Raw genomic sequence first — 72,089 nt, 5'->3', positions numbered from 1 at the left:
AAACCTAACCAAAGAAGTGCCCTCCACTTCCTTTCCTGTGAGCTACAAAGAAGACGTTGCTTTGAATTAGATGATAGATTTTTCTGTTTCTGCCACTCTAGGCACCTCCACACTTTAAGGTGTTTGATGAGTGAGAACATAAGGTTCAAAGATTCTACCACGTAGAGCATGAACTAGTAGAATTTCTTTCCACTAAACTAAAATCCACAGTAACACTGCCTAGTTAGAAATAATATAACAACCTCTCAAATCTGCACAGGGACTGACAGTTTGAAAACTCTTTTTGTAGACTTGATTATATTTAAGACCCACAGCCACCATATGAAACAGTATTTTCTCCAATTCATAGATGAGGAAACTGAGGCTCAGAGGTTATATGACTTTCCAAATATACTACTTAGTGTTGAAACTAATATTTGAAGTCATTGCTCATCTATCTCTGGGTTCACTTTCTACCACTGTTATCTCAGGGCTCCTGAAATAGCCTTGGGCCAATTTATAACACTGCGTCTGTCCGAAATTGCTAGCATTGCCTCTCAGTCAGCCATAACATGCTGCCTATGTTTACTGTAGTTTCCCCAGCCTACGGGTGAAAAAAGACATCACTGTTTTTCTGGCTCACTCGTCATGCTGAAAGATAAGATTTGACTAAAAGTGTATCCCCTACCCTCTGGGCAGTCTCAAGAAGGTTTCTAATGTTGACTTGCTCAGGCTGCCCCTACACAATGCCTCTGCTGTCCTTGAAGATCGCTTGGACACTCTCCCATGCCCATGGCTGGCTCCCTCCATCTGCCCCTTCTCCTGTTGGCTCAGAGAATAAAACTGCTGCTAAAGGCCCTGGTATTGGTACTTGTACTATTTCTGTTAAGCATCTTATTCCATGCCCACCTCAGGCACCATGGTGTCAATGTAAGTTACCCTGGAGTGGGGGAAATTCTGCTACTTTTTATGTCACTTCATTTAGGCCTCCCATAAGCATCCTGACATGGTCTTACTCTGAGCATCTCTGTGTTACATATGAAGAAGCAGATGTAATCACCCAACAGGTTCTTCTTGACTACTGCACGGACAAAATCAATTCACTGTGACCGTTGCATTGCAGTAAAGAAAGGGTTTAATTAATGTGAGGCCAGCCACATGGAACAACCAGAGTTATAATTCAAATCAGTCTCCCTGAAGGCTCAGAGGTTAGGGTTTTTCAAGGACAGTTTGGTGGGCAGGGGAGTAGGGGATGGGTGCTGCTGATTGGTTGGGGGTGCAGTCACAGAGGTGTGGGAAACAGTCCTCCTGTACTGAGTCTGATTCTGGGTTGAAGAACCACAAGATAAGTTCAACCATGAGTCACAAATCTAGGTGGGGTCAGCAGTTGCCATAATGCAAAAGTCTGAAAATATCTCAAAGATCAATCTTAGGTTCCTTAAAAGCGATGCTATCTATAGTAACAATTGAAGAAGTCACAATTCTTGTGACCTGTGGCCACATAACTCTGGTCAGTAAGGGATTATGGAAATTATGACTACATTTGAGCAGGATTCAAGCTCCTCCCATTATCTTGTCTAGTGACCTTCTGTTAATCTTACAGAGGTGGTTTCCGTCCCCCAAAGAAGGAGGGGATCAGTTTTAGGGAGGTGCTGCTATTATTCTTGCTTCAAAGTTAAATTATAAGCTAAATTTCTCCTGTGGTTAGCTTGTCCTATGCCCAGCAATGAGTGACGCCAGCCACGCTGTAAGGCTAGAGGCAAAATGGAGTCAGCCATGCTAGATTTCTCCCACGATCGAGATCTTTGTAAAGGCAGTTTCACAGAGACTCAAAGAAGTAAAGCCATTTGTTCCAATCCAAATAAGTAGTAAATGGGGGATTTAAACCCAGGCATGTCCGATCAGCGAGTCCATGTGCTTAACCTCAATACTCCATGGGGTATTGTGATTTATAAAGAGGTACAGAGCTCCTGGTACAGAGCTCTTAAAACCCTTGGAGTTTCCTAAGTGAGCTGAGCAGTAAAAGTGAGAGGAGAGTCCATTGTTATTCGTTACAAACTCCTTTCACCCACACCTGAGCTTTTGTGAATGAGATGACTGCTGGCTTTCCGGAAGACTACAGGATGGGGTCTGGTTACCAGGGGAACCAGCCACATGATTACAGGGTTGCAACTTCCAGCCCCACCCTCTGACCTCTGGAGAGGGAAGATAGGCTGAAGCTTGAATTGACTGCTAATAGGCAATGACTTAATCAATCAAGCCTATGTAATGCAGCCCACAAGAAAGAGACAAAAGAAAGAGGTTCACAGAACTTCCATTTAGTGACCACGTGGAGGCCCAGGAGGGTGGCCTTGCTCTGAGAGGGCAGAGAAACTCCACACAACTTCCCTATCCCTTGCCCTGCACATCTCCTCCATTTGGCTGATCCTGAGTTATAGTTCTTGGTAATAAACTGGTAATCCAATACCTTGTGTTTTCATGAGTTCTGTGAGCTCTTCTAGCACATGATCGAACACGAGGAGTGTGTCCTGGGAACCTCTGATTGGGAGCTCTGGGGGTCAATAGAAACCTTCCCCTTTGCTCTTTGAAGTTTCACTGAAAGTCAACTGATAGTAAATCAAAAATAAAATTCTAAGCCCCCCAAATGAACAGACTCCCTATTGGCCAAAGGGACTCAAAGAAACATTAAAAAATTGAGTTCCTGGCCGTAAAGGGAAAGGAGGTGGGCATGTCTCATTGTACCTCTTCCTTTTTGGAGTTTAGACACAACAACTGACCAGCACTGATGTTAAAACAGAGATCAAAAGGCTGACAAAAAGACTCTTTGTGACAATAAGATACCAAATTATAAACAAGACCTAAGGCCACACAAGGCAAGGGTTAAGTCACACCCACAGGCCATCAACCTTGCTACATAAGTCCTTATCTTAACACATTCCTTTCTGCTGACTCCAAGTTTTAGACAGAGGCTTACTCCTTTAACCAATTGCAAATCAAAGGACCTCTGACTTATAAGGCGTAAGCCCCATTTCAAGATATCCCATCTTCTTGGGTGAACCAGTATATATCCTGTACATATTGATTTATGTATTTTCCTATGACTCTCACCTCCCTAAAATGTATAAGACCACACTGTAATCCAGCAGCCTTGGGCACACTTTCTCAGTACTCCCTGAGCCTGAGCACCGGCTTCCCAGGCTTGCGGTCATTCTTACTGTCTCGGAATTAACATTTAAAAATTTTTTACAGAATTTGTGTTTTCCATTAACATGGCAAAGGCAGATTAATAGGAGAAATGGCATACAAACTTATTAACATTCTGTAACAGTGCGTAACCCCCCAATGGGCTAGAGAGGCATATCTACCATTTCTAGATTACAGAAAGAATGGAGGATTGGAGCACCACCAAGAACAGGTTATGGTGGTAAACTGAGTAATCATGACAATATAGGTTATGGGTGGGAGAAAAGAGAGGCCTGGCTAGCAGAGGGGTCTTGTTATGTAGATGAAACCTCAGAGGTAGCAACCCTCAAAGAGAGTAAATGGAAAATGTTTCCTAGGGACTTTTAAATGTGTCAGACTTTTGGTTAATCTTTTCTAGACCTGGAAAAGGGAGGACCTCAAAGAAAGCCTGGCAGCATTGATGCAGTTATTCTCTCCAGATGCTCCCCCACGACAGACAGCTTTTTCCGAGATTCTTCAGTTTGCAGACACTCTGAACAGCCTTCTGAAAATACGTCAAAGCGGTATATTTTGGGGTGCAGTATTTTAGTTCCATTCATAGTCAAGTTAAACAGAAGCTGTGGATAACCCGGGGCTCCACCACTAGAGACTGGCATATGAAATGGGGTGCAGTCTTGCAAAGCTTAACTGTTTTGGTAGAATCTGACGCTATCTAGAGACAGCATCAGAACCGACTTAAATTAGGACACAGTTGGTGCCCTTTGAGAAGAAGAGAATTCCTTAGTGTGAGGGAGAAAGAACCTACACATTTTGGTGACCTGAAGTAAAGTGTAGTGAGTAAAGAAAAGAAACAGGGTTTGTTTACTTTTTAACTCCCCTATTCCCCTGAGGGAAAGCACTCAGCTCCAGGGAAGGGACACAGGCACACAAGCTTTGTCCAAGCAACAGCCTCTCTGCTGCTTAACACAGTGCATCACTCAGACGTGTCTCTTGATCACCCTCACAGGCTCATGTCAAAATGCCCGAGATCAAGAGGTTGCAGATAAACAAGTGAAGAAAAGAAGCAAACAGTGCTCAGTCATCAAAACATGAGAGAGCTGTCTCTCTCTCTCACACACACACACACAGTCACACACACACACACACACACACACAGTGTCTATGGGACATTTGGAGTGTAAGACAATGGCATTTTAATAACCTGCTCAACCCTACCTAACCAATCTGAGAAGACCAGCATATCTTCAGCCCCCAGCACAGCATGTGACGCATGTGGCGCAGAGTGGGCACTCAAAATACTATTTTCGGTGAATAAATAGAAGGCTGGAGTATCCGGATATTAATGCCCTATTATTGAAGCTTTTGAACTAATTGTTAATCACTCATTTTCTAAAAAGGAGCAGTAAGTTTTAAAGATGAGAACCAAGTTTAATATATGCCTGGGTTTAAACGGAACCTTTCACAAGCTATTGGGTTTTCTGAATTTCGATTTAACAAACTGCAGTAAAGAGCTGGTCCCAGAACAGCAGGCACAGGATACACACTCACCCATCCTCCTTCTTTATTGGTAACTTTGATCCTCAGTGACCTCTTTGTATCTGACCCTTCAAGGTGCAAACAATAGGAAATAATCTTAGGAGTCAGCACACCTGATCTTAGCACTAAATCTCTTGGCAGTCAGTTAAATCATTCAGGACAGCCACCTCTCACATGACTAATCAATAACATAAGACAGGAATAGACATCTTCGGTATTTGTAGAAAGGAAATTAGACTCTACCTGCAGCAGAAAACATAACAAATTCCACTTTTCAGCCTTGCTGTGGGAGTAGCCTGTGCATTGTAGCATGTTTAGAACCATCGTTGGTTCTGAACATTCTGCAATGTTTAGAACCTTTTTCTAAACATTCTACAATGTTTTTTGGGTTAAACAAAAGATATTTTACATCTTCTGTCCCTATCCACTTACAACCAAATGTATACCCTATTTAGAATAAAAATTAAAAACAAAACACAATCCTGAGTACAAATTTGAGTCCTCACCACATTTTCATCCTTTGCCATCTGAAGAGAGGCAGGAATCCTTCTCCCTCTTACTCTCATGCCAGCCAAGACCTTAGGCTCTTTTCACAGCTTCTGGAGACTACTCCATAGTAAGGGCCTACTGCGTCCCTAATCCTTCCTTACTGCCATTTAAAACCTTGTTGCAGCCAGCGTGGTGGCTCATGTCTGTAATTCCAGCCCTTTGGGAGGCTGGGGCAGGTGGATCCTTTCAGCTTAGGAGTCTGAGACCAGCCTGGCCAAAATGGTGCAACCCCATCTCTACTGAAAACACAAAAATTAGCCGGGCATGGTGGCGTGTGCCTGTATTCCCAGCTACTCGGGAGGCTGAGGCACAAGAATCAGTTGAGCTCAGGAGGCAGTGGTTTCAGTAAGCCGAGATCATGCCATTGTACTCCAGCCTGGGTGACAGAGTGAGACTTTGTCTCAAAACAAACAAATGAACCAAAAAGAACACCTGGCAACTGATAGCTCATCCCCTGGGAAGGCAGCACATCCTTACTCTGCAGACCTGTAGATTTTTGGTCTCCAACTTCTACTTAATCTTCTTGGCAACATGAAGCTTTTTTTTTTGGTCAAAATTGAGGGGCTTTGATCCAACAATTCAATTTCTGGGTACATATCCAAGATAATTGAAAGTAGGCTCTGAAGAGATATTTGTATACATATGTTCCCATGTTTCTAACAGTTATTTATAATGGCCCAAAGGTGGAAGCAACCCACATGTCCACTGATGGATGACTGGATTAACAAAATGTGGCATATTCACACAATGTGATTTTATCCCGCCTCAAATAAGAAGAAAATTCTGACACGTGCTACAACATGTGTGAACCTTGAGGACATTATGCTAAGTGAAATAAGCCAGTCACAAAAAAACAAATACAGTATGATTACACTTAGAAGAGGTACATAGAGTGGTCAAATTCACAGAGACATAATGGTTGCCAGGGATAAGAAAAATGAGGAATGGGGAGTTAGTGTTTAAGAGATACAGAGTTTCAGTTTTGCAAAATGAAAAAGTTCTGGAGACTGGTTGCACAGCAGTGGAAATTCCTCAATCCTAGTGAATGGTACACTTAAAAATAGTCAAGATGGCACATTTTATATTACACATATTTTACCACAGGTAAGAATAATATTAAAAAACAAAATAAAGGGTCCTGTATCCTCTCTCCATCTCTGTAGCATAGGTTCCACAACCTACTCAACAGTTTTGTGTCTGCATTTTGCTTGTACTTGCTCTTGTTTCTTAATGTTATGGAAGAATCTTTCTTCCTCTCTGCATGATCCTTCCTTGGGCATTAAAATAGGAAGGTTTCTCCTCTCCTTGCCCTTCTTCCCGCTTCTCACGAGGAGGTGAGGCTTGTCTTGCTAAGATAGGACAACATATCTCTCCCTTTCTTCTTTCCCTCTCTTTTTCTGGAGCCCAAGCTCCGTCTGTGTCTTCTCTAATTCCCACCTTTGTCTTCAACAGGGTTACACGTGAGCTATCTTCTGCATCCTGCCCCAATGAGATATGCCTTTTCCAGGTGCTGCATTGGGCAACACGGTCCATTTCAGCCATGGTGCCAAGTTCAAATGTCCAACTCCAGCTTTGCCAGCAATAAAAATGGCTTCCTTAGAGTTATTATCTGATTCCTGGGGCTATTTTGTACTTGATTCAGAACCCATAGAGGAGCAGTCATGATTAGTTATTTCTCTCTCTACCCAAAGGTCCAGAAAAAAAGCACTTTTTTTTTGTTTTGTGTCATCCTCAAAAAACATGAGAAGTAGTGGACCGAATTAATACCCAATTAATATAGTGTGCTCCACCCATTAGTCAACAATTATATCAGTAGTTGGTCACTATCTCAAAATAAATAAATAAACAACATATTGAGATGGAGTTTCACTCTGTCACTCAGGCTGGAGTGCAGTGGCACAATCTTGGCACAAAGCGACCTCCACCTCCCAGGTTCAGGCAATTCTGCTGCCTCAGCCTCCTGAATAGCTGTGATTACAGGTGCCTGCCACCATGCCAGACAGATTTTTGTATTTTTAGTAGAGATGGAGTTTCACCATGTTGGCCAAGCTGGTCTCATATTCTTGGCCTCAAATGATCCACCTGCCTTAGCCTCCCAAAGTGTTGGGGTTACAGGTGTGAGCCACTGAGTCTGGCTTATCTTAGCATGACTTACAGAAGTTGTCACCTCACTGAGAATATCTTAGGTCCCCCTTTACAGCTTCAAGCTCTGTGCCAGGTGCAGAGTAAAGCTCATTTCTCTTCCTTGACTGACTGATGGTTATTAGAACACAAAAGAGAAAATAATTCTCTAAGAACTGCCCTTTTTGGTCATTTTGACCTGGGCGTGGGCAGATGTCACCCTCAGTAGCTGGCAGCATGATAGAACAAAAAGAATGAGAAACTGGGAATAAGAACTGTCTCATCTAACTGATTTAGATGAATCATTCATCTAAATTTGGTGAATGTAGGCATCAAGTTGTATGGCAAATCACTCACCCTTCTGAGTCTCCATTTCATATTAGGGTCTTTGCACTGATGTCTAAACTCCCTTCTATTTTAAACATACTCTTAATTGTATGACTCAATAGTACTTCCAGCTCTGTATTTAAGAGATTAAAGCAGAAATGCCCCACCCTTTCCCTCCCACCGCCTCTGGCCTGCAGAAGTGTCCAGCAAGCATTTTCCTTTCTGCAGGCATATGGAAGATCCAGCAGGCTGTTGAACCATGATATCAAACTACAGCCAGATGATCCCCTACTGGGTTTTTAAATCAACATGGAATGGTTCTGACCCAGTGTGAGAGCAGCTGAAATTGACAATCCAAGGGTGTCTGTGGGAGGTAGCCCAAGGAGCAGTCTTGATAATCAAAAGGAACAAAGATGTTCCTTTCATCAAACTATCAAAAACAAATCTAAGCCATGGGTTGTTTTTGAAGGAACACCACCCTAACCTTCTTATTCATCCCCGCATTCCGCAGTTCTTCCCTCCCTGGCTCAGCAGCTTACCACAAGGGAGTAAGCCACCTTGGTTATGAGCTGTCAGCCTCTGCATTTAAATATTACTCACCCTGCTTAGTTCAAGGTACAGGTCAGACCATAGTATTAAGTTAACTACATTGGGAAATACATTATCTTTTGGGTCACAGGGGTACAATTCAGTGAACAGCAACAGGATTTCCTGGTTGATAAATGGTTCCACAAGAGGTTATAGCTTGCCTGCCCTAGAAATAATAGCAATAATCCCCTACATTCATATTCCATTCTGTAGTCTGTAGAGGATTTTCACATCCATTATGTCTTAGGACTTTCTCGAGGGAGTCAGCCCAGCTCAGGAGAGAGGGCAGAGCACAGACATCGGCTCTCATGCCTGCTTCCCAGTACACCACGCTGTGACTGGGAAGTTCCGTTGCCTCTGTGCACGGCAGTTCACTAACTATAATAAGGAAATGCCAATAATTTCTGCCTTGTAGAGGAACTAAGGAGATTAAATGAGTTTATGTTTGTATATATTAAAAAATGATGTCCTGGAAAAGAATCTATTAGAAGTGCTCTATAGAAGCAAAATTAAAAATCATAAAACTAAGCTTTAATTTAACTGCTAAAACCTTATAAAACTACAAAACCAGTAGAGCTAAAATCATTTTAAGATATTTCTCTTTATTTTTAATTTTGGTTGGCATTCATTTGTTGGATACCTTTACACAATACCTGTTAAAGCTAGTTTCTGCCATCTAGGAACTTGGGAAATTAAGATACATACAGATATAACTACTGCTCTGACTTAAGGTAGACACTAGAAATCAGGAAGCAAGGTCAGTCTAGCAAAAGTTGCAGTGACTGCAACTGATATGATGCCATTAAAGGAATCCTGAAGAATGAGATTATGCTGGACTGTGGCACTGAGATGAAAGAGCTATCCATTATCCATGTCCCATAAAGAGCTATCAGTTATCAATGTCCCATGATATGGCAGCTGCTAGATGCACCTCTCTAATCCTGCCCATCCCCCTGCAAAGTATTATTATTATTATTATCTCCATCATCCCCACTTTACAGAAGGGATAGTTGAGACTAAGGAAAGTTAAGTATCAAGTCAGTGGATAAAACATCTGAGCCTGGACTCACAACGACGTCTGTCTGAAGCCAACGCCTTTGTCTCCTCCCCTGCGCTATGCAGTTTTCCTTCTTAGAAATCAGAGACAGGAAACCCCTGATATAAGATTTTTTATTTTTTTGCTGGGCCCTGAAAGACCCAGAGAGAGTAAGAGTATGAAGTAAGCCATTTCAGGAGGAGGTCATAGCATGAATAAATTATGAAAAAAAAAAATCTTTGGTGATATTGAGGTGTCCAGTCTGGCTAAAGAGGTGTTTGGTAATGGACTATTCATTACCAGAAATTCGAACTGACTTTTGAGTTCAGATCTCCTAAACACCAAGTGAGCAGATGACTTCCAATGATTCCCTCCTCAAAAAATGCCCAGGCCCCCTTGCCTCTGTAACCCTTCTTGTAATTGCTATAATCACTCTGTTGCTTCCACTTGTCCCCATCTGCTCCAGACCAATACCCAGTGCAGGTTTCATATTTATAATAAGTACTCGACTGTTTACTAAATGGTGAATGACACTGTCCTTTGCTACACTAACCTGCTGGTTTGGTTTGATTTCCATCTCCACTTCTAGGTTAGAAATAGGAAGCTCAATTTCCAATATTGGCAGGACCCCCGCCATGACACCCCACTAAAAATGTCAAATCAAGAATGTGCTTCCAGGTTAACATACTGGAAACGAGCTGATTTTCCTTCTTTTTTTTTTTGACATTGACATTTCTTCCTTTCTTATGTTGACATTGATTCCCAAAAGATAATTTAGTATGTAACATCTATGTGTGATAGGGTGAATTATGGAACACTCAACAGGGAAGAACAAATGAGGCAATGCATGACAGGGACAAGTGGGACAGAGGCTCTAACAAATAGTAGATACAGTTGATCCTTGAACAACATTGAGGTTGGGGCACTGACTCCAAAATCCAGCACAGTCCAAAATCCACATGTAGCTTTTGTCTCTCCAAAGACTTAACTACTAATAGCCTTCTATTAACCAGAAGCCTTGTCAATAACATAAACATTTCATTAACACATATTTTGTAAGTTACATATATTAATATACTATACCTTTATAATAAAGTAAACTAGAGAAAGGAAAATGTTATTAAGAAAATTATAAAGAAAAAATGTTTGTTATTTACTAAGTGGAAGTGGATCATCATAAAGGTCTTCATCCTTGTCGTCTTCATGTTGAGTAATCTGAGGAGGAGGAATAAGAGGGGTTGGTATTTGCTGTCTTGGGGTGGCAGAGGCAGAAGAAAATCTGCCTATACTTGGACCCACACAGCTCAAATCTGTGTTGCTCAAGGGTCAATTGTATAGGCAATACCTAAACTTCCTTTTCTACTAAAAAAAAAAGAAAGAAAAGAAAAGAAAAAAAGCCCCATCAATAAGAGGAGTCAACAGCATTCACTTGTATCAGTTTAGAGTACCCTGGCTGTAAAACAGGTGAAATAGACTGAAATAGACTCTGCCTAACTTAATGAAAACATTCCTGGAGTTCAATGAATTCAAGAAAGATTTGAATAATCAGGCTTTAGACAATACATGAACAGGGATACTCTGAGCATTGGTTCATTCATTTATTTGTCCATTCCACAAGTATTTTTGAGTGCCTACATTACCTGGAATTACTCTAGGTGCTAAAAATGCACCACATCCAGGGGAGATGGATGTGGTTGCAAAAACTAATGAGTGTATTTTCAGGACATAGCTGCTGTATGCTCAAATTCCAGTGTCTGCCATCATTGCAAGGCTCTGCTCAAGTTTCCATTCTCGTGAAAGAGTCTGAACAAATTAATCTGGATCAGTGCCTACTTCCTTGGCTACTGTTGGCAAGGCCAGGCAAAGTTCTTGCAGAGATCCTGAATGAACACTTCCACCATGGACACATCCAGAAACAATGAGGAAAAGGTACTTATCCAGAGGAAAATACTTAAAAAAAAAAAGGAAAAGGGATACTGAGAAGATAGAAACAACTCTTTTCTACTCTTCCATCTGAGAAGACAGCATAAATTCGGACATGTGAAGATGTTGGCACAGTCCCTGGTACAAAGTAAGCACTTGATGAATAAACAACCAAAAACGATTAAAAATCCATCTACTATGTGATGAGGCATCAGACCATGTGCAGTAATTATTTAGGCTATTGACTATTGCTTTACCTACAAATATGTAGTCAACATGTCAGCACTAAGACGTCAGATTTAAATTATTTATGAAATTTGGAAGAGCATTAATAAAAGTATCTGAAGCAAGGAAAGTGTTGGTCCTGCTTTTCCTGGTGCTGGTCAGACTTAAATTTAATTGAACATTTAATTAACCACATATTATATACTGGAGCCTTGGAGCAGTGTACACAGATTTTAAGAGATCTCGGCAAACATAATTCTAGAGGAAAAGCAATCTGAAAACTATGACATGTGAAATGGTTGAAAAGATGAGAGCATTTGGCCTGAAGTCATAGTATTTACTATGCATGTCTAATTATATGCAATTCTAGTTGAGGAAGAGCCTTCCTCCAGGAAAGGAGAGAAAGTTTCAGGCTAATATCTTGTGATTTGAAACAAGGGCAGGAGAATAACTTAGGTATGGCAAGGACAAAGGCCTATGCACACACACTCTGGTGCCTGGTGTACATGTGTGAGAAAAACAAAATCTCTAGAATGCTTGCCATTGCTGCTTGCAATATCCTCGACACCTTTGATTTATCCCAAGAGTATTGTAAATGAAGCTCAAATGAGTTTTAGTTTTAAATGACTACTCAAAGGAGGAAACTTTTGAGAAGTGGGAAAAAAAAATCTGAAATAAATATCATAAAATGGAGGTTGAAACCCTAGTTCTGTCACTTGGCCAATTGTGTAACCCTGACATCCAAAAAATGTTATCCCTAGCAGTCCACATCTTCCACTATTTCTGAGCTTCCAAACATGTTTCTATTTTTTATTGCTGTGGAACAAACTACCCCAATCTCATGGGCATCAAATAATAATCATTTATTATCATCTCCTTGTTAGAGGGTTTTTCTGGGCTCAGCTATGTGGTTCTCACTCAGGGTTTGTCAGACAGTTGCAGCCCAACAGTGTCTGTGCCTGGAGTCATTAAGAAGAGTGGTTCACATGTCTCTTGGTTCATGCAAGTTGTTTGCTAAGATCACACCAGGAACTGTGGTCAAAACATACACTGGATCCTCTCCATGTGTCTTGGGCTTCCTCACAGCATGGTAGTTGGTTTCTGAAAGTAAGCATCCCAAGAAAGCCAGGCAGAGACTGCATAGCCTTTTATGACCTAACGTTAAAAATCTTGATGGGTCACTGCCACAACATTAAATTTATTATAGAGTCACTAAGAGCAGCCCATGTTCAAAGGGAGGAGAATTGGACTCCATCCCTTGATGAGAGAAATGCCAATAAATTTCCATACCTGTTTATAAACCACTACACTTCATCCTCTAGCTGCATACATTTACATTTCATACACATAGAAATTACCTTCCTATGCTTCTAAGACACCTCCGACCACCAAGAAGTTTCATTTATTATTACTACAGGCTCAAGCTTTAAGTTCAAGATCTAATCATCAAATTTTTATAAAATGAAAATGACGCTTTCCCCAGTTACATCACATGACTACATCAAAGATCATGTTAAGTATAGGTGAGTATACATATATATATATATATATATATATATATATATACACACACACACACACATATATGTATATACACACAAAAATTTATACACACATATAAAATCATGAAGCCTTTTTTAAAATAGGAACTGTCAGCTATGACATAAACCATCTCCATTCATGCAATTTTTATGTCTTCTCCAGGTAATTAATTCTATGGAAATACAGAATCTTCCCCCAGCCTGCACCTCTCCTACACACACACTACCATCCTAGTACTCTGGGGAATATTGGGCAAACATTCTCCACACAAAATTATATTAAGAAATTAAATTAACATTAAATATTGTATGATACATGCATCACACAGGAAATGTTTATGGACGCTGATATGTTTAACATCCTACATTAAACAACCTCAGAATGCTAATATGTTTAACATCAATTATTGCCCCCTTGTTCTGAGATGGCATCTAAGATAAAGAGATGTGTCTTTTTCTGAATTTACTCTCAACTGCTTCTGGAATTTCACTATTTTGCTGAGTTTGGGCATTAGCCAGGAAAACATCTATGAGACAAAGATGGCTGGTTATTTCCCCAATATCTCTTCTCCCAGATGATGAATATTTTTGCTGAGCATTGGGCCATTCTGCCAAAGAGCTGGTTTCCTAATTTCCCTTGAAGCTAGGGGTAGACATGTGCCTATATTCTGGTCAATAGTATGGAGTAGAATTGCTGAGTTGTAACTTCTGAGTCAGGCCCTTATCATACAATAAGCCTATCTTCCCTTTCTCTTCTTGACTTCCTATTGGCTGCAATGTGGACTTGATAGTGGAGGCCATAGCTCTCACTATCTATGTTAGACCACTATCTATATTAAACTTCTATATTAGACCACAAGGTGAAAAATGCACATTGACAATGGCAGCACACTAAGAACTTCCATATCAGCCTGACATGATATGCTTGGCTGCTTACATACTCTTGGTTATCTAAGAGAGAAAAAGCTGTCATCTGGCCTGACTGTATCATAGTAGGCATAGGGAATGTTAACTGGTGAACCCTTTCAGATCCTGGTCCACAATTATCTCTCAGACATGCCCAGCATTGGCCTGCCCTCCATTCCTTCTGCCCCTCAGGAAGTCATGGGCTACCCAGGGACTGTTTCCTGTGTGCCTTGCATTCCACCTGACCCACCAAAGTGCTCAGATTTATCAGAGGGAAGGAGATTAAAAACTAGCTTTGTTGATTAACATGTTACTTCTAGTGTTCACATGTCTCAAACAGTTCTTCCAACAACTGAAAAGTTGCAGGCAATGAGCAATCAGAATGGGCCCCACCCAAAGCAACCACCTCTTCCACTGCCCTCGGAAGGAGCCCAGCCATCAGTGCGCACCTGCTGATTGCTACAGACAATCCCTCCTGCCTCCTGCCTAGCTTAGCTCTCCAGCACCCACTCCCCTTCACAGAACAACACTATGGTAGAAATTTTTATCAACAAGAAAAAAAAAGAGACATTAGAATTAGATAATGCATGTCATCCTTAATTAAAAATCACAGCACCTTAGGGAAGACTGCAAGACAGAATCTGTCTTCTGGGTTTTTTTATATACCTGTGGAGTCCTTGGACTCATTTTAGCATTTGTACATACTCAGATTTGTTGCAGACCACTGACTATAGGCCTTGAAATCCTGGTTTTAAATTCTGACTTGGTATACCACAAAACAAAACACTGTGGCCACAGGCAGTCATGCAATTAACAAGATACTTAAACACTGAAGTGGGAAGACAGCATTTGCACAAGTGAGGGACATTGGTTTGCCAAGCAGTAACTGTAGCAGCAAATCAGAGAGACCAGGCTTGTAAGAAATAGCTATTTCAGCGTCAATGACATGATAGCTGTTTTGAGCACCTCTATTTAATTAAACTAAAAATTCATTGAGTGCTTATCCCACACTAGACACTGACTCTACAAGGTGAAAGGGAGACAAGATTACTATGATAAAGTCCCAATTCTCAAGTCAACAGATTGATAAACAAAAGACTCTGTAATTCGTAGACTTTTCATAATAGGAAATGTGTAGAAAGTGCTATAGGAACACAGATGAGGCAGCAGTCACCTCTGCCTGGCATCAGACTGCCTAGAAAGATTTAGAAAGGCAGCATGTGTGTCAGGTCATAAAAAAACGAACCAGTACTCCCAGGTAGACAAAGAAGGAAGAGTGCACTAAATAGACAGGGATGAAGGCACAGGAAAAGGCAGGAAAACGCAGGCAGGAAAAGGCACAGTGTCTGGGGGTTGGCAGCAACCAGGGATGAAGCTGCAAGGTGTGGTTCTCAAACGCCAGTGCACAAAGAACCCCTGAGGGGCTTCTAGGAACTGCTGTGCCAGCACCCACCAACAATATTAAATCAATGTTTCTGGAGATGGAGATAGGCATCAGGACTTTGTAAGGACTCCCCCAGGAACACTAATATGTAGCCAAGGTTAAAACTGAGATGAGAGAGAGAGAGAGAGAGAGAGAGTGTGTGTGTGTGTGCGCGTGTGTGCGCGACACGCGCATAGTGAGAACACTTAAGATCTGCTCTCTTAACAAATGTCAAATACGTGATCAGGTATTATTAACTATAACCACCATGCTGCCCATTAGATTTCCTTGACTTCCTCATCTTATAACTAAAACTTTGTACCCTTTATCCATCTCTCTATTCCCTCTCTCGCACACCCTAGTAGCCACCATTCTACTCTCCGCTTTTAGGAGTTCAAAGTTTTTAGATTCCCCATAGGAGAGAGTTTATATTTGTCTTTCTGTTTCTGGTTTACTTCACTTAGCATCATGTCATGTAGCTTTGTGCCTGTTGTCCCAGGTGGGAACGATGTGAAGCAATAGATATGTTAATTGGTTTGACCGTGGCATACATTTCACAATGTATAAATACATCTTTGTACATTACATTGTACATCTTAAATGCCTACATTTTTATTTGTCAGTTATATCTTCATAGAGCTGAGGAAATAATAAAAAATAAAAATCAAGATCAAGAAAGGCTCCAAATGTTGCCCTGAAGAATGATGCTGTCTTCTGGGAAATGGGAATTCTAGCCAGTCCTGTCCTCCTCATCTGCAGATTTTAGGTGATAAATATCTCTGTAAGGTTATGTAATGTCATGCTGTCTGGGGGTGGCAGATGAGTGACCAAGAAATTCATTTCTTGAAGAAAATCCAGGTATCAGAGTTAGGACAGAGCCAAGTTCCCCTCATCCCCGGCCTGTGAAATTGCCCTTATTCTAAAACAGTAAAGTTCATACACTTTAGACTTATCTCAAACATAAAAGAAAGAAAAAGGAGAAAGTGGGGAGGAAGCAGAAGAGAGGGATACGCTGTGATGACTGCTAACTTGACAGGAAACCCACTTCACTTTTTCAGCATGTGACATCAGGAAGTATCTCAGAATCTATGTGCTGGGACTGATTCCCAGGCAACGATGGTGGGCAGGTCTCTTGGGCTGTACCCTGCTACTGACAGAGCAAAGAAAGGAAGCTAGATATGCGTCCACTGGGCTCAAGCTTCCTTTTGTTTGGAAAGCTGTTCTCACCCCACATCCACACCTTGGTCACAACCTGCAGCCACTCAGTCTTGCCCCATCTCAGGCCATTTGTGTTGTTACTCATATAAGGAAATACCTGAGACTGGATAATTAATAAGGAACGGAGGCTTATTCACCTCACAGTTTTGCAAGATGTACAGAAAGTACGGTGCCAGCATCTGCTTCCAGCCAGGGCCTCAGGTGGCTTCCACTTGTGGTGGCAGGCAAAGGGGAGCTGGCACGTGCAGAGAGCACATGGCCAGAGAGGAAGTCAGAGAGAGAGGGGGGGGAGGTGCCAGGCTCTTCCAAGTAGCCAATTCTCAGGGGAACTAACAAAATAAGAACTCACTCATTACCATGAGGATGGCACCAAGATGTTCATGAGGAATCTGTCCCTCATGACCCAAACACTTCCTATTAGGCTCTGCCTTCAGCTCTGGGGATTCAATTTCAACATGAGATTTAGAGGGATCAAATATCCAAATCACACCCTTTGGCCTTTGGACAGTAAGCTGTCCCCCATTAGTCCTTCTTCTTGTCCCTCACATCAGGGTTGCAGAGAAAAACTATGGAAACTTGGGAGCGTGGAGGAGGTCATCACTGTAATTCACTGGAAGGACTCACAAAACTCAGCAAAGCTGTGAGACTCAGCTATGGTTTCCTACAGAGAAAAGGTTACAGATTAAATTTAGCAACAGGAGAAGGTACATACAGGAAGGTCTGGGAGAGTCCCAGGTGCAAGAATCCAGTTGTTATCTCCCAGGAGGGTCAAATGGACAACACACAGTTCTTCCAACAATGATATGTGGCAACATGCACAGAGGATTGACAACAAAGGGAGCTTTCTTGAACCTTGGTTTCTAGGTTGGTTACATAGGCCTGATTGCCTGCCCACATGGCTGACCTTAGCCTTCAGTCGCTCCAGAGGTCCAGCCGATACTGTGTGGCCCAAGGTTTCCATGATAAATCACACTATTGCCATAGAAATGAGCCAGGTGCAGTGGCTCACGCCTGTAATACCAGCACTTTGGGATGCCAAAGCAGGCAGATTACATGAAGTCAGGAGTTGGAGACCAGCCTGGCCAACAGGGTGAAAACCCCATCTATATTAAAAATAAAGAAAATTAGATGGGTGTGGTGGTGTATGCCTGTAGTCCTAGCTACTAAGGAGGCTGAGGCAAGAGAATCACTTGAACCTAGGAGGTGGAGGTTGCAGTGTGCCAAGATCACACCACTGCACTCCAACCTGAGCGACAGAGCAAGACTCCACCCAAAAAAAAAGAAAAAAGAAAGAAAGAAAGACAGAAGAAATGAAATTATATTCCAGGTGCTTAGAGGTGATCTCCCAGGAGACAGCCAAGGCCCAAACCTTTCTTTGTCAAAAGGTTAGTCCTTTACTCTCAGAACTAGTTGCATCTTGAAGTTTGGTAGAGCAGGGCTGACATCTTTCTGCTCCCACTTCCTGGCTGAGTGGCCTTGGGAAGATCATTCAAGCTTTCTAAGCCTACTTTGCTTCACTTGCCCCATTGAGATAATGTCTTAGCTGACTGTTCAGAGCAAGGATGAAGCAAGGACGTGATAAAAATGTAAATGTAGTGAAAATTAGTTACATCCTGACTCAATCTAAAATGAACCAGAGGTTATTTTGGGAGGAAGAGCATAGATTTGTAATACCTGGGGCCTGTGCATTTGCAGAGAAAAATATCATTTCTATAGGGGCGCATCATCGTTTCACTCAACAGGCATTTCTGCGATGCCTACACGAGCCATATCCTAAAGAGACAGGAATGAGAAAGGTACATTTCTGAGCAAGTTGCTGTGATTTGGAAAGCAGTGGATGTAAAGGTATTAGCTGGCCTGCAGATTTGCTCTGGCCCAGCGAGCTGAGAAGCAATCTGCCTGTCTCAACTTCTCAAATGCTCAGAGTCAGCTCCTTTCACTAGGCACATCTCATGTTTGGGCTCCGTGTTCTGGAACCCTCTATAACAGCAGCCCCTAACCTTTTTGGGATCAGGGACCAATTTCGTGGAAGACAATTTTTCCATGGACTGTGAAGGGGGGCAGTTAAGGATGAAACTGTTCCATCTCAGATCATTAGGCATTAGATTCTCATAAGGAGCTCACAACCACAATCCCTCCCATCCCCAGTTCACAGTAGCATTCACACTTCTATGGGAATCTAAAGCCACCAATAATCTGAAAGAAGGCAGAGCACAGGCAGTAATGCTCCCTCGCTCCCCAGCTCACCTTCTGCTGTGTGGCCCTCATTCCTAATAGGCCTTGGACTGATATTGGTCTGTGGAATCGGGGTTGGGGAAACCTGTTCTATAAGATACAATTGCTTTTTCTTCTCTTAACTACAACTTTAAAAAAATACCCTTAACAATGTAACAGCACACACACAGACACACACACACACTTCTCATATTCTTAGAATATTCTTCTCACTTTATACACAACACCTGGCATCAGACAGCTTGGAAGAGGTGTTTTAAATACACTGTGCTCCCTTGCAGATGTTTTGAAAGCTAGTGGATAACAGAATATTAAATTGGAAATTTTCCTTCTATGTTTTATATTTTATTAAACTCAAAAATCTCTAGTCTCCAGGTCTTAAGGCCTGTGAGATAGATTGGATATGCATCCCTGCCCAAATCACATATTGAAATGGAATCCCCAATGTTGGAGGTAGGGCCTATCTCACAGGGGCGAGTTTCTCATGAACGGTTTGGCACCATCCCCTTTGGTACTGTCCTCATAATCCTGAGTTCTCATGAAATCTGGTCATGTAAAAGTGTGCAGCACCTCCCCACTCTCTCCCTTGCTCCTGCCTTCACTGCCACCTGCCTGCTCCTTCCTTGCCTTCCCTTACAATTGGAAACTTCCTGAGGCCTCCCAGACACAGATGCCACTATGCTTTCTGTAGAGCCTACAGAACTATGAGCCAACTCAACTTCCCTTCTTACAAATCACTCAGTCTCAATCACCCAGTATTTCTTTACAGCATTGCAAGAACAGACTATTTTTGTTATTTTACTTCTTTACAGCATTGCAAGAATTTTTGTTGAATTGATGAGTGAGTGACATAGCCTGTATAGTTTGGTGTCACTCACTCATCAGTTCAACAAAATTTTTATTGAGCACTGACTATGTGCTACCAATACTGTAAGCAGTAGCAGGGGAAAAAAACAAAGAAACAAACATGTTTAAAATCCCTGCTTTTGGGGCACTTACATTCTCATGGACTCTGACAGAATGTTGGTTCTGGAAAGTTATGAGCTAAGCACAAATCACTTTTCAATTGTGAGACCCTGAGCACCTGACCAAATCCATCTGAGCCTCTTTCATCATTTTGAAACAGACCTAAAAATACCAACCTCCTAAGGTTATTGTGAAAATAAACAAAGCAAGCATAGGAATGTACCTAGAACAATGCTGGCTTACAGAAGCTGCTGGATATCTATTAGATTTTCTTTCCCTTCTACCATTTATTTCCAGGACCCCATGCTATCCTGGTAACAAAGCCAAGGGAAGAAAAGGCATTATTAAGTAGCAGATTAATTAGAAGCAATACATGCTTGTCACTGGGCAAACTCAGGTAAAACCTAGGTCTGGTGTCCTGACCTGCTTACCTACTACTCACACTAACAAAGAAGACACTGGGAGGTACAAGGAAAGATTCCAGGGCATGGTCAGGAGACATGATTTTAATTTTAGCTCCTCAAACAATAGCTATGTTTCTTTGTGAAACTCACTTTTCAGTCTCAGTTCCCTGACCTGCAAGAAGAGTGGCAGCGTTAGATCCATGTTCTCAAACAAGGCTACCTACTAGAATCCTCTGGGGAGCTCCCACAACCTACAGATTCCCAGAAAATTACGTAAGAATCCCTGGAGGAACTCTGTAAAAGCTTCCCTGATATGAAGCCAAGACTGAGAACTCTGGGCTGCCCTTCAGCTCTAATACCCTAGGACTACTGGGCTGGCCAACTAATATGAGTTTTAAGACAATTACCACGTTTCTAGATTCTACTCATGTATTATCTTATTGAATCCTCAAAACAACCTCAAGATATAGGTATCATGATTCTCGAGACACAGGTTGGAAGAGAGATTCCTTCACTTGCTTCAAGTCACACCCTTTAATTTGTAGAGCTGAGATCTAAACATGAGTCTCTAGGATGGAAGCTCAAACTAAGGAGATGTTACCCACCCCACACCTCTCCATTCTATGTTGCTCCCAGGACAGCTTCCATAAGTAACATCCAAGCCCCTCAGACACACAAATTAGCAGGCACAGTATGCAGCCAGGAGCCTAGAGGTGGGAGGGAGCCCAACGACCCCAGCCCACAGGACATGGTGTCACTCTGCTTCGGGATATGCTGTCCTCCGTGCATTCCGCCCGTGGAGGACACTTACCACCTCTCCTTAGTGACTCCAAACCAATCTGATTTTTTGGTCCTAGCACAGGACTTCTTAACATCAGCACCACTGACCTTTGGGAATGGGTTATTCTTTGTTGTGGAACTGCCCTGTGCATTGTGAAGGATGAGGAGCATCCCTGGCTTTTATGTACTGGAGTGATGCAAGTTGCACACCCATCCTCCTCCCCGTGTCTTAACCATCAACAACTTCTCCATTAATTTCCAAAAGTCCCCCAAGAAAGGTAAAATCACAGCCTGTCCCTTTTTCGGGTCGTTGGCACTCATGCATCTACATTGGCCGTGTGGCGTCTGGTGATAGGAGGACTGCACTTTACAATCACACAGACCTTGATTTCACTTTTGCTGTGTGTCCCCAGCAAAATGTCTTAACTTCTCAAAACTTTCATTTCTCCTCTATATACTGAAATAGTATTACATCTTAGGTTTTCTTGGGTGCCACTGAAAAGATGAAATAAGTTAATGTGTGCAAGATGTCTAGAAGTTTCTTCATTAACTGATAGCTGCTGGGAGTGGAAGTGACAGTGCTGGTGTTAGAACGACATAGAAATAATGAGTGTGAGTTTCTTTACCCCCTTGGAAAGAGTCTACCCTAGATACCTGAATCTTTGCTGACCCTGGAGAAATAGGCCAGCCTAAAAGGAGAATCACCTGTTAGCTCTCCTTGTTAAAATCAGAGTTTTCCTTTTGAGTCAGCCTTAAGTATCTGGTTTCTTGTTTCTTCTTGCCTGAGAAGATCCTACTAAATCACAGGAAGCTCCCAAGAAGAAAGTACCTCAGGCAGCACCCAGAAAGTCCATCCAAAAGGCCCCATAATGATCCTAAACTGCCTTCCAAAATGTGTCTCTTTCTCTCTCTCCCTCCCTCCTTCTCTCTCTCTCTCTCTCCCCACCCCTCTCTCTCTCTCTCTCTCCCCCCCCCTCTCTCTCTCTCTCTCTCTCTCTCTCTCTCACACACACACACACACACACACACACACACACACACACAGTCAAATCAATCAATAAATATCTCTACTCCTTTCTGGCTCCTAGAAAGGATTTCTGCCTCTGCTTTGGGGTGGGAGAGGAGGTAGTTGCTGTATTCTGTTTGAATACTATCAACAAATACCATCAACATTGTTTTGTCTAAAAGCAAGAAATAAAAAAATTAATTGACAACCTACTACTGTCAGTGCTGTAACTGCCCAGTGGGTTCACCTTGCCAGCTACCTAGACAGAGCAGATTTATCAAGACAGGGAAATTGCAAAGGCGAATGAGTAATTTAGGCAGAGCTGGCTGTGCGGGAGATCAGAGTTTTATTATTACTCAAATTGTCTCCCCGAGCATTCTGGAATCAGAGTTTTTAAAGATAATTTGGCAGGTAGCAGCTCAGGAAGTGGGGAGTGCTGATTGGTCAGGTTGGAGATGGAATCACAGGGGTTCGAAGTTAGGTTTTCTTGCTGTCTTTTGTTCCCTGGTGGGAGGGCAGAACTGACTGTGCCAGATTACCAGCCTGGGTGGTGTCAGCTGATCCATCGAGTGTAGGTTCTGCAAAATATATCAAGAACTGACCTTAGGCTTTACAATAGTAATGTTATCCCCAGGAGCAATTTGGAGAGGTTCAGACTCTTGGAGCCAGAGGCTGCATGACCCCTAAATTGTAATTTCTAATCTTGTAGCTAATTTGTTAGTCCTGCAAAGGCAGAGTGGTCCCTAGTCAAGAAGGGGATCTTTCTGGGAAAGGGCTGTTATCCATTTTGTCTCAGAGTCAAACCGTGAACTAAATTCCTTCTCAAAGTTAGTTCGGCCTACACCTAGGAATAAACTAGGACAGCTTAAAGGTTAGAGGCAAGATAGAGTCGTTTAGGTCTGACTTCTTTAACTTTCATAATTTCCTCAGTTAGATTTTTGCAAAGATGGTTTCAGTACTGGCCAGTATACATTATTTACTGTATATTACATAATTCACATGAAAACCATGTGCAGTGAGGATTGTCACTATTCTCATTCCATTTCCATATTAAAGCATCTCAAGCTCAGGGCAACAAAGCAAATACTTCCTAGGGGCGTGTCAAAATGTTTATTCCAATCTCAGGTCCTAATTCAAAATCCACTATTTTTTCTGTGATAGCACACTGCTTCTCAGTCTCCTTTCTCTCAAAGCTCTTTCACATTGTTTTAACGGGGTTTGAAAGTGGAGAGCCCTGCATGGTACCGCAGGATGGAATTTGTTACGTGTTAGAGAGTTTGATGTTAACAATTGTGACACTTGCCCCAAAATAATTAGGGCTTCCAAAAGACATTGCAGGCACAGAGTTCACAAAATAAAAACTAAAATCGGTTAATTCATAAGCAGGTGATTTTTATTTTCTTGCCAAAATATTTCATTCCTTTGGTTATACATGTCTTATTTCCTCTCTTTTCAAAACCTGATCGGCTTTAAGTTACAAGTGATATCAGATACCTGACTCCGACTGGTTGAAGTGAAAAGAAAATTTTTTGGCTCATATGACTAGGAAGCTCAGGAATGGATAGGTCCTAGAGTATGCCTTTCTCTTCATATCTCAACCCTGCTTGGTTTCATCTACTGAAAGATTTCCCTCAGAAGCCTACCTGCATCTCTAAACTCACATCTTCCCCATTATTCAATGCGAATGGAAAAGGAATCCTACTGCCAAAGTCCACATGTTAATTCCAAGAAAGACACTGGCTAAACCTGCATGGGTTGAATAGGAACATGCGTAAGCCAGTCACTCTACCTAGATGGAGGGGGTGCTTTGCCCAGTTAAGGTCACATGCCCTCTCTTGAGCTAGGTGTAAGGGCAGAACAACTAATTTCTGTACTCCGTTAAGACTGCATGGATGGAGAGAGGGATTCCCCAAAGGAATCAGAAGAAAAAGCGTTGGAAAGCATGTTGGATACACACACACAAAAATGTGACTGATACTGTCTAATATTATAATAAAGTAGAACAATTTCAAGGTCTTTACACCTTACTGAAGCCTCCTAAAACTCTCAAAGGTATTGCCACTGGTGAGACATAGAAATGCATTCTTTCCAGTTCAAAGTTGTCCTGATGACTTTCTGGAGCCACTCTGCCCCTTCACTACCTGTTCTGCCCCTACCAATCTTCCCAGCATTTGAAAACCTGGTAATACACAACTCCATCCCTAATTCCGACAGTCCGTAAGCAAGATGCTGCCAGGTATTTAATCCCCTGTTGTGTCTGTCCCATCCTGTGGCCCAATATCAATCTATATAGGATATGGATTTTATGAGATTCTACTGCTTACTCATGAAGATTCTATGCAAGGCTTTCTTCACAGTGAGACCTAATAAAGCCTCTTTGCTCTGGCCCCTATTCCATTTTCTGATTTAAAACAATCAGAGAAGATTAATCTGAAATCTTTTGCTCAAAATGAGTTGAATCTGAATGATAAACTGCAAAAATTGGAAAAACATTGCTATATAAACCTCATTCATTTAGAGTTGCTTCTGGTGGAGATACACTAGCAAGAGTCATTTTAATACACATCACGATGAGCGGGACATGGAAATTGAAGTGAGGTGATGAAGAAGAAAGTCTAATTATTATGGACACCACTAGGGAGATTTGGTCCCGTTTCAAGAAAGAAATGATGGTTACGAAAATTGTACAAGAGAACCATTCATCTCATTTCTCTGAATCCAGAAAGAGCAGTAATTCAACTCACGCTTTCCAGGTACTTTAAATCTGCCATTGCAGAATATGATACCCAAGTAACGTGAAAGATGACATGAATGGGAGGTTTAGTCACATAGTTGCACTTGATCTGCTCCAACTTTGTTTTTCAAAATTTTGCTTTTCAAAATTTTCCACATGTTGGAAATCCCACTGCCAATGTCACTCTCCATATTCAGTCCCAGCAACTGAAGAGTGTCTCAGAATCAGTTGCAGAATATTTAATTATACACTTTCCCCCTTTTTCCTTTGGCTACCAGGGAGCCAAATTTTGTCCTCAACTCTTAAACTTTACATACAATTGTTTTTACATTTATTATCCCAATCTTCGCCACAAACATAAGGTAAGTGCTATTATACAGAATTATAGATGCAGAACTGAGACTCAGAGGGATGAAGATCAGATGGGAGCAGACACACAGCTGGAATCTGGTCTGGTAGGCTCCAATTTCACCCTAATGTCAGTGTCCTTTTTCTGAAATTTCCATTCTGAACCCCATTTGAATGTGATCTCTTCCCTAAAGTCCCCAGATCACAGGCTTGTTGTGCTAGGCTACCACAGTGATGAGAATCAAGGGACGACCACATTGTGCCAAGGCTTTTAAGAGTTTTTGAGTGTCGCTAATGTACTGAGCTTCTCAAGCACTAAGCAATTCTTCAAATGTTATAAGGTCTCCATGCCTCAAGGCAATTCCATTTCCCACACATTTATTGCACCTGGGTAAATAAACCGAACATGAATTTTCCGTAACATAGGTTTCATCCTATTAATTTTGCAGATGCAAAAATGTCTCCAAAATTATTGCTAAGGAGAGGTCAAATAAATGACTCTTTGGACACTGTGCCAGTCGGATGCTCATTATTATACTAATGTTGCCCATGCAAACCCTTCAGTGACATCCTCCAATATATGCAAATATGCATTAGAAAAAATGGAAATGTATGTAAATGATTCAGAGGTTACACTGGCCTATTAACATCACAAATCCCCATTTACAGTCTACTTTTAATTTAAGTGATCTTTCTATTAGGAGAGCCATTTATGAAGTTAATCTGGAACAAAATCACAGCATGTCAATTAAAAGGGTGTGACAGTGAGACCACCATCAATTGGTACCTCTTAGCAGATGTCTTAATTAGGCCTCTCCGTGGCAGATTGACCAACCACACTCTGTGAAAGTCATTTTCAAGTTTGCATCTGAGGGCTCTCTTTTTCAAACTTTCTCTTTTTCTTCTTTGGGTTTAAATCCTAGCTATGATGAGGTTTTCCTTTGTACCTTTTTTTCCCCAAAGATTTTATTCTTTTTCTCTTTTCTTCTTACTGTAAGAGTATGCCAGAGAGAATATTTCACTACTAGGGGCTGGGGCACTGAAAGCCTTTATTTGAAGATTTGTATTATCTCAAATATTTATTTGCAATTTGCATTCACCTCTTAAAATAGCCAGGCTTATTTTAATATAAAATTTTGTTTAAAATCATATACCACCTAGTAAAATTGAAGCCATGATATTCTATATTTTTGTCTGTCATTGGCTCATTATCTAAGTGGTAGCGGCAGGCCTTACATACCTCAGTTTGAAAAGCATGCGTTGAATGGTAAGAGCTTCAGAGCCATTCCAACTGAGCTCAAAACTCGATGCTGCTATTTATTAATGGTGTAACTTGGGGCAAATTATGCAATCCACACTGAATCCTTCAATGCTAACAATCTTATTTTTCTACTTTCTTTTCACTTCATCACCAAGCTCAGGATCTGACACACAATTAGTGCCCAGACTTTTTTTTTTTTTTCAATAAATGCCATCTCTATGCCGAAATACTTTTTCTTTCTAAAATGGTGATAACATCTTAACATCTACATCACAGTGTTTTGGTGAGTATCTTAAAGAAATATTTCCCCTTCTTTTGGAAAGAATAATTTTCCTGTGGAAGTAAATAACTGTCTTGTGATGAAAAACATACTTAAGCAAATTTAGATGCTACAGAATAAGACAAGTATTTTATGGCTTTTCTTGGGAGAGAAAAAAATAAAATGCCATCTATAGAACCTAATTAGAAATGTAAGAGTGAAGTATCCCCTGTTGTCATAGACCCGAGGCTAACAAACACGTGCTGAAAAGAGTCAGAAGGAAATATTATCAGTTTTGTAGGCCATACTCTCTTTGTTGTGATTACTCAACTCTGCCGTGTACCACAAAAACAGTCATAGACAATGCTAATCAAATTGGTTAGGTAGCTGTATTCCAATAAAATTCTATTTACAAAAATAAGTGGCAGGTTGGGTTTGAAAGGCCATACAGACTGTATAGTTCCCTCTATAGATTATTCAAACGTTTTATCCTGGAAATTATATTAGACATATTGAAATAGTTGGTTTTAAATTTTAAAATAAAGATACCAGATGAAATTAATTTAAGCTTAAGATAAATGTAAACCATAAAGCACAATCTGAAACACAAGTAGGTTATCTCCAGATATTGAAGACAAGTAAGACAACAGCATTGTTCAAATGGAAGACATGATATTTAGCCTTTTTTTTTTTTTTTTTTTTTTAAAAAGTTTTTCTCTTTTCGCCCAGGCTGGAGTGTAATGGAGTGATCTCGGGTCACTGCAACCTCCGCCTCCTGGGTTCAAGCAATTCTCCTGCCTTAGCCTCCTGAATAGTTGGGGTGGCAGCCACCTGTAATTTGACCAGCCAGGCTGGTCTCAGTCTCTTGATCTCAGGTGACCTGCCCGTCTCAGCCTCTCGAAGAACTGCGATTAGAGGTGTGAACCACTGCACCTGGTCCCTTTTTTTATTTTTCATTTTTTGAGACAGGGTCTCACTGTCACTCAGTCTAGAGTGCAGTGGTAGAATCACAACTCATGGTAGACTCAACCTGCCAGATTCAAGTGATTCTCCCGCTTCAGCCTCCCAAGTAGCTGGGAACACGGGTGTGTGCCACCATGCCCAGATAGTTTTTATTTTTGTTTTTGCTTTTGTCAACACAGAGTTTTGATACAGAAGTGCTGGGAAGGGAAGGACGTGGTCCCTTTAAGTGATACGGAAAGGGGCAGCGAAGTGCTGGGAAGAGAAGGGCATAGTCCTGGCTAGGGCTCCATCTCTGGGCCTGTGCCCACAGACCTAGGTGAGGACAGGATTTTTGTTTTCCTGCTTAAATGTTGCATTTCCACCCTGGGCTGCCACACCCCCATCCTGTGCTATAAAAATTTCAAGACCCTAGCAGGCAGACACACAAGCAGCTGGAGTTGAGAGAACATCAGCAGAAAAACACATGGGCAGCTGGATATTGAGAGGAACACACCAATAGGCACTAGCATGCCGGCAGGTCACCAACCAGCAGAACAATGCAGTTTGGCTGGAGCAGTCAGAAGAGAGTACAGCCACTGGGCAGCCTGACTCCAGGGGAAACCATATGCCTTCTGGCTCCCCTATCTACTGAGAGCTACTTCCACTCAATAAAACCTTGCACTCATTATCCAAGACCACCTGTGATCTGATTCTTTTGGTACACCAAAGCAAGAACCCTGGGATACAGAAACCCCTCTGTCCTTGCAATAAGACAGGGGTCTAATTGAGCTGACTAACACAAATTGCATATGGACAGCTAAACTGAAAGGGCGCACAGTGACACACGCCCACTTGGGCTTCAGCTATAAACATTCACCCCAGAGACTGCCGTGGGGTCGGAGGCCCACAGCCTGCCCATCTGTATGTTATGTTACTTTAGATGTTTAAGCGGCAGAGCACTCAAGAAGCAGAGCAGTCAAGAAGCGCACCACTCCCCCGCCACACGCCCTGTAAGGAGGACAAGGGAACATTTCCCATTTCAACTGGGGACTCATCTGGGATTTGAACCCCAGACCTCTCACCCCACATTGGGGACCGTTTTTCCTTTGGATTCTGACGGCCAAAGCAGTCCCAATGGTTCAAGATACACTCCAGAGGAGTATACTCTGCGGGTAATGAAGATAACTGGTTGCCCATTTGGAAAGTCAGGGAGTAGAGGCAACTCTCACTCCCTTCCTTCTTTCAGCGAATACTCAGGGTGTGATGGAGAAAGCGAGCGTTCACCCTTCACTCTCCACCTCGTGTCCCTAAGCCCTGATGAACTAGGCAGGTGCTGGCCATGGGCACCAATGTGGTACGTACCCATGAATCAGGGAAAACCTGGAGAACACAAATTAAGTGCCATCACCTATGCCTCCCTTTCCCCTGCTTTTGGCAAACTTTGAATTCCCTGGGCCTGCTTACGCCATGAAGCATGACCTATTTCCGTGGGGTGGGGTTCAGTCAGCAGAAATCGGTCCTGCCCATTTACATTGTGCCTGTTGCCTGGCTTTGGATCCCTCAGAACTGGTTTTTGTTTCTAGGGACTCACCCTGAAGCTTGGAATCAAGTTTGGGACTGAAAAGGCATTTCAGAGGCTGTTTATATCCATTAGTGTCTCAAGTAAGCCCTGCTGAATTTGCAGTTACCAGTCAGCGGGGGCCATTCCTCTGTTAAGTTCCCTATCAGAAACAGAGTTGGGAGGGGGAGCCTTCTCACTTAGAAAAGGAAAACAGAGAAAAACAGTTTAAGGAGAAAAAGGGGGAGATTCTGGTGGAAGAACCCCTTGCTTAGTGCAGTTGGTTTCTCTAATTCTCATATCTTTCCCTTGGTTCAGACTGGGTTGGATTCCTTGGCCAGGGGAGGAAAAGTTCCATCGGCATAGCAGCTGAGAAGCACCCATCCAATGGCCCTTTGGGGTTGCAGCTACCACCGTGGCTTTCTTCTGCCCCCACTCATGGCTGTTGGGCCCTGCCTTTGCCTACTGCAGGCTCACTCAGGCACCCGGGCTGGGAAAAGAAAAACTAAGGAGAGGTGCCCTGAGCTACACGTGCCTACAGCTGTTGAGGTGGAGGCATACCTGGCGCCTCTAGGAAAAATTGGTCTAATTATCACCTTTGGCAGCTGAGCGAAACGTTCATTTTACTTAGTAAAATTGCCACAGCCTGTAGCAAAACTCTTAACATTATGAAGGAAGATATAAGAGCCATTTCAAACCATGTGACAGAGAGAAAAGAAAGAAAAACAGCCTCTTACCTGCATGAAAGAGAGAGAGGTGGCAGGGTTTTTGAAGAAATGCAGACCTGACAGTTTTGCATTTGCTCACACCAACCTTCCAAGATCCTGGACGAGTCCCCAGTTGAAACAGGAAAATTTCCATTGTCTCCCTCACAGGGCGTGTGGCAGGGGGAGTGGCTCACTTCTTCAGTGCCCCACTGCTCAAACCTCTAGGGGAGCACACAGATGGGCAGGCTGTGGGGCTCCCACCCCATGGCAGTGTCTAGGGGCAAATATTTACAGCTGAAGCCCCAGTGGGCATCCGTTACAGGGTGGTCTTTCAGTTTAGCCATCTATAGGTAGCTCATGGTAGTCAGCTCAATTAGACCCCTGCCTTAGGCCAAGAATAGAGAGTTTTCTGTATGCCAGGCTTCTTGCCTTGGTATACCAAAAGAATTGGATCACACATGGGCTTGGAGAATGAGTGCAAGGTTTTATTGAGTGGAAGTAGCTCTCAGCAGATAGGGGAGCCAGAAGGGAGATGGTTTTCCCCCGGAGTCAGGCCACTCAGTGGCCTGGGCTCTCCTCCAACTGCCCCAAGCCAAACTCCATGTTGTTCCTCCAGTCAGTGACCTGCCAGCATGCTGGTGCCTGTTGGTGTGTTCCTCGGCTGATGTGCTCCTCTCCACATCCAGCACTTGTGTCTGCCTTCTAGGGTGTTGTGGTTTTTCTAGACACGGGATGGAGACATGATAGGCCAGGGTGGAAATGCAACATGTGGGCAGGAAAACAAAAATGTCTGTCCTCACCTAGGTTGGTGGGCACAGGCCCGGGGGGTGGAGCCCTAGGCAGGACCATGCATTCCTCTATCCAGCACTTCTCTGACCCCTTCCATATTATTTAAAGGGACCTTGCCCCTCCCTTCCCAGCACTTCTGAATTAGTTTTACCATGTTGCCCAGGCTACTCAAACTCCTGGGCTCAAATGATCCTTCCACCTTGGCCTCCGAAAGTCCTGGGGTTACAGGCATGAGCCACCACTCACAGCCTAGCCCTTCCTCTTTAAATCAACTTTATCCTGAAACATTTTGCACTGACTTCAGCGATGACTAATGTGATGTAGCAGGGCAGTTTCTGTAGAGATTTGAAGCCTAATATAGCATAGGCTTCACGGTGTAGTGTTGTCTAATGGCAAGGGGAAACAGACAGATCAGGCAAACTTTGCTCTCAGATGACCTTGGTTAAGTCACCAACCTATTGTCCCAAACAGAAGATGATAAGAATAATAGAATCAAAAACGTTTCTCTTGGGCCCTCAGAAAGCAAGGGTTGAAATGCCATGTCAGGAGAAAAACACAGTAATCTTAATTACATACACCAAAGGACAGTTTAGTGGAATGGAAAAAGCATAAACATTTGGAGACAAAAATTGAAATTCAAATCTCAGCTTTGTCACTTATTTTATGAAGAAGAATGAAATTCTTTAATCCTTCTAAGGCTCAGTTTCTTCATTCATCTGTAAAGATGACAAAATCTGCCCTTAAAGAATGTGGTTGGTTGAGAGGGTTCAGTGAGTTGGATGCATGAGCTAATACATGTTTGTAGCACAGTCGATGATGCACAGTATGAGGTCCATAAATGTTCATTTCTTTATTTTTCCATCTCCTTTCCCCAACTATACATAAAATAAGACCTTTCCGCTGCTCTCAGACAGACCATCCATTTCCCCTACTAATAAGTTGAGAGTTTCATTACTTCTTCTCAGATGTCGAGTTATACTATGGGTATCACCTCTACTGTATCTTAATCCCTTTGCTAATGTACCATTTTACCTTGAATTGTTACATAGTGTTCTGCCCCGCCTACTCCTCTCTCGCCTTGCTGCAAAGTCATGAGTCAATTCTTTTCAAATATTATTGTTCTAATAATAGCAGTCACCTGCAAGAATATCTCAATTGTCCTCACTCATTGTATTTCACTTTTTTAAGTCATCTAGCTGTTTACAATTGTTTCTTTCTTTTATCCAGTTGTTGCAGTCATCCATTCAAAAGCCTAGTGCTATATGTATGTAATTGTGCATACGTGTACTTTATACTTATACACACACACTCACACACACACATATATATATCCTTTTTCCTAACTTCTTGAGATTTTTTTTTTACTAAATAAGTTCTTATTTGGTAAATAAATAAATTATTTGCAAACAAGATTTGAGAGAAATGCATTAATATAGTAACAATATTTAAGAAAATGTAGACTTTTCAGGCATGGTGAAAAGCATGCTTTAGTAGCATTGCCTACATTATTTTGACATTTAAAATTTCAGTTGCTGCTTATCTATTCATTCTAGAAGATAAATACGACTTGTTTCTAGCAAGTTTTGACTTTTCCACTTCATTTTCAGCAGATCATAAAAGCTCAATATATAAGGATTTCACCTTCAAGGTTGATATCATATACAAGCATAAATTTGAGCTCACTGGGCTGAAGGTCTGATGTGAAAAAGAGAATCTCTCAGATGGAATACAAGATTAGTTGACTGAACACTGAATATGTGGGAACTAATACAGGTGCTCAGAAATACGGGGGGTATGTGTCAGGAGTCGACTAAATTCTTAGAAATAATTATTATTCCAAGCAGGACTAAAAGACTGGAGATGAGCTGACCTCAACAAAATAGCACCCTCAGGTCCCACTGCCCCTAATCCCAATCTCCTCACATGCATTCTTCTTACTGTGGCTGGAATTATCTTTATAAACTTCAAATCTAATTTTGTACAACATACTTCAATGGCTCTCTATTAGAAGTAGCAAGACATTCAAACTCCTTGGGACGATTTTTAAAATTTCCTTAGCACTGTCTAATGAGAATATATCTCTACCCTCATTTCCTAAAAGTGCCTTATATAGAGGGTTGCTAGACTTAGTAAAGAAGAAAGAAAGAAAACTAGTTAATATTTCATATGTCCCATGCAATGTTTGGATATACTTATGCTAAAAACGTATCCCTTGTTTATCTGAAATTTAAATTTAACTACACATTCTGTATTTTATCTGGCAAGCCTACTTACATGGATATCATTATCCAAACAAACTGAATAGTTCTTGTAGTTTCTTTACTGTACTTTTCTACCTTGCTTAATTATTTTTGCAAGAGCAGGAACATGTGATCAGTCCCAAATGCTTTGCACATCGTTGATATAGACAATAAGTAGTTGCTGAAAGAAGAAAAGGAGGGAAGAAAGGGAGACAGAAAGAATGGGGTAAAAGAAAAGAAAAATACCTTTAAATATGACAGAGGCTTATATCCTCCCTGCAGTAAAATCATTCTATTTCCAAATGTCTCTGGAAATCCTTTCCTGGCTCCTCTTGATGGAGTTAAATGTTTCTTCATCTGAGCTTCCATAGCATCGTAATATATACCCCTAAAAGAATGTGTTATATTTCTGCTATTATTAGTTAGTTACCTTAATCTCCTACCAGACTGAATTTATCAATAGCAGAGAGTAATTTTGCTTTTTATTGTTTACGTTTTCCCATGGTGCCTGGGACATTGGAGGCATTCAATAAGTGTTTGGTTAAATGCCTGGTTAAATGAAAATTGTGCTAAAATAACTAATAAAATCAGTTAATTTTTTAAATAGATCCAGAAAAATCTCATGCTATTTTTTTAAAAGAACCAAGGATAATTGAGATACTTTGTTTAGAAAGATCCTTCAAAGTCAAAATGGAGCACCGCTAAAGCCTTTTTGGTCCTATCCCATGAGGAAGCAGGTGCTTTTAGAGATCCATGCCAAGCAATCTGGCAAAGCTACCGCTACTTTAAGGGATTCTCTGTAAGAGAATCTATTCAAAGCCACCAGATACAGCTTTTACTGGATGCATTTGTGTCAACAACATCCAGATGTGCTTAATGGAATGCAGCCAAGATGGCTTGGAAGCTGCGCATGGAAGCCGCCATCTGGAAACACAGCTCGATGTTCCCAAGAGAGGCTTCCTCTACAAATACTTTGTTTTGAGTTCCTGAGGCCTTTTCTCCTCTGGACATCTCTGGCACATGAAGTCTAGAACCCATCTAGAGCCCCAAGTCCAGTGTCCTCTGACTCAGCCAGCCTGAAGCTGAGGGATGAGTGAACTTCATATCCACATGCCTGTTTATATATGTGTGTGTGTATATACATATGTATATAGGTTTTTGTCCACAGTTTCTGACTTATAACCTCCATAGCCTTTGTTATAGACTTTTGTTACAATGTTGGGTGTTTTAGAATGCAGGGGCAGGCCTCTGAGTCCTAATCTTTCCTACCTTGTCTTACCTTTCTTTCACCTGCTCCAAATCTCTCCTACCTTTCTGATTGTTGGTCTTAAGGCCCTCCCCAGAAAGGTTTCTGCCCTTTGCCATTGAAGAAGGAATACTGATGAAGCTTCAGTAAAAATCCAAGAAGACTTGGTTTGGGGAGCTACCAGAGAGCTGACCACATTGAGGTTCCTAAAGGGTCGTGTGCCCAGGGATGGCACGGAAACTCCACACCCCTCCCCCATACCTCCCCGTATTCATCTCTTCATGTGCCCTTTGCAATATCCTTTATAGAAAAACAGTAAAGCGGCATGTGTTTTCCCTGAGTTCTGTAAGAAACTCCAGCAAATTGATTGAACTCAAAGACGGGGTCCTGGGAACCCCACCTTGAGACCAGTCAGGAGTTCCATAGGCCTGCACTTGCTACTGGTGTCTGGGGACATCGGAGGGCAGTCTTGGAGACTGAAGCCGCAACCTGGAATCTGAAATCTGATACTATTTCCAGGTAGATAGTGCCAGAATTGAATTGAATGCCACCCAGCTGGTGTCTGCTGCTTTGTGTGCGGGGAGAATTTCCCATCAGAGTTGTCCTAAACAAGTTACTCCCTCTGGATCTCTGTCTTCTCAGTTGTGAATGGAAGTATTGTTCAGATCTCAGGGAGACTGTGAGAATTTACAGAGACAATACAAGAAAATCTCTCAGAACAGGAGCAGCATAGATAAGTCTTTCAGCAAATCTGAGCTCCCTTCTAACTTTCCGAAAATCCAAGCTGCTCTACTTCGCCTCCTGGTTGAGCCTGGGCCATCAATCCCAACCTAGCTCTGTCCAAAGTTCAACATGCCACTGTGAACTCGGAGAATGAGCCTGCTGGTCACCCTATTTGGGAGCACACACTGAAGGCTGCTGGGCTGCTATTTGATCCCATCAGACCTATGGACACGGTTCCTGATACCTGTAGGCTTTTGTGAGCAATAGTATAGGCTGTGTGAAATCAGGTTACATCTTTTAAAGTACTGCTTCAAATATGAGGCACTAACTTTTTAATGTCAATTTTAAATTCTGCAGAAAAAGGCAAAGAGAGAAGAATTTCCCATACATCAGGGACCCCTCTCTACATAGTCACTGTGACATGCAGTTTTCCACACTTCATTTCCAATGACCTAGCCAGGCCAATATGACCATCCACATGTTTTAAATAAAGAAACTGTGGCCCAGATAATTTAATACCTGGGTTCATAAAGCAAACTTGCAATGAAGGAGAGTTTTAATCCAAATAGCTCTGATTCTATAGATCATGACTTTTGAACTTCATTATGCTTCCCACAAAGATATGTTTAACAAACAAAAAATTATTCCAGGCCAATTTCACCAAATTGACCAAAATTAACCAAAAAGCCCATCATATGAAACTTCTCTGTCAATAAAAAGTGATTTCTCTTTTATTTTATTTTTATATGGACAATTAAGGAAACAGTAGCTCATGAGAATGGAAACTCCTGGAAGAAGGTGCCATGTCTTATTTATCTAACCACAGAAATACTTTCACACAATAGGTTATCAGAATTTTTGTTAAATGCACTCTTTATACCTAGAATTTTAAATTATTTTTCATAATTGGGTCTGGACATTATGAGACTGTGTCTCCACAAAAAAAAACAAAAATTAGCTGAATGTAGTGGCACATGCATATAGTCCTAGCCACTCTAGAGGCTAAACTCGGAGGATTGCTTGAGCCTGAGAGGTTGGGGGCTGCAGTGAGTCATGATCACAGCACTGCATTCCAGCCTGGGTGACGGAATAAGATCCTGTCTCAAAAGGAAAAAAAAAAAGTAAAGCTCTTTATAATATATGAAAAAAAAGCCCCAAAAAACAACTTTTATTATCCAGATTACTACTGTTAATATATTAGAATACTTTTTTTCTATCTGAACAATGTATATATTTTTCATTGCAATATTATGGTGTGTTAAAATTAAATATAGCTATTTTTAATACTGTCCACTTTTCATTAAGCAGAGCAAATGTCTTTCTACAGAAAATTTAAACAATAAAAAACCACAAAGAATATATAAGACACAATTTAACTTCCTAAAAATAATGATCAATATAATCAATCATATATAATGAAGTATATAACTAATGATAGCCAGAAGTAACTACTTTTGTTTATGTCCTCCACTTTTTCTGTGCATTTTGATGTGCTTGAAATAATAACATACATACTGCTTTTAAATGTAAAGAACTCAGACATGTTCATCGTTCCTAGATGAAAGATAAAATAGAGTGGCTTAATGACAGTTAATATCTGCCAGTAGGTGGTTTATTTCTTTCCAAAAACTTGGGCTTTTCCTGAGTTTAATATAAATTTTAAAGATGAAGAAAATTATTATTCAAGTCCTGTGGCATTGAAAATGGTCATATGCCGCTCTCCATAGCCCCACTTTTTAGAGAAGAAGTGGGTTGTTTTGTTATTAATTTTCTCAGGGGTGTTTTAAACATTTCAGTATTTTAGCAATCATTACCAAGTACTTGAACAGAATAGCAGGAATTATTGTTTAAAATGGGCATCAATCTTGGTCACAATTTTTTTTTTCAGTTTTATTTTAAGTTCCAGGATACATGTACAGAGCGTGCAGGTTTGTTACATAAGTAAGCGTGTGCCATGGTGGCTTGCTGCACCTACCAACACGTCACCTAGGCATTAAGCCCCACATGCTTCAGCCATGTGTAATCACCAACACATTTCCACATGAAAGGTGGAATAAAGGATTCTGGAAACATTCCGTGGAAAGTTGGAGGAAGGGTGAAACCAATGAGGGTATCACATCAAGGCCAAGCTTTGCCCTTGGGTACACAACTACAGCATAACTGAAATCCTGAAATTGGGGTCCAATTTAAGTAAAGGGAGATCCCCCAGGCTCTTCGAGCCCTGCCTTTCTCACTCTTGGACTCTTCATTTGTAATTAATTTTGCTAAGGTAGAATATGTCCTCAGAAAGTCTCCCCTCTCCCACTCACCCTCAATCAGTAATCAGGAAATAAATGGTCTGAGTCTCAGTTTATCAGAGAGTGACTTTTCACACAAAAGACTACTTGGAGGAGAGCACAATTCTTGGTGCACAATATTGCTTTTCCACTTAAAAATTCTGCAAGCACAATTGTATTAAAAGACACTTTGGCATTCAGTGCTGCTGAAGGAAATCCCAAAGCCTTCCTGATTTCTGTTCCTTTGCATTTCGTAACCAGTTGGAGGGTTTTGATTTGTTTTGTTTGTTTCATCTTGTGTCTGTATGTATCCTTGCAGGATTCCTTTGTCTTCATATTTTGGTCAAACTTTTCACCAGACTAATTTTACATCACAAAACATGTTCTCTAAATAGTCTGGCAAAAACTATTAAATAGTGTGCAAAGATAAGAGAATTCACAGTACCATTTTTACAGTTGAGAAATAAAAAGAAAATATTTATTGAGTTGGATAAATTACAGTGCATCTATACAAAAACTCTCTTCAACAATTTCAAATGTTAACTAGAGCCTCATGTCCTAACAAGAAGAAACATCTACAATATATTGCTAAATAATAATTTTTAAAAGCTAGGTGCAGAACGTTTACTGTGATAATCTTGTTCAAAAAACTGATGAATATTTGTAGAAGCCAGTATATGCAGATGAAGATCTGAAAGGCTTTTCAGCAAACTACTAACACCTTTTCCTCTGCAGAACAGGAAATGAGAAGCAAAGAGAAGCTTTTATTATTTACATTATACCCTTCTTACATGTTTGAATATTTTATAATTTTTTTAATTAATGATGAGTTTGTGTCCTTTGTAGGGACATGGATGAACCTGGAAACCATCATTCTCAGCAAACTGCCAGAAGAGCAGAAGATCAAACACCACATGTTCTCACTCATAGGCGGGTGTTGAACAATGAGAACACATGGACACAGGGAGGGGAGCACTACACACTGGGGTCAGTTGGGGGGAAATGGGGAGGGACGGTGAGGGGTGGGAAGATATAGCAAGGGGAGAGATGCCAGATGTAGGTGATGGGGAGGAAGGCAGCAAATAACACTGCCATGTGTGTACCTGTGAAACAATCTTGCATGTTCTTCACATGTACCCCAAAACCTAAAATGCAATAAAATAAATAAATGGGGGAAAAATGCAATTGCATATCTCAGTAATTTTTTTTTTTGCTGCGTTACTAACATTACTTGTAACTTAAGGAACCAATTTTAACATTTACACATTGGTTTTTATAAGTAGAAACTTTTTTGAAAGTGTTTTATATTCGTCTCTTCTCTCTCTAGTAGAAACACTTATATAATTCTTAAGTTAAAGTTATTGTCTCAGACTTTTTAAGCAAACACATGCTCCCTCATCGTTTTCATCTCTGTCCTATACTTTCTAGGAGAGTTCTAAAATTTGTCCCTTACAACACAATTTGATTTTCTATATTCTCAATTAAGTTTTCCACTGCTTATTAATGCTAATGTAATTCTACTGTTGTACTTTTAGCTGCCTATAAATTCTTCCTTATCTCATCCAGTTCTTTTTCATGACATTTTGTTCTTTCTTTGAAACGTCTGTCCTATTTCCAACTGAAATACAAGAGAGATGAGATGCAAGGTTTGTCCTTACATCTCAAGACTCCAAATAATTTCCTTAAACCAAAAATCTGTTTCCTCAGCAGATGGGCATCAAGGATTTGCTCTTGCTGTGAGCTTTCACAATAATTTTAGATGACTTTTGCTCAGTGTTTCTCCACTGTGATTTTTGTCTTTGTTGAGACTCATATTCTTCATGTTTTGTAGTTTTCTCCTCCTCAAATAAAATAAAATGTATGAAAGCCTAGTGTTTGCCAGAGACATCAAGGTTGAATGTTCCCTGACCCACTTCTTTCTGTTCAAATCTTCTGTTTCAAGTTGTAACTGATAGGGGAGAGGGGCAAGGAAGTGCTGGGTAGAGAAGGGTGGGCTCCAGTCTCAGGCCTGTGCCCACGAACCTAGGTGAGGACAGGCACTCCTGTTTTTGGGTCCAAATGTTGCATTTTCCAAGACCTCTCTGGCCCTCCAAGTCCCCCACCTAGTACCTATAAAACCCCCAAGTCCCTAACAGGCACACATATAGTGTGTGGATTTCAAGAGGAATACACCGGCAAAAGAACATACCAACAGATCCTGACAGGCCATCAATGGCGGGACGATGTGGAATTTGGCCATGGATAGTTGGAGGAGAGCCCAGCCACAGAGCAGCCTGATCCAGGGGAGACCATCTTCCCACTCCATGCCCGTTCGGGCTCCCCAGCCATCTGCTGAGAGCTACTTCTACCACTCAATAAAACCTTGCAATCATTCTCCAGGCCAACGTGTGATCTGATTTTTCCGGTCTACTAGGGCAAGAACCCTGGGATACAGAAAGCTGTATGTCCTTGTGATAAGGCAGAGTGTCTAACTGAGTTGATATCTAGGCTGAAAGAACACACTGTAACACACTGGGGTTTCTGGAGCTGTAAACACTCAACCCTAGATGCTGTCATGGGATTGGAGCCCACTATCCCCACGACTTGCCCGTCTGCATACTCCCCCTAGTGGTTTGAGCTTCAGGGCACCAAAGAATTGAGCCACTTCCCCCATCACACGCCCTGCTAGGGGGATAGGGGAACTTTCCCATTTCATAACTGCCCATCAGCTGAATGCCCACAGCAACTAGATCAGCTCCACTTTCCAGCAGGCTTCACTATCCTTGGCTCTGATAGACTAAAATGGAATTCTGTCCAAGTTCTTCCAGGATTTCTGATAAGATAGACAGTTAATGAATGGAAATAACCATCACCCAGTGATGCCATGCATTGCTGCCACAAAGATCGTCTTCCTGCTCCTTCCTTCCAGCCCCTGCCCTGAGGTCTTTGGAGCAGGACCTTCTCTGAGGTAGGAAAATAAATAACGGAAGAGGAAAGGGACACAATTCTGCCTCTTATAAAATGGGGAAACTACCCAGGACAAGGATGGCTGAAAGGGACCTTGATATGGTTTGCCTGTGTCCCCACCCAAATATGATCTTGAATTGTAGCTGCCATAATTCCCACGTGTCCTGGGAGGGGCCCAGTGGGAGGTAATTGAATCATGGGTCAAATCTTTCCTATTCTGTTCTTGTGACACTGAATAAGTCTCAGGAGATCTGACGGTTTTATAAACGGAGTTCCCCTGTACACACTCTTTTGCCTGCTCCCATGTAAGATGTCCCTTTGCTCTTCCTTTGTCTTCCACCATGATTGTGACGCCTTATCAGCCATATGGAACTGTGAGTCCATTAAACCTCTTTTCTTTATAAATTAACCAGTCTCGGGTATGTCATTATCAGCAGCATGAGAACAGACTAATATAGACCCAGACAGGAGTTACTGTAACTGGCTACCCATGACTCTCTCAAACATGTTTCACATGATTAGCATCATGTTTGAAATAAAATTAGGGCAATGCTAAAAAACGAATAAGAACACACAAATAAAATCCAAATTTCTAGCTTCTTCTGAACTATAAAAATATTTGGAAAGCCCGTGTGTGCTTCTTAGGAGACAACAAGTGAGTGTCTTCATAGACCATGTGCCCTCTCAACTTTGCCTCTGTGCCTCCCTGGTCAACCCACTCATTTTCATTACCATTACCTTAAGCATTTCCACTTTCAAAACCTGGCATAAACTTGAGTTTTCTATTGTATTCGTTTCCTATGGTTGCCAACAAAAATATATCCTTTCACAGTTCTGGAGGTCAGTCCAAAATGAAAATGTCAGCAGGGGCACGCTCCCTCTGAGGTCTCTAGGACAGAGCCCTTCCTTGCCTCTTTGAGCTTCTGTTGACTCCTGGTGATCTTTGGCTTATGGCTCCACCACTCCAGTCTCTGCCTCTGTCTTCATGTGGCCTGAACCATATTCTCTCTTTGAGTCACTTCATGTGTCTTTCTCTCCCTTATAAAAAGAAACTGTCATTATATTCAGGACCCAGCCTACCCAGTATGGTCTCATCTTGAACCTTAATCCATTGTATCTGCAGATAAGCTATTTACAAAAAAAAAAAAAGCACATACTAAAGTTCTGGGTGATCATCAGTTTTCACTAGAGAATCCATTCAGGTATACACAAATGAGGGGATACACCATCCAGGGGACCCTCATCCAGGAGATGCACAACAAAAATAATAGCCCTTCTTACTTCTTGCCTACAGAGCATTTCCTCAGTGACACACCCACACCCCTAGAATGTTCTTTTCTTTTCAGTCTCATTGGCATTACTGTTGGCAAAAAGTCCTCCTAGATCCAGTCTTTAGGGGATTGTCGGTCCAAGTTTATGGCTGTGTTTTGAGTTTACATCTTCTTCTAAGCCTTTATAGGTATTTTACATCACATTATGGAGAAGCTGTACCAGGGACTGTTAGCAGACACCATTTCAACTTAACAGTCAGCGAATCAACTTTATAAGCTGCAATTAGAAAACAAGGAAAGGGTAGAGCTTTTATTCCCTCCATGTAAAGTCCTCATTTCCTCCACATTCTCCCCACTCTTAACTCCTCTACCCAAAACTATCAATCACATTGGTGACTTTAGAGTGATATGGGAAGAAAGATGAGGTTGCTATGTGAGTATAGTGCAAGAGACTAGATAAGACTGAGTGAGGCATTGTAATATAGTTGCTAAGATCTTTTAATTCTGATTTCTGATGGCTTCCTTTGTTAATGTTGATTAAATAAGGAAAATAATTCCAGGCTACGGAAATGTTAGTAATCAGCACCACACAATAGCTATTGTTGCTGATTCGTATATTTAATGAAAAAACTAATTGCTGCATACTCGTTATTGTATTATGGTTAATATACCATACCAAATGTGGAAGAATGAAAGTCTTTGAAAACAAGAAAAAATGTCTTATTTCTAGAAAGACTGGAGAAAAAAATGAATGAAAGAACGAACACCTTAAAATTTCCAGAGCTCAGCTGTGGAAACTGAGGTCTAGATAGGCAAAATGACTTTCCCTAAGTCATCCAGCTAATTGGCAATAAAATTGGAATTATAACCGGGACCTATAACCCTGCCTTCAAGATGACTGTTCTTGCTAGAAACAGCACAGTTAAATTATTTTAAGCAAGTTGAGAGCATAACATTTTCTATATTGATTCCATTTGCTCATATATTTTACAGTTTCCAAGTGCTTTGTTAACATTTTTACAAAACATATTATGTCATTTGAGTCCCACAATGATTCTCCTGTATGGGAACAGGAGGTATTACTGTTCCATCCTATAGGTAAGGAAATGAAAGATCAACTTTTTAAATCTGAAACATTTGTTCAGTGAACAACATTCACCTACTCTGCAATAAATTCCCAAAGGCAAAAATGGCTCAGAGCCCTAAAGGTTGTACAGTTCGACGAAGGAGAAAGAATTGGCTGGGCAATATTGTTGCAATCGAGGCGGGTCCAAGGTCCTAAGGAAGTGAAGAAGTGGGTAACAGAAAAGCAGAAGTTAGAGAAGTACTTTTTAATGTATGAGCTGATACTAAAAAGAAGACATTTACCAGATGTCAAATAGAAGAAAAGATATTCAGCTAAAAATAGGACATTAGAGTGGGCGGAGGTCAGAGGAGTACAATATGGCACCATCTTCCAGCGTGGCATCTGGGCAGGTTGTAAGCTAGGAAGAGCCACAGAGATATTGAGGTCAGGTTATGGAGGGCCTTCTATGCTAGGGTCGAGTTTGAACTTTATCCACCAGTCAAGCAGGTTGGTGAAGGTTTTTAAACAAGAGTGTGACATGACTACATTTGTGTTTCAGAGAAATAACTCTCTTGAAGTAACACCTTCAAATTCAAATAACTCCCAGTCTCAGGCAGGTAACAAAAAAGAAAAGTTTAAAACAATACCAAGGAGGAGAGATTATGACAAACTGGACAAAAATTAGATGCCCAAGCTAAAAAAAAGAAAACAAAATGGCAGGATTTACTCAGTTGTTGCTTGATGTGGACCGGAGAGGTTCGATCATTTCGTGTTTTAAGATCAACAGAAAATATAGATTTTGATGTAAACTCATCTGATTTTTCCATTTTTAAATCTTATTCCAAACAGTGTTTTGGGCAATAAGAAAATAAGTAAAATGCATTTGTGGACTGCAAAACAAACCATCGTTTTGTTACTGGGCTGGTATACGGTATAAGAGTCGGGAGGCAGGGCGACCAGTTAGGAATCTATTTCAAAAGTATGAACCTAGAGCAGTGCCAGTGAAGATAGAAAAGAGGGGAGATAACTGTCAGAATACGGAGCTGAGAGGAGACCAACCAGATGGTAGACGAGCAACATGACCAGGTGTTTGGACTCTGGTCTGTGATTTAGTCCTTGGTGTCATGTGACTATGGATGTAGGCTTTACATTTTTTATTTTCAACACAGAAAGGGGTAGTGAAGAGTATGTTTTGAAAAACCAGCTTCCAGTGCCTTCCAAAGTTGACTTCCTCTGAGCCCTCCATGTCCAAACTGGCTCACAGCGTCTCCAGCTGGCATACAGAGCCAGACAGAGAAGGAAGATGAGTGCTCTCTGTTCTCTGCTTCAGTCTCTGACATGATCAGAGTCTGACGTATAAACTTAATGTTCTCTGCCATAAAAAAAGAAATGGTCGGTCTCCTTTCCCTAACTATGCTGTCGCTCTGATTAAGTACTTTCCACCTGTAAATGTCCTTGGTTACTCCTGAACCATATTCTCTCCTATAAAAGGCACTAAATTAAAGACTGCTTTGGCGCTGCGTTTTAGTGATTTTGAAAAGTGCTACAAGATAGCTCCTCCCTTCACGGAGCCAGTGAAGTTCACCTCAAATGTCACCTCCTTTCTTCAATTTGCTCTAAGACTTTACCCATTTCAGACACAGCTCACATGCCTTCTTTCTCATGATGCCTTTTCTTACCACACCAGCAATCCCTTGTGACCCCAGACAAGGCCAGTGAGCCTTGACTGTGCCCATCATCATCATCATCTGTTACCATTTAACTCCTCTCCACTCCTGAAAACCTTATAGGCACACAGCAGCCACAGTGGTCTTCTTAAATAGAAGTCAGATCTATCACTGTCCACTTAAATTCTCCACTCTGTGGAGTCAGAATAAAATCTAACTCCTCTCAATGATTTACAAAGCCCTGGACTGTCTGGTCCTGCCTACATCTTCTGCCACTCTTTTCCTTTTTTGATCACATTCAAATTATGCTGGACCTCCAAAGTACTCTCAGATGCCACTACAGAGTCTTTGCATTTGCTGTGCCCTCTACTTACAAAGCTTCCACAAGCTTTTTCACATAGCTGGATCCTTCTCATCCTCTGGTCTTAGGTTAAACATCATCAGAGAGACCGTCTATCCATCTATCCCTAATCATGTAAATCTCACTCTACCCAGTTATCCTCTCTTGGCAACTGGATTACTTTCTCCATACTTACGGTGGCTACAAAAAATGCTTGGCAGACCTCCAAATGCCAAAGTGTAATTGTCTCAAGGCTCTTGCTGTTGTGCACTGTAATCTACCCATTCCCAAGCTCCAAAGCCATACTTCCCATGGGATGCTCCCATCCAGTGCCTAAGTAGGGCAGGACATAAGGGCAGCGTATTCCTGGAAAATATGGGATTCCTTTGACTGGTAACTTTGTCTTGGGGACTCACAATTCTTCACTGAAACTTCACTGAAACGGACTGCACAGCTTTCTGAGACTTCTTTCACACAACCTTCCCTACTTTCCCTCCCTGCACCATGGAGTCAGACCAGCACTGAAGTCTGGTGGTTCCTCCAGCCTCCTTCAGCATCTTCTACATGTTCCCTCAACCTGTATCTTACTTCTGATTTCCCAGAACCCAAACTAGCATACTGGTACTCATCCAAACCTCTGTCTATTTTTGTTTATTAGGTCCCCCAGTAAAATGCTACCTATGAAAGAAAGGCTTTTATTAGACTCACTTATTGCCAAGTCCACTGCACCTAGCACCGTCCTGGCATAGACTAGGTGCTCACCAATATTTGTTCAATTAAGTCATCTTCTCCTAGAATCTTGTGCATAAGTCTCTTGCCACATGGACGCATCATCCTGAAATTGTCTATACATCCACTTTCATCTCTAACTAGATTTCAGAAATCCTTGAAAATGTTCTACACATGGGTTTTGGTCTCAGCATATTGCCCAGAGCCTGGGGCACAGTAAGAGCACAATTAATGCTCATTAAATTGACGTGCCCATTGCTCCTTCTTCACACCATAAACTCCCCACACACCCAGGCAACACAGGCTGTGTGTGTCCTTACCTGTCTTCCATAACGTAGTCTGCTTTACCCCAGGCAGTTCCTCCTCCTGTGTCCTGTATCTCTGTAACTGTCTTCACCATTCTCCCAGTTTTCCACTTTTTTTTTCTCCATCACTAGCCTGCTACCTCCCCACAGAATTCTAGGCCATCCAATCACCAAGTCCATTCTTTTCACCTCCTAACTATGTGCTCATTTAGTGTACTTTTCTCCTATTCTACTGCCCATACTCTGGTCTAAGCTCCCCTTGATTAATACAGAACATCCTCTTGACAGGTTCCTCTTCCTCTTTGTTTGCATCTCTTCTATATATTTCCCACCCAGCAGCTGGAGGCCCTTTCTAAAAGGCAAATCTGATCAGGTCACACACTGCTGAAAGCCCTTCAAGTCTCAGTGGTCTGCTGAGGAGGCCTTTCAGGGCCTGAACAAATCCACCCACTCCTGCTTCGCGCCCATCCTCACTGCACATGCATCTCCCCTTATCTTCCAGTCAAACAGAGCAGTCTGCAATCACCAATCCTACTCTGTCTTTCCTGAAGAATTGTCTTCCCCTCACTCACCCCCTCCTTTATCATGCTAATTCCTGTTGATGTCATTTTTTTCCAAGAAGTCTTCTGCAGACAGGTCCAGTCTAGATAAAGTGGTTTTTCTTTGAATTCCTATGGGAACCCAAACTACTTCCCTTATGGTACTTATTACTGGTTTGTCTAGTTGTCTAGTCCCTAATGTGTGACCTTCATTTCTAAAACAAACATTTTATGTCGTCTCATTGCATCCAGTGCTTTAAAATTTTCCCTTTTTTCCGTAAATACAGGTGTGCCCAGCTCCCTTGCAAGGTTAATCCCTCCACACCCGTAAGATCTTGCCGCTCCCAGCTGTAAGTAGAGCCTCATCCATGTGCCACCTCAACTACCCTTCCTGCCCTTCCTTCTGGTAAATTCAGCTCCATCCTTAACTTCCCATCGTTAGTGTTCTCTCTTCCATGAAGCTTTCAGCTCTCTTTCTCTCTTCTGTTTAAAATTCTTCACTTATGTTTCCCCTACGCCCCCAAGTTATCTGTTCACATTTCTATCATTTACTTCATCACGTTTTTTGGTGTATAATTTTCTGTCTGCCACTGGTCTATAAACTTTTCAGGGCTAGAGACAAGGTCTCATTGAGCTTTTTTTTTTTTGTCAGTGTCTGCTATACACAGAAAAGGTGTTCAGTACATATTCATTGCATGAACAAATGAATAAACAACTTCATCCATTCTTCAGGGCTCCGCAATTTTTACCTCTCCAATTATTCTCCCTCTTGTGAGCTACAATAGATCAGATTGCCTTATTTTCTGAGCTCTATACAGACAGCACTATATAATCTTTCTTATTTGGTTCTAAGCATCTAAAGAGCAGGAACAAAACCTCACAGCCTCCCTGTCTCTACCGCCATGCCTTGCACAAATTATTTTGCTGATTGATTGTTACTGCTCAATCTACTATTCGTTTTTTTATTTCTTTAAAAAAGAAAACCTTCTCAGAAATCAAACAACTAAAATCACAAAATGTCCTTTTCTAAAAATAACATATTTCCAAAACACTGGAGGCAGAGCTGTGCTTTTTCTCCTCTCCCGTTAATGAGAGAAAGATGCTGCTTCCTCAGTTTTCATTTTGTCTGCGTCATGTCTGTGTTGCCTGGAGATTTGTGGCTGTTGTTTCAAGAAAGATCAAATGACAACGGGAGATAGACGGTCTTCTTGATTAAAAAGTGGCACTCGGAGACATCAGCTTCCTCCACATTCAAGAAGAAGCTTGTTTCACAGCTAGTGCCTGCTTCAGTGGCACACCTCCCTGGGGTCAGTCGAAGCTTGCCATCCTCTTTCCAGATCTGCTCATGCAAGACCTGCACTGTAATGACATGTAAAGTAAAATTTAAGCCTCAAGAGAGGGATTAGATATTGCCACTGATTGACTCGGGACCATCCTTTGAGAGACAGTGAAAGAACTGACATAGCATGGTTAGACCAACCTGTATTCAAGTCTCAGTCCTGAAAGTGACTAACTCTGTGACCTGGGAAAGTTCCTCAGCCTCTCTAAGCTTCAATCTCATCATTTGGACAACGGAGATAATGAAAACACACCTGATGGAGTTGCCAATGTGATGGGATGAGATGATACAAAGTGTTCAGCATCACGTGTCACTGAGTGTTTATTAACAGTCATCATTATTGTGAAGTAGCCAGAACCACACTTGTCGAAACAGCTGTTGTGGAACAGCTACTCTGTGCTGTATACTAGGCTCATTTTTCCTATATCAAGTTTCTTATTTATACATCATAACAGCTTTTCAAGCAGGTATTATCAGCTAGTGACTCTGAGGATAACTGGCTGCATTCCCTGCCCCTGTGCTCAGCCTGTGAATGGGAAATATTGGGACTTGGTAAATACATTTTGGAATAATGTTGAATGAGTTCACAACTGGCATAGTTGTCTAGGGCATGCCAAACCATGGGCTGCTTCCCCTATCTAGTACAGAGTGTAGTGTTATGCTTAGAATTATGTCCCCCAAAAAGTTATTATGTTCAACCCTTAACACACAGTACCTGTGAATGTGACCTTGTTTGGATATAGGGTCTCTGCAGATGTAATAAAGTTAAGAGGTGGTAATGCTAGATTAGGCTAGCCCCTAATCCAAAAGAAGGTGTCCTAATAAGAAGATGAACATTTGGACACAAGTGAACAGAGACACATGGAGAGAACTCCACACAGTGATGGAGGCAGAGACTGAAGCTGCACATCCAGGAGCCAGGAGATGCCAAGGGTAGCTGGTAACCACCAGAAGCCACAGGGAGGCATGGAGGGATCCTTCTTCAGAGTTTCTGGAGGGAGCATGGTCCTGGTGATACTTTGATTTGGGATTCTGGCCTTCATAACTCTAACAGAGTACATTTCTGTTTTTTAATCAATCAGTTCATGATAATTTGTTAAGGAAGCTCTAGAAAACAAATACAGCACTTTATTCCTTTCTTGGCACAGCAAAATGGAGTTTCAGGGCACTCACAGAGAGGGTTTAACACCCCTTATTCTCTTTCAAAGGAGCAAAAAAAGTACCACTCCCAGTTTTCTGTCTGAAGATGAGACTTTTCAGTCATCCCAACAGTTCCGGGTTTCAGAATTTAAGGGCACACTATGGAGAGATTGCTGGTAAGTTAGCTAAAGCTCTGTAGCCCCACAGGGCTTCTGTTCCAAGCAATAGATGAGAGAAAAGAGAGGCAGAAATTATGAGTACACTTCAATTCCCTCATGTAGAACACTAAGCAGCAGCTTTCTCCCTATATATTTCTGTAAAAAATACGTATTTTATAACATCATCAGTTAATCTCATGTGCTTTCCAGAAGGGAAAATCATCACATGTAAGTGTTAGAGAGTTTCAGCACCCCTCCTCCCCACCAAAAAGGGGACTGTTCTCAGGGGCTTGCCTTCTAAGGGTCCTGTCCCTCTGGACTAGAAGCCTCATGATATAGGAACAGCCCCTTTTTGCCCTTAAAAGATCTGGGGCGGGAGAGTTGGAGACAGAAAGGGTCCTCCCAGGAAAGGTTGTCTGTTCCATCCTCTTTCTTCTAAATTCTTTGAAGACACAGGGTGAAGCTTTCCCATCAGTTAACATTCATCAAGGGTTAAATCCTCCAAACAGCCCCATACAATGACTAGGTATGTCACTAGTCAAGCCAGATGCTCTGCTTAAAAACCCACAGGCTTAAAAATGCTTTCAGCTTAACGGGACATGGTAAAGTGAGCACAGAGCATTTGTCAAAGCTACACAGTTCTGGGACAACTGCTCCCCATCAGCCTCACTTCTTGCAATCTCTTTGGACCCAGCATTGACCTTGGGTCTCTGATGAACTATTTGCTGACTCCCTACACAGCCTGGTACATATGTTTTCTTCCCAACAGGGCTATTTGAAAGCCCCCATTTGACCCAGGTTCCAAAATTCTCTGTGATTAGCTCTTGGCCCTCATCCTACTGAGCATGAGATCCGCTGAGTGGAATGGCTGCTGTACCCATCCTGACTCCCGCAACAAGAGCTTCTGTTTTGCCTGAAGAAGGAAAAAGTATCAAGGGAGCAATTTGGATTCTCCAAAGGTTCAACTTGGGTGAAGTCCAATCAGTCATACAAATAGTGAGGCTCAAGGAACTGCTCAGAAACAATGTTCTCTTTCATTGCATCATTTAGATTTTAAGAACAATATGAGCCTCTAACACTTTAATTGACGGAGCAATACTCTAGAGAAATTTTTATATTATCTTGGCTAAACTGTTGGTAATGGTTAGGAGAAGAAGGAATAAAGAAATGAAAAGAGAGGAAAAAAAGTAGTGGGGGGAATGAGTGGAACTATAGGAGCAGCAGCTCTTGCAAATCAGATTTGGGAAAGAGCAATGAACTACATTTCTACCTTGGAAGAGGGACACTCAGATATCAGTAGGTGGTCAGGTGGTGGCCAGTTCAAATATTCTGAAGTGTTTTGATGAGAATTTAATAAGGACCACCTCACACATGCACATGCATGCACACACACAAATACACAAACACACGTTTCCCTAACTCAAGCATGCAGTTAGGGAATCTCCGGAGTTCAGAAGTTGAGTCAGCCTAAATGACTCAGCAAGGAGGAACCAGTGCTGAGGTTGGTGGAAACACAGCTGGAGCAAATGCAGATGGAACTGTGAAGACATTGTGTGAAGGCGAGGGAGGGTGTGGCTGGAGTTACCCAGTAGCTACCAACATCCTGTTACCATAACAACATCAATTCCCAGGAGGAGCCTGGGGCATGTCATTTCTGCACCCAAGTCAGTTCACCTCCCAAATGGGCTGATAATGGCAACTTTCTTGTCTACTGACAGGACTTCTAGAAAGGTTATATGAGACAATCGTTGCTAAGGAGCTTAGAAAAGTCCCAATTTCAAACATGTGGAAAGGATTATGGCATTCTCATGACAAGTTCTCCACCACCTACTGAAGGCACAATGCCTGCTTATGGGAGGAAATGGGGCATCAAAAATTTGAGGTGTGGGCTGGGTGAATCAAGGTACTTGCAGGGTGAATCACTGCAAGATCAGGACACCTTGTTATGCAATGACAGGTGAAAATATATTTGGTGAAATCGGGCGGAATTTCCCTCGAATCTTGGGATTATAAGCCAGAAGAGCACACTGAAAGCTGAGTCACAGCAGGGTGAGTGAAACAGCCCTCAAAGAAGACATCAGCATAACTGGATTCTTATCCCCGGCATGGCAAAGCCTGTACCATCAGCTGTCTCTGCGTCTGTTTGCTCACTTGTAAAATAAAAGTGTCATCTCATAATCTTTTCTGCCAGTAATACTTTGTGAGTGTGTGTGTGTATGTGTGTGTGCTCACACATGTATGCATGCAAGGCCCTGATTTATGCTGGTGCAATGCTTTGAAAAACTTAAGCTTCCATTCTACCACATATACTCTGACATCCATTCTGATCTCCAATCTCTGCAGCTCCACAGTGTACTCAAAGGGTCGAGAAGCACAGAGACATCATCCTGATTTGCCAAGGCTGGGCGGGGTACCCCTTCCCCTAGACTCCACCTTTATGGGTTGTGTAAACTTGGGCAAGTTACCCTCTCTAGGCTTCATGTACTTTATTTATAAAACAAAGAGAGTAACTGTACCTATGATCTACAGACTTGGAATGAGAATCCAATAAGATACTTCATATAAATCACTTAGCACAATGCCTGAGTCTATAAAAAGACTTTTTAAATTCTTTAAAAAGAGGCACAGTGGCTCATTCCTGTAATCCAGCACTTTGGGAGGCCAAGACAGGCAGATCACCTGAGGTCAAGAGTTTGAGACCAGCCTGGCCGACATGGTGAAACCCCATCCCTACTAAAAATACAAAAATTAGCCGGGCACGGTGGCAGGAGCCTGTAGTACCAGCTACTTGGGAGACTGAGACACGAGAATTGCTTGAATTCAGGAGGCAGAGGTTGCAGTGAGCCGAGATCACACCATTGCACTCCAGCCTGGAAAACAAAGAGCCAAACTTCATCTCAAAAAAAACAGACTAAAACGACGTTCTCCCAGTAATAAACATCACTATTGCTATTAGAGTTGCTGCTATTACTGTCACAGTATTTCATACTCCCGTATGGGAGCATATCCCTACAAATTGCAGCTGTGAGTTTACTTAAATGAAGAAATCCATGAAGGCAAGGATTGGGCCTGTCCCATTCTTCACTTGAACCCCCGTCCTCTTCTGAATGCCTGGCTGACAGCAGGGGCTCAATATTTGTCCCGTTAGATGAATGAAGGGTTTGAAGAAGTGGTTCTCAACCCTGGTTTCACATCAGAGTCATCTGGGTACATTTTAAAATCCTGACGTCCATCCCTACCCAGAAATTCTGATTTAATTGATAAAGACTAAGACCCTGGCATTAATAGTTTTTAAAGGGTCCCCAGAGTCTCTAGCGGGCAGGAGGAGGTGAGGCTCATTTGTATAGAGTCTCAAACCACACCATTGATTTCCAAACTTTTCCTTTTATAATAAAACCATTTTTTCCACAACAAAGTCTTAGATTGAAATCTACTTCATAAAAGAGAATGAAGCAGCTTCCTCTGGTAGAAGTGTTAGAGGTAGGCCCTGGGGCTCTCCATCCAACTGTGTGGGTCCAAGGTGGTCCACAAAGCCCGAAAGCCCCTAGACACAGCTTCCTAGGATTAGAACTGTCTTCTCCTGAGCTCTAAGCAGCGTCTTCTCACTGCGCTGCACTGCCAGCCTTGCTGACTCCTCATGTAACACAATGCCATCCTCACCCAGAAACTTGGACTAAGACATACTGCAACAGTTTTCCTTTTACAGCCAAATTCAGACACTCTCAGCTCCCAGTGAAAATCATTCCCAGGCCTTGTGGATTGAGGAGAGAAAATAACGCCTAAAATATATAAATAATTCAAAGCTGAGTTTATTCATGATGCTGTGTTTTCTCCAGGCAGCAGTTTGTATAATCTCTCTTACACTGCCAGTTGGGCAGCCTCCGTAGCATTTATTACTGCAGACAAGCCGTTAGAAGCTGTTTTGATTTATACATCTACATTCCATTATAGAGGTAACTTTAACAGCAGGCTGCAGTTTCTGCTACTGACATTGCAGGAGGGGAAAGGAAAAGAAAAAAAAAAGACGGTGGAGAAAAGAATAGGAAATTATTTTTGCCATTCCAGAGAAGAGCAAGAAAAATGGGCCTACATACTTTAATGACATATTTAATTTGTTATCTGGAACACAGACACAGACAAAGACACACACACACACACACACACACACACACAATATACTCACATGCAACAACATATGTGTGTTGCATCTTTATGTCTTCATAAGAGAGCCAATGTTTATTGAACATCTACTAAGTGCCAACTTACTCTGTTAGGTCAGGAGAATATGTTGGTGAATAAACAAGACAGTTGATGGTCTCATGTGTTATTATTGTTTGCTATCACCAAACAATGTCTCCCCAACAATCCTCAGCACGGGGTTGATACCCGGTAGGTACTTGATGCCTGTTGAGTGAATGAATGAATTCAAAATCACAAATAAGATGAAGTTATATTGCAACTGTTCAGTTATCTATCTTCACAGCAATGCTAAATAAAATGAAACACATAAAACCTCATGCAACAATAAGCCTTTATTGTTCATGCATCGAAGATGTTAGGCTGGTTGGCTCTGCTCATCTGTGCTCATCACCCAAATAGCTTGGAAATGGCTCGCAGCCCACTGATTGGTTCAGGCTGCTTCTGGGTCCTGTGGGAATGACTCAGCTCTGCTCATGTGTTTCTCATCCTTCAGCAAGCTACAGCCCAGCATGTTCTTATGGCCATGACAGAGAGACAGAGAGTAAGTATGATGGAAACACATGGCCTCTTGAAGTCTAGACTTGGAACTGGGAAACCATTACTTCTGATACACTTGACGAAACAAGTCACAGAGTTAGCCCAGATTCAAGACATGGATAAAAGAGTCCATCTTTAGCATGAAGGTCCACAAAGCTACATAGCAGAGACAAGGCTATAGTGATTAAGAATTGAAACCACCTTTGCAATCTGCCACAGGAACTCAGCAAATTAGAGAAAAGGCAGTGATGGAAACCCACCTCTCAAATGAAGTCTATTGCCTTTTCCAGTATCCAAGTGTATTTCCACCCAGACCCTGAACAAGGCTCTTTGGTGAGTTTAGGGAGGATGCAGACATCTCTCTGAGAATAGTTGTTCATTGTGTCCTGAACATCCTTCCCTCTTTGACCTTAGGTCTTCACCCGGGCCCTACCTGAGGTTGACACCTGACTGTGATCTATTCACTTTGCCTGCCCTAGTTTTTCCTGCTCCATTTTAACCCATCACATTAGGAGACAGAATGTGTTTAGTACAATGATGAGACAGAATGGTAGCTACCATACATTGGGAGCTTACCATATGTCAAGGCCTGTGCTGAAGAACTTTGCTTACATTATCGCATTTAATTCTTATAATGACTCTATGAGTTAGTTATAATTATCCCTCATTTTACCACCAAAAAGAATATTCACAATACTGAAAGAGATTAAGTAATTTGTCTAAGATTTCACAGCTAGTTATTAATCAAGCCAGGTTTCAACCCTAATTTGTTTGAACCCAAAGTCCATGTTCGCAATCACTATGCTATGCTCCCCCTTCCTTAAACCGGGGAGGTCTACTTCACTAAACCATTATGCTCACATTGGTAAAGAATTACCATTTTCTTTTCTTTTTTTCTTTTTTTTTTTTTTTTGTGACAGAGTCTCGTTCTGTTGCCAAACTGGAATGTAGTAGCGCAATCTCGGCTCACTGCAACCCCCACCTCCTGGGTTCAAGCGATTTTCCTGCCTCAGCCTCCTGAGTAGCTGGGACTACAGGTGCACACCACCACACCCAGATGATTTTTGCATTTTGAGTAGAGATGGGGTTTCACCATGTTGGCCAGGATGGTCTCGATTTCCTGATCTCATGATCTGCCTGGCTTGACCTCCCAAAGTGCTGGGATTACAAGAGTGAGCCACCGAAAAATTACCACTTTCTTAAAGCAAAGAGATCATGATATTCTGCCCAGTTCCCTCCTATGAGACACTTGGAAAAAAAGGATTGAAGTTCCCGCAACATTTTGAATTATTTCCACCTAGACATAAGAGGTTGTAGGGTGGGAAGGCATGTCATTAAGTTTTCGGTCTTGTGTAATTTCTACCAGCTCCCAACAGAATATCCTAGGCTTGTTAGAGTTAGTACCAATGAGATCATAGATCATAGATTCTACCAGGAGGAAGAGGGATTATACAAAGACTTATTGGTGTCTAATGGTATAACATGCACTATGTTAAATCCTACTGGCCCAAAAAGAAATGGAATCTATGATCTCATTTGCATATTATCTCTCTTTGCATAAGCCCAAGTCAGGAGGAGGCTGGTTCTGGACGAAAGAGAAGTATGAGAATTCCACCCCCACTATTGCAAAAGCTTGGAGTTCCTAGAGCAGCACCTTAATGTAGACAAAGGGGAGAATGTAACCCAGTGGAATAAATGGCAGATTATTCCAAAACCAAGCCAAGGGCACTGAATTTCTCATGGATTGTCAGTTCAATCCCCAGCATCCACAAAGTAGTGTCCAGCCTTCCTCTTCACCTCCACTGGACATTTACACCCAACAAACAATGGTCAAGTGAAAACCTTTCGCTTAGTTCACAGGTTCTCAGTTTGTGACAGTTCCCCTGTAGATCCCTGATCAAAGCTGGATTCAAGAGCGTGGCTTAAGTTTAAAATCCTGAGAGGAACAATCTCAAGCATGCTGGAGAAGAAAGCTATATAACCAGTCAACAGCAAGACTTAGCGCACTGGGCCAGAAAGCTGTACAGGTAAGAATGACAGAACTGCTTCACCCCACTCACAAGGGAGTTCAGTGGGCACCAGCTTACCCTGGGGATGGATGGAATCCTCAGTAGGAAATGTTTACTAAGTCAGAGAAAAAGATGGAAGAGAGTCGGTTATGTTCAAGCACAAGGAAATGTGGAGATTGGAATCTTGCCTTTCAAGTGCAGTGAACTCAATCTCCAATAAACATGTCCCAGAGGGCACTAAGCCTAGACCAGTCAGACTGGCAATCCCTCCGTCCCTGAGACAGAGTGAGTGAGGGGGTAGGAAGAGGAACATACTCTCTGTCCTTAGCATCCCTCCGTTGATGAGGATGGCAGAAGTCACCTCAACCTTGAAAAGATGCTATACTATGAAGAAGTGGACATCAGCATGGCTTCTTTCAGCAAAGCCAAGGGAAGGGTTGCTAATCCTGAAGACTACAAAAAACCAGCCAGGTGTATGAGAAAGCAGACAGGAAGAAGCTAATAGGATTGAGAGGCAGCCTGTTCATTGTAGCTTTTGCCTCCCGGGAAGCCAACCTGTCTTTCAGTCACAGTTGTAAAGTGTGGGGCTGAAGTTGAGTTCATGAGAGAATTCAGAGGCATAGTCAGAGGAGCAGATGAGGCAGTAGGGGTCTGCAGATAAGGCAGTAGCTGAGGTGTGAGCCAAATGGGAGCCAGAGGACCAGAAAAAGGAGGGAGGAGACCAGAAAGAACAAAAGGGAGGTGGTGGGGACTCACTCCACATAGGACATCTTCCCTTGCAGGTGGATTTCTATCTCCCCCAGAGAGCTCTGGGCAGCGTGGAATGGACAGTGTCCAAAGAATGCTCAATGAACTCCTCATTTTGATTTCTTTGTTCTATAAAGGCGTGTGCAACCGCATTAGTATGCTCAGCAAAAGGCCCCTTTTGTTGTGCCAGGTGCTGCAGGAATTCGAAACAGCTGATGTTTCATAAAATCATGAGCCTGCAGAGAGCCCTGGGAGGTCAGAAAACCCAAGCCCCTGCCTCTCACATCTGTTCTATCTGTGGAATGGTGCTGCAGTTTTAAAATCATGTTTATTGTACTTCATCTTCTTATTTTAAGAGAGATACACTGGGTACACTTTTATTGCAGAAAAGGTGAAGCAAGCAGTAAAGCACAGAGAAGAGGGAAAAACAGTTTCTAATCTTATAACCCAATGACAGCCACTGTTAATATTTCAGCAAAGCCCCTGCTACACTTTCTCTCTCTCACCCATGGGGTGTGTGTGTGTGTGTGTGTGTGTGTGTGTGTGTGTGTGTGTGTCTGTGTGTGTGTGTTGTAAGTATATAGAAAAGAAAGTGGAAATTTTCCTGTTATTCCAGAATTAGCAAATAAAACTGTGAACAAAGAAGCATTAAGTGTCACACATTCTAAATAAAGCCGAATACCTTCCTTGAGTCTTTCCACGAGGGTATGATCCAGCAATCCTACTTCTGCATATATATTTAACGAAATCAAAATCAGTACATTGAAAAGATTTCTGTACTTCCATGTTCATTGCAGCGTTATTCATAATAGCTGAGATATGGAAACCGTATGTCCACTGAGGGATGAACGGATAAAGAAATTGTGGTATACACATGCGATGGAATATTTCTTAGCCTTAATAAAGAAGGAAATTCTACCATCTGTGACAGCACGTATGGAACTGTGGGAGATTATGCTAAGTGATATAAGTCAGGCACAGGAAGACAAATAATGCATGATCTCACTTATACATGGAATTTAAAATAGCCAAACTCGCAGAAGCAGAGAGCAGAATGATGTTACCAGGGGCTGGTGTGGGGACAGGTGGGAATGGGGAGATGTTGGTCAAAGGGACAAAGGTTTTGTTATTTGGGATAAGTAAGTTCTGGAGATCAAATATAAAGCATAGTACCTGTAGCTATAAATGCAATATTATATTTTTTTAATTTTCTAACAGTATAGGCTTACTTTAAGTGTTCTACCACCAAAAAAAATTATTATTATTATAGTAAAAGAAAAAGAAACTTTGAGAGGTGATAGATACATCAGTCTATGACCTAGATGGTGGTGATGATTTCACAGTTGTGTATGTATCCTCAAACTCATCAAGTTGCATAAATTAAATATGTACAGCTTTTTACATGTCAATCATACCTCAATAAAGTGGCTTTAAAAAAGAGGCGGCTGAACCTCGCTGTTACCTGCAACCCTCATTCAGCACCACACCAACCACCACCATGCTTTCTGTAACAGTAGACTGGAGAAAGGGGCCATCTATGACTGCTGGGTGGAAACGCTGGGCTGCAGCACCTCTGAGAGCTAAACAGAGGGTCTTCCCAAATCATAACTCAAAACGGTTGGGAACACTTTCAAGAAGGGAATGCAGACTTCTCATTCTCATTGAGCATCTGATTAGAACCTAGCCTCACTGATTTCCTCTGTTACCACTTAAGTAGTAAACTAGAGCCTCATTGAGAGAGCAGGGCAGACAGAGGGCGTCTGTGGAGCAGCCTGTTCCTTTAGTTGTCATGGCAGAGAGGTGCCCGTCTTCTGGAGGTGAAGTGGACACTGAAGAAGAGACTCACACCAGTATGTGGACTGCCAAGGAAGAGGACCCAAGCAGCAGGAGGCTGTGAATGATCCCCAGGGAGGTATCTGAGGGAGGGTTGGGATCTGGAGTTAGATCTTCTGCAGTTGGGAGGGGGCTGAGCAAGGTGACCATGCACTGACCAGGAGGGAGCACAGAGATGGTAACCTACCAGAGAGGGCCGTAAGGTCCTTCAGTGTGAGCCAGAGAAAGAAATCCACTAACAAAGTGTGCTGTGCCTGCTGTGAGTTAAATAAGCAATGCCCGACCTTGGCCTCTTTCTCTTCCACTCACCCACACACACTACAGCACCTATCTCTATATGAGGGGGTGAGGAGGACCATTCCCAAAGAAAGGATACAGGAGGAAGGGTAAAGAGCAGATGAGGCTCCTCCCACCCACCTCCCCTAAGCCACAAGCTCAGATAGCACTGGAGTGAGAGGAAAAGATGAACTGGCTTCTTAAGACAGAAGAACTTGTGCAACCAAGGGGAATGGGAAAATTTGAAATCTGCCACACTATGAGTGAGAGATTTAATACAGCATTATTAGGAACTGCAACTAGAGGGAAAATCCTTTGATGTTTGCAGCTCAGCAAGTTTATATGCTTCGATAAACCTAAAATACACACACATACACACACACATACACCTGCATATACATAGACAATTTTTAAAATCCAGTCAAAGTAAAATATAGCCAAAAGCTACTCTATTTTTTCATACCCTGACTTTCTTTCCTGATCTTGTGATCCTCCCTTCTGTGAAATTGAATAATTTAAACTTAAACCTGGTGGAACTTTATATTATTTTGAGCCTTGAGAGGAATGTGGCTATGTGGCCTGGGTCATGTAGCATACAGCTGCAGCTTCTGCTTCTCCAATTATAAATTCACTCCCTTACTTATTCTTGCACTACAGACTATTAGGAAAGACCAAAAGGCATGAGAGATAGGACACCCAGGAATCTATTACCCCTCCTTATGGAATGTTAAACAATCTACCTTGGAATGTAGGAACCTGTAACCAATGAAATTGCTATAAATTATGTATTGGTCTTGTAAGAAAAACGGTGTGACTCTGTTAAATTTCTCCATCTCTGCCTATGCAAGTGAAAGCCTTAATTATCTACTTTGGAACACTGACCAATTCTTTTGGAATCTGTTTCCTGGGTTGTGAGCCTCAAGTTTTGCACTTGAATAAGCTCTGTACTTAATCACATTTTCTGAATCTCATAATTTAAGGGTGATTCTTCTCAGCACTTGCATGAAATCTCATGCAATTTTCATCATTTCTCTATTCACTTTCACATATAACAAAGTTCATACTAACTCTCATCCAACTTAACTCTCTTCTCCACTCCATAGCGCATATGTGCATCAGGCTGTAACCTGAGCAAGAAAGGGTATCGTGGTTTCAAGCAGGTTTCTTCACTCTCACTTGCTTTCTCAATCCACATTGTCCCTCACTTTCTAACTGCTATTTAGAACTCTCTAAAAACATTAGAGGGCATGGTGTCTTTGTAACATGTCAGCTTAGCTAAGCAGAAACTCAATCCCCAGAGTTTCATCTCCATTGAGGTTCCAGGTTGAAGAGGCTATAAGAAAAATGTACACAAGATATAAAAGACCATAGTGAAGAAGCAGGATTCTCAGTATCTTTCAGTTTGGTGTAGGGCACCAGACACTGGCAGTTCATGCATACGGCAGCTCACTGATCAGCCAGCTTGTGTTGCTGGTACAGGGCAGCACCTAGGCTTACAGGGGACCTAGACTGCATTGCTGTGTGGGGCAGGACCTGGGCTCGCAGCTCCTAGGCTATGTTGTTACTTTGGGGCAGCTCCTGAGCTTGCAGCTCCTCCAGTTCTCCCTGGATCTCTTCCTTCAGCTTCTTCAAGCCCTGGGCCAGGTGCATGTGCATCTCCATGTGAAAAGTACCTGCTTCCCCATTATTATTAAAGTTGGAGGCAATGGGTGGGAGACACACAAATGCTTCAGCTTGTTTTTCTGGAATCCAGTACCTCTCATGGTTTGCCCTTGTTCTCCCAACTCAGCTGTCCATCTCCCCTCTCAGCTGCTGTCTTGGATGACCTATAGTGACTTCAGGCTCAACATCAGACACAGACTATCAGCCCTGCATGACATGCCCAACAGCTCCCATAACAGTGTAAGATCTAATTCCTACTCCTAGTGGTTCTGCTTCTCTGACTGAGCCCTAATTGATCCTCAGTTATAAAGAGCATCCAATAAAGAAATTCTTTATATATACTTCTTGACAAAGAAGAACCAATTTCTGCAGCTTCAGTGCTTGCTGTAGCTGGTCATGCACAACAGTCTTTCAGTCCTTGCCTTCCTTCTTACTTACACATTATCTCATTTTGTTACTTCATCTCTCCAGGTAGTATCCTCTCAGAAAGCTTTTACACTGCAGCCCATGACTGTTCCCTTCCATAAAGTTCAATCCTGGCTTACCAGGAACACACATAAATCTTAGACCAACTAAATCTACAACTGTAATAACTTCTCAACATAGTCCTCTATGAACGTTTTCAATCCAAGATAGGGTACTGGTGCTTATGTTTCCCAAATACCAAGAGAAGCATATTAAGTTCTCCAGTTAGTTTTCTTTGGCAAATTATTGTTTAGTAAATACATCTTCCCCACATGGTAGCGTTTATTTCTCCACTCTCATTGAGGCAGAGCAAGCAATATGATTTGTTTTGGCCAATGAATCATGGAAAGAAGCAACATCGTGCCAATTCTAGGTGAAGATCTTAAGAGCCATTACATCTTTCAGCTAATTCTTGTATTTTTGCAACCACTATAAAATCATGTCCTGGGCAATTGCTGGTTCCAGAAAAACAAGACACAAGGCACAGACGGAAACCCAATCTGCAGCTAAGAACAAGCCTCACCAAACCACACTCTGAACTAGAGCTGCCAAGAAGAGCTCAGCTTGGATCTTCCAAACTGCAACCTGCCTGCAACTTTATGAAAATGAATGTTTATTTTAATAACAATAAGATTAGGAGATTATTTGTTACACAGCATTATTACGGTGATAGTTGACTGGTACACTTTGCTTATACTGTAGTGAGAAGAAAGTATTTGCCTCTAGTAATTCTCCCCAGGGCATTTTCCCAGATATCCAATCTCCTATCAAAACTCAGCACCTTTATATGGAGGTGGATGATGAGCTGATGCCGAGAGAAGCGGCTCTGTGATGTCTCCTTTACTAGTGCTTCATTGATGGCTTAGCACACAGTTTTAGAAACTGAGAAAATTTGGGAACTTATTGTTTAGTTTGGGCGCTGGAGTCAAAGTTGAGATGATAGAATAAGTCATGTTTACTATTCTCCTTCACACATACAAAATTTGGAACATACCATATATAGATATAGATATAGATAGATAGATCTGCAACCTGACTTCTTCACTTAAATATAGATTTTAACAATTTTCCATGATGCTCAATTTTCTCTTATGTCTTCAATTTTCTCTTTCTTTGAAAAACTATTAGAGAATGAATGAGGATACCAAGTGGAGTAAGAAGAATGGCAGAATCATGCACTTGGGCCCTTCCCACCTGCACCTGTAGGATTTTCTCTGGGCATTCTGAGTGCTTATGTAAACTGAGAAAAACTCAGTGTTACCCAATTGTAACTGAGATTCTCTCAGCTGACACAAGCACCCAGAATACCCAGGGAAATATGAGGTTGTGCCGTTGTTTTGTGTCTTAACTTGGTTAAGGCTGGGTAGAAACACATAGCCAATAATAATAAATTTGTTTATACTGAATTAAATTGAAATAAAATATACTGAATTGAGCTGAACTCTAAAGAAAACCAAAAAAAAGAGATGTAATATTAGTCTGTACTAATTCCAGCATGAAGGGTTTCCCAAAACAAAATATGGCAGATGTCTTTAAAGAAGATTTTTTTTTCAATCTCAATAAATTAGGAAAAGAAAAACATCCTCCAAATGTTTAGAAGTTTCTCTCTTCATCCCATACTAGGACTTTAGATCTTTAAAGAAAAAAAAACTTTATGACAAATGATTTATTTTGCCAAAAGAATAATTTATGTCTCCAAAGGGCATTATAGATGAAACTGCAATATTTCTATATTACCAGAATTTTTACTACTTTTTTCATTCTACCACTACTTTCAAAGAAAAACTCTTGCCTTAAATTTTTTTCAAAATGTCCTATCACCCTTCCTTTGTCCTTGGTCACTTCCAACCATGCAGAGCTTTTCATGTCAGGATCATCAACATGAAAATGCATGGCTATTCTCAAAAGACGGTTTTCTAAGCCTACATATTCATCATAAGGCATCCCAGAAACCTCTAGAGAGAATGTTAATAATCACGATAGGGCTGGAATTGATGGTCTCGTACTCTTGCCTTTCTACACTGATCTTTGGGAACTGTAATGGGAAAAGCACAAAGCTTCCCTCAACAGCTACTATACAATTATGATAGCATTAATAAAAGCAACTATAAATCGTTTATACAAGCTAGACATGATTCCATCATTTAACTCTTATGACCAACCACATTCTATCAAAGAGATTATTAATATCTGAACCATATAGATGAAGAAAGGGAGGGTTTGATGACTTGCCTAAGAGAACTAAGACAGTAACTTACGGAGACAATAATGATATTCTTGCTTCTGACTCCAAAATCCACACTCTTAAGCTTTATGCCTGAAACCCTGACTCTCTTTGAGAGAGAATAAGAATAATATTAGCTATCATTTATTAAGCCTTACTGATTAAGCCCTAGCTTACTTGTTGCTTATAGATATACTCAATTTGAACTTATTTTCACATTAACATCCACAAAATGTCACATCATTTTATTAGTCAAAATTGAGTAAAGTCTATCTGTGAGCCACCAGTGGGCAAAATGGCAGGAAGCCCAATGGAGGTCATTAGGGAGGAGCTCCGTCTCCTCTCTACTCTTAAATAAGCACACTACCAAAGTTCCTGGCCCAGAACATTTGGGAATGGGCCCTGTTGTCATCACCTTGTCTATGTTACCTCTAAATTGTACTGCCCGGGGTCTGGCGTCTGTGGGTTTGCAACTGGCCACACCCTATTCAGGGTAATGCATGTCAACAGTGTCCAGGCCTCTGTTATTTTCAGAAACTCCAAACCTCTTTTTTCTTCCAAGGTAGATAAATACCCAGCATCAGTATGTATGCTATTGTTTAGGAATCAATCTTCTAGTGTTAGTGCTGAAGAACTAACATCTTCTACCATGAAGACCTGAAAAAGCTACTTCAGAAATTTGAACATACGAAGGAAATCTTCCATCCACCATAAAAAGAGAAAGAAAAATATATATATATGTGCAAATGAACTACAGTATGCCAGACACTTTGCCATATCCTGCTCTACTTCGCCTACAAAACTGCAAGGTAGAGATTATTGTAATTGGTATTTAAGATGAGTAAACAAAAGATTAGAGAAGTTTTTTTTAAAAAGTCCCCAAATCATAGAGCTATTTCACTCTTTGCAGACAGCCTGAGGAAAACTTGTAGTTTATATTAATAATATTTACCATTTCTTGGGCTCTTAGTCTGCACCAAGGCAGTATACTAAGCACTTTATATCCATTAGTTTCCATAACAATTCTATAACTTTTTTCATTATCTCCACCTAAGAATGAGAACCACTGGAGCTCAGAGAAGCTAAGTCCTTTGCCCAGGGCCACACATCTGGGAATGAGGGAGTCTGGATGCCAACCTCTGTGTTAGAATTAAAAGTTGGATTCTTAAGCATTGCACAGCACAGCCTCCCCTCAAGGCTTTCAAGTGGAAGTGTGGCCCCCAAAGGACTGGAGAGATAGGTGGATAGAGCAGGCAGGGAGAAAAATGAAAAATACCAGCTAGTATTTCTGGTGTTTCTCTGCACCTTACCTCTGGAGCCCAGGGTACTCATTTTACAAGAATGAGTCACAGGACAAAAGAGCTGAGGCCTTGCTTGCTTTGTTTTGCAAACCATACACTGTAGAATGAGAATAATTATTAGTCATCTGCAGGCCTTGTGATGCTGGCAGCTTAGTCATTGAACAACTATTATAGATCACACATTCCTAATCCTTTGGATAGAGTCTCAAGCCACCTACACAATCCTTAAACAACTTCTCAAAGTCCCTTGAGCTGGGGGTGGCTGCAGACACACTCTCTAGAAGCTATGCATTCTTCCTACTGAAAGATGGACACCTTGTGGCCAGTAGCATAATGAGAAGTCATTCAGCAGAATGAACAGGCATCTCTCTCCCGCTTTCAGTGACCCACACACTCTTCAAATTATCCTTCCAGCAAGACTAGATACCCCAAGCAGTTTTAACTCTTCTTGGGGCACAGGAGTTTCATGTCAACTACATTTGGTTTACATTTGTGTGACATGCTATCTCATGTGAATGAGATAGGAAAAGAAAATACAGCAGGCATATGAGTGGGTAAAGGTACCAAATTCTAATAAAAATTATGTGAACACACATGTGCCACTATTGCCGAGTTTTGGGGTGCAGGAGAGAGCTTAGCTCCCCTGAGAGGACGTTTCTCCAGGCTCTTGGTCTCTCGCTCACCCAAGAATGAGAGAGGGGACCACCCCAGGTGCGGTACCCTGGTAGATACCAGACCCAAAAAAGTTTTGCAGAAAAGTGATTTATTTAGGCAGAGAAAGTGAAAAAGATGAGAGAGAAAAAGGCTTCCACGAAGAGTGTGGAAGGGGACCCAAGTATGGAATCCAGGAGAGGAAAAAGCAGCTTCCACGAGAGTGGAAGGGGACCCCAGAGGGGGAAGTCGACCGGGATGAGGGAGACCTGGACTTTTAACCTGGTAGGAATTCCCACCTTCTCCAAGCCCCCTAGCCAATGAAAGGAATTCCTTTAACCTTCCACTGGAGTGATTGACTTTTGATTTTTTTTCCCACGCCAGCGAAAATTAAAACATAAACTGCTGAATCACCCGGATGGAGAGGCATGGGAGGGAGGCAAGGCGCTGGGAAGTTCTTTCTCTTAAAACTACGCCCCCTTGTGGACTCGGTAACAGAACACATTCCCTCACCACTTAATACCTTAACGAAAAATAAGAGTTAGCAATCTGATGAAAAATTTATTTTGTTTTCTATTTTGAATTCTAAGTGTGGAGCTACTGAGATGACTAAAACAGTTGCTGTCCTCAAAGAACTCAAAGCTTAGTGGGAAGACAGAAACAACATTAATACAATAAAACTAAAAAGGTTATCATGAAAGCTCAGAGGAGAAACATCCAAACCAAATGGAGTAGAAAGTGTAGGCAGAGGATAAGAAAGATTTCCTTGAGGCAATGAGAGCAAAGCTGAGCATTTTTTAACCTGTCCAAAGCAGCAACTACTAATGCAGTACCCTGGCAATCCAGATGAGGTGGCACCATGATTGAGGATTTCATTCATATATATTACAGCAGTAAAGATACTTTGAACTTTAAATAATAGAAAGCTTGATATCAGCTCATTTAAACAATGAGGAATAATTCTGTCACATAACAAGAAGTGCAAGGAGGCTTCAGATTTAATTTATCAACACAAAGACATCATTTGGAACTTTTTTTTTTCCTCATTATTCTACTCTGAAATCCTCACTCTCTTCTAAATCACAAGGTTGCTGCTGCAGTTCCAGGCACCATGTGCAGTCACAAAAACATTCAGCAAAAGCAGGTATCTTTTTCATGTAACAATTTTTATGAACAAGTAAAGTGTTCCCAAAAGCTTCCCAGAAGACATAAGTTTCCCCTCATATCTTATTGGTCATAAGTGGGATACTATAATTGGATTAGTAAGAACTGAATACAGGGAGGCTGTAATCTCCCCAAGAAAGGCTTGGAAAGTTTGAAGAGGGAGGAATATTTGTTGAGTAGGTAGCTAAATTTTTTGGTACCCTGGGAGTAGGATATGTGAGAAAACAAACCTATCAAACATGGCGCAAACCAAACTCTTCCCACTGGAATTCTGATGGAACACTGTCTCTGAATCGATTGACTTCTTTGGGGGAGAATGTTGACTCCTGTAAATGGCGCTGTATCAAATGCTAAGAATTCCACCTCTAAGCAGACAGAGCCAAAGGACTGGCCTTGGTACCATAGAACTTTATGACCCAGAAGTGATGATTTTAGAGATCTAGAAACTGTTCTGCCATTTACTCAATACATGCTTTGTCCTGGCCTTTGCTGCCTGCTCTGTAAAATGCTTTGCCCATCTGCAGCTTTGGGCCAAGAACACATGCTTTTCTGAGGGTGCTTCCAGCTCTGAAAGTCATCTTTCTTTACTTTGATAAAGAAATGTGATGAAAGTTTTTAACATTCCTCATCACCAACACGTTATGAGACTTCATATTGGTTTTAGAGATATCATTAGAATGAAGATTTTTGAGTCAGCCTAGCAGATAACCAGACAAATTGTTGCTACTCTAAAACAAAACAAAACCAAAAACAAAACACTTGAGTTGGTTTTATGGCAGAAGAACTAAAAAGTATATGTGACCTTTCATTTGGTGGCAGCATCCGGGAAATTCATCTTACAGAAATTATTTGAATTTTTAGAAAATCTTTAAGCACAAAGATTTTCATCAAAATGCTATTGATCAGGTGTGAAAAGTACAAAGCAACTAAATACCAACTCTAAAGCCTTGTTTGTATTAAGTGTGGTAGATTCAATGAGTGGATTATAATCATGAAACGTAAGTTTTAAAGATCTTATAGCATGTAAAAAAAGTTATATCTTAACAATAGTAAGTGAAAAGTGGTACTAGTTTTATTTACAATATAATGATAATTATGTAAACCACACAAACCAAGCATTTAGAAGAAAAGGAAAAAGGATGTAAAGAAAAGAAACCAAATGGTGAATAGTAGCTGTACTGAGAAATAACTCAAAGGTCATTTTTTTTCTTTCCATTTTTCTTTTGACACTTCCCAAAATGTTTATAATGAGTATGCATTGCTTTTATAATGGAGAAACACAACAAAAATCACTGATGGATTATTTGATTGATTATCTTTATTAACTCAGTCTTACTTATAATTAATCTATATTACAGTTGTTGACAGGAAAAATCCAGGTGTTTAAGAATAAATTTCATTGGCACAGCTTGGTATTCCAAACTTTGCTTCATCTTAGCAAGCTTACCTTCCAATCCAAGCTTCTCTCTCATAATGGTTCAAACGACAACGCACAAAAGTCTTTGCAGAACCTGCTCTGGCCCTCCTGTCTCCCCACCACTGCCCCTTGCTTTTATTATTCCAATAATTTTTCCCAAGGTGCCCTTTCTTCTTTATTCCACTCCTCTCTGGAGGCCAATATCAGAAAGCTCAGCTCAAACACTGTACACCTTCCTGAATGATCTTGGGCAAATGATTTCACTTCTCAGCGTTTCCATTTCTACACTTCTAGAAAATGGAAATAATTTTTAAGTTTCTTTTTCTCATTACTATTATACAAAAGCTACTGTACCTGGCACATAGTAGGAACACACACAAAAATAGAAAGGGCAGCTGTTTGTTTTTCCTCTGAATCCCTCTTTCCTAACTTACAGCTGTCTCAGTGTCTGGCACCACAGGAATAACTTTTTGAATAACTCATGCTTATTGGATTTTAAAAATGCCATTAGTGCTGCTACCAGACCCTGACAGATAAGGACCTGTGGCTGTGTGATTTTAGATGGCTTATCTACATAAGAAAGCACAACCTAAGAAAGTAGTCAAAAAGAGAGCTTCCTTCCTACATAGAGAAAGAGCTTTATTTGATCAGAAACGGGCTTTGGAAAACCACCTGCAGGCATCTCTGTAAGTATTCACCCACGAAGCAAAGAATATCAGAAAATAAGATGGAAATTTTTCTCATCATTGTCCTCCCCACCCCCACACAAGGTCCCTATCTCAAAAGCAGGATTTGGTTGTGTTTTCAAATGGACTTTTGCACTTTTTCAAAAATCAGCTAGATAGCAATGCATCCCCACAGCTGAATAAGCACCATTAGGATGAAAGCTGTATCCTGGGGGCAGCGTAAACTGTGATCCAGCTGCCCCTCCAGCTTGTGCAATGTCTCTTGTTTGATGAGAACAGGGAGGGAGTAGAGTGTCCTGTAGCCTACATCATGCAGGGTTAGCAGCCTCAAAGTTCATTTTGAAAGAAGAGCCATGATGCTTGGAGACGGTACTGAATTTCAACTTCCCCACTCAGAAATGCCATCGTTATAGAAGGTGCTTCCGTTCATCTCTTCTAGAGAGACCAACCCTATTCACAGGCAAGCAAAGTAAACCTCTTTCTTCAATCTGCAAACGTTTGAAGGAGCCCTTTAGCATAATCGCTCTTAAACAAATAAAAATAGAATACTGTACAAGCCATATCATCTTGTTGGTAGCTGGTTCTGAGGGAAGAGTATTTAAAGGGACAGCGAGTTTAGGAGAGAGTAGTTTGAGCATAACATCAGTAGAACTTCTTTTGGTTCTGCGAAAAGAACTGTGCTTGAGAAATGTTCTTCCAAATCCATTAACTTATTCATTCATCTGTTCATTCAACAAATGTTCAAGGATGAATGACTTTTCATTTGTCTTTTTATTTATTCATTCAATAAACATTTACTGAGTACAGGATGGATATACCATGCACTTTCCTGTGTGTTATGAAGAATATGAACAGTTAATACTTAACATTGTTGAGTGATTATAATATGCCAGGAATTGTCTAAGATCACACAGCTGGTTAACAGTACAGCCCAGAATGTATCCAGGAGCCTGACCCCAGACCCAACGTCTTTAACCTTCTGCTATGTTGCCTCTCAAATATGCAAAACACCCAGATGTTAAGATGCAAGTCCGGGCCTCAAGGAGCTTACACTTTAGGAGGGTTAAGTGCCTTAAGAGAAGTTCAGGAAAAAGTATCAGGGACATTTGGAGAAAGAAGAAATGGTTTCTTCTATGCTGAGAAAGAAACTCCTTGGAAATAGTAGAATTTGAGATGACTCATGATGGACAAGTAGAATTGAACAAGCATTGCGGGGCACAAAAGGCATTCTAAGGTAAGAAAACTGTATCAGTAACCCACAAATGAAAGAAATCAGAAGTTGTAAAAGAGAGCAACTAGTTTAGTTTGACTGGAGCATTAACATATATGAAGAGCGATCATGAGGCGAATGCCGGACCAGGAAGTTGAGACCAGTGTGTATGTGACACTGATTTTTTCTGAGCACCTTCACAGGTAACATTTATTCTGCTAAAATACATCCTGCAAGCAGGTGCTGACACTCAGTGAAGGTGTTTGCCTCATAAGAGTGAGTGATCGAGCATTACTCTAAAATGCCCATTTAAAATTCTCCATCTTAAATATGGGCTAACAGACTCAAGCAACACAGTTGTTCTGGAGTCTAAGTCCTTCTATTTATCTTGAGAAAATTTTAAGATAATTACAGCTCTGTAAGTCTGGATAAGAAATTTGAGAAAAGGCTCTTCTTTCAGGAAAGATTTTCCTATAAGGTTTGACAAAGAAGTGCCTATTGGGTTCATTTCCAGAGCAGAGAAGAACAATAGTGCTGTATTTACAGTGGGTCTCCAGTCCACTGTATTCTTGCTTTGTGCTCGTGGGGCAACAGTCTGAGACCTATTTGATCATCCTGGATCGTCTGTGTTGGAGAGGAAATGCATAAAACACGACTCCTCACTGCTCAGAGGAGTCGTGTTTTATGCATCACCATACATGAGAGAGCTAGCCTTTGAGTTAGCACAACATGGATCAGTCCCAAATAGGTGCTATGTTATTCAATCTGTGCTTCCACTTTAAGAGAGAGAAGGGACTTTAGACGGGAAGAGGGGACACACCCAGTTATATGATCAATAATTGATGCTCAGGCTGTGTAACAGAAGAGTAAGAAGTGGGAATGGAGGTGGCAAAAGATGTGTTTATGTGTTTAAGATATGTTCGTATGCAAAGAAAAACACTGTGACTCCCAAGAAAAGAACTTAAACAAATAGGTAGACCGAAATCCATATGAGTTATGTACTAGGCGCTGTGATAAATAATTACATGTGTGATGTTCTCTGATTCTTACAAAATCTCTACAGTATTATATGCATTATGATTCTCATTTTTCAGCTAAAAATCTCTATGATTCAGGGGTGTTAGAAAGACTGAGAAACTCACTTGAGGTTTTACAGCTAACAAGTGATGGGCTGGAACTCAAACCCATATCAGCCTAACTCTATCTTTTATCTCCCCGGGCCACACCTTCACTATACTATGCCTTATGCTATTTTTTTGTTATTTATCATGGGGAACAGATATGGAGAAAATATAGGGAACAAATATAACTCAACATAAATTCACTCAGTCACACTTCATTGAATATTTGGGCAGAAATATGTCCACTCTCCGTTCTCAAATTCCCCTCCCAAAAAACTGAGTAGTACAAATGATCCCATTATACTGCTTCTGGTATAGTTCTCCACGATCTCTAAGACTCTGTTGGATAGAGACCCCTCAGTAGCTCTTTACAATCTATGAGAGTCCACTGGAATAAACAGAAACCTCTCCACAAGGCATTCATGCACCTTCATGATCCAGCTCCTCCTGTCTCTCCTCCATCACTTTCCACCCATTCAAACTCACATTAGCTCTTCCAGCTCCACCAAACCACCTGCTAGTCTCCAAAGGGAAGGTCACAACTCTCAGGTTTTATTTATCTTATTCCCTGCACTTGGAAAAAAAAAACTAGGTAGCTGGCCTTCCTGTAAGCTGCTATTCTTAAACATATTTCAATATCCATTTGGCATCGGTGAAGAGAAAATACTTTTCTATTCACTTAAATGTTAAGTACATACATTCTTTCTTAGGTCAGTAAATAATGCATCAATTTCTATGTCACTTTCTTCTTTAAGCTTCTTTGAAACAAACCACTCCTATAAGTCTATCAATGACCAAGGAGAATCTACTCAACATTACAGAGTTGATGGAGGAGGGCATTTATGTCACATGAAACATCACATACCATAGAAAATAGCTCCATTCTACAAGTCTCTCCTTAAAGGCATCTTTTCTGAGCCAGAGCAATGCTGAGCCTTCTCCCACTACAGCAGCCCTCTTGGCTCTACCTCTGTCTCTTCAATTCGGATTAATGAACTCTGTCTGTTCTTCTACCCCAAATGTGCTTACCTCCCACTTCTTAATACTGTTTCAACGGTCAAAAGCCACACAGCACATTAAAGATAAAAAATGTGTTTATGACTAATAAATAGAACTTCTAATTGTTTGTACATACTAAGTAAGGATTCTGTTATACTCAAAAAATAAGAGGGAAAACAAGGTGCATTCCTCCAAGCACAATAGGGACCAGAAATAGAACCCTAGGCCAACCGGAACCTCATTCTAGTTTGCTGTAGAAATATTTTGTGCCCCTCACAGAGTAGAACCTCAGTTAACTCCCAGCTAGCATGTATTTTTAGCCAGACCTGCACCTGGCAAACTCCTGCTCTCAACACAAGATTGAGCAGAATGTGGCACCACCTCTCTGTGGAGCCCATCCTGACTCCATCCAGTTCCTAACCAAGCCTCCCTTCAGTGTTCTCCAGTTTTCATGTGGACTTCAGCATGTCAAAAGAAAAATGTCTGCTGAATTAAATGTAGAGGAGTGTAATTGAGCAAGGAATGATTCACGAATCAGGCAGCCTTCCAAGCAGGAGTAGGCTCAGAGACTCCAGTGCAGCCACGTGATGCAAGATTTATGGACAGAAAAAGGAAAGTGACTGCAGAAAATGGAAGTAAGTTTCAGAAACAGCTGGATTGGTTGCACCTCAGCGTTTGCCTTATTTGAACACAGCTGCAACCATTGGCTACATTTGATTGGCCAAAACTCGGTGATTGGCATAAGCGTAGGCTACCATTTGTTTACACTTCCACTTGTTATAGCTGACGATGTACAGAGAAAACCTTAAGCTGAACTTAAAATGCGTAAGGAGGCAGCCTTAGGCTGAACTTGATTTAATAAGTACTATGATTATTTGATGGTGTCTACCAATAATGAGGCATTTAGCAATTTATCTGTCTCTCTCCTTCCACTAGGCTGTCAGTTCCTTAGGAAAAAGATTTTGTCTAATCCGTCTCTGACCTTGCATAGTCCCAGACTAGAGTCGTGTACGTGTGTGTGTGTGTGTGTGTGTGTGTGTGTGTGTGTGTGTAAGCGT

The 72,089-nt window shown here is 41.5% G+C and overlaps 1 long non-coding RNA gene across 1 annotated transcript; it reads right to left on the bottom strand.

Annotated features, from left to right (window-relative positions):
- Window positions 1-53,043: 53,043 nt before the first annotated feature.
- Window positions 53,044-64,396, bottom strand: LOC116546447. The gene is made up of 2 exons (XR_004266718.1): window positions 63,793-64,396; window positions 53,044-53,243 (listed from the first exon to the last, which is right to left on the bottom strand). It is a non-coding gene; the product is annotated as an uncharacterized LOC116546447 (long non-coding RNA).
- Window positions 64,397-72,089: the final 7,693 nt, after the last annotated feature.

The sequence above is a fragment of the Sapajus apella genome, unplaced genomic scaffold, assembly GCF_009761245.1.
Source record: "Sapajus apella isolate SASKATOON/1434 unplaced genomic scaffold, GSC_monkey_1.0 scaffold5, whole genome shotgun sequence".
Lineage (NCBI taxonomy): Eukaryota > Metazoa > Chordata > Mammalia > Primates > Cebidae > Sapajus > Sapajus apella.
Note: the sequence above shows the minus strand (reverse complement) of the source record. Positions and strands in the feature narration are given on the sequence as shown.